The sequence below is a fragment of the Aethalodelphis obliquidens genome, unplaced genomic scaffold, assembly GCF_003676395.1.
Source record: "Aethalodelphis obliquidens isolate GAN/ISIS:26980383/991018 unplaced genomic scaffold, ASM367639v1 scaffold19, whole genome shotgun sequence".
NCBI lineage: Eukaryota > Metazoa > Chordata > Mammalia > Artiodactyla > Delphinidae > Aethalodelphis > Aethalodelphis obliquidens.
In genome coordinates, this window is record NW_020837963.1 from 10286758 (window position 1) to 10358846 (window position 72089).

General features: G+C 38.3%; 1 protein-coding gene and 1 pseudogene across 1 annotated transcript; one reads left to right on the forward strand and one right to left on the reverse strand.

The window, feature by feature from the left end:
* Positions 1-15583: 15583 nt before the first annotated feature.
* LOC113626700 (60S ribosomal protein L17 pseudogene) lies at positions 15584-17021 on the reverse strand (annotated as a pseudogene).
* Positions 17022-45235: 28214 nt separating this feature from the next.
* Positions 45236-57973, forward strand: DYNAP (dynactin associated protein). The gene is made up of 3 exons (XM_027118393.1): positions 45236-45313; positions 54538-54702; positions 57250-57973. Exons 1-3 carry the CDS (start codon positions 45236-45238, stop codon positions 57904-57906), a joined length of 900 nt encoding a protein of 299 aa, XP_026974194.1. The 3' UTR covers positions 57907-57973.
* The last annotated feature ends 14116 nt before the right edge of the window (positions 57974-72089 follow it).

Consider the following 72089-nt stretch of genomic DNA (forward strand, 5'->3'; position numbering starts at 1 on the left):
TGTGTGATGAGTGCTTTGATAAAGACAAGTGCCGTGTTGCCCTTCCATTCCCCTTAGAGGTAGGTTCTCTGTCAAAGTGATAACTAATGAGGCTGCTGAGTTCATCAGTGATCTGTGAGGTTAATCATGGAGTGGGCTAAGTGGGGTCATGAAGGCGTGTAAGGAGGTAGGTTGGGAGACCACAGCCTTTTTTTTTGCGGTACGTGGGCCTCTCACTGTTGTGGCCTCTGGCGTTGCGGAGCACAGGCTCCGGACGCGCAGGCTCAGCGGCCATGGCTCACGGGCCCAGCAGCTCCGTGGCGTGTGGGATCTTCCCAGACCGGGGCACGAACCCGTGTCCCCTGCATCGGCAGGCGGACTCTCAACCACTGCGCCACCAGGGAAGCCCGACCACAGCCTTCTTAATGTGAAATTGTTTGAAAGGACACTTCTCTAACTTCTAGGAAGTATTTACAGCTATGATAGAGATGAATTATCATGGTAGACTTTCTAAAAAAATCAAAAACAGATTTCTGGGTCTCTTTCAGGGTCTGCTAGTGTTCCTTGCACACTCTGTCTCACTTACACAGGACGTTTTCCTGCACACAGGAAGTCAGTTGTATTTTACCACTTAACAAGATTTATATAAAAACAAAATAATGAATACTGCTTGCGTTATTAGTTGCAACTAGTCGCAACCCCAAATATGTTGTTAAGTCTTCCTGCAGTGGAGCCCATCTTCCCTTCATTGTTAATCAGTCTTTTTAAGCACGTGGTTGGCTTTATCACACTAGAGTTTCTAATTAACTCAGAAGTCTGTACAGTCCTGTTGTCAAATATGTCCTGTTTGGTTCAAAAAATTCAAATTTGTCAAATCTGGGTCATTTGATGAAATCAGGTGATTTTTCCTACTGTATAAAATCCCCTTATTAATGTTTTAGTAATGTCTCCAGATATGTATATTTAAACTAATTTAGGGAGAGAGAGAAAAATATTAGAAAATTGGATTGACAATGAAACTTGAAAGATTGAAATCTGAAGAAGAAAATAACTTCCTTTGCAACAAGCTGTAGACACTCTATGAACACTGTATGAAGAATAATGATTTCTTATTCTCTATCTTCTCCATGAGAAGAAATATATTAGTTCTGTAGGAGGTGAAATGTAAGTAAAAATTCCTGGAGAATAACATCCTCTAGAATGTTTAAATACAGTGGAACTGGTCAACATGGAAATTTCCATAATGTCCTTTTTGACTTTTCAGAGGCGGCTGTTCTAGGCACTGTGGAATACGGTGGTGACTGAGGCGGTCAAGTCACTCTGGGTTCTTGTTTTGGGCAGGGGCACCTTTCTCTGGGGCCTCCTCTGCACAGAAACAATGCCCTTCATTCCTTTATGTTCCGAAAATAATATAAAGGTCTGCCTGGGAGGTTTCTGTTCTATATATACCCTTTTACTCCTCCCCTGTCAAATGTTTGGGTGGTATTTTATGCAGACTCATGTTTAAACATTTATTTTTTCTGACTTCAAGTTTTTAAGTTCGAATGTTTACAATCTCTTATCAAGGGAAACCAGGCTGCTTACTCTTGTCAGTGTCACACAGGGATGTGGGCAGCCTTTTGGGTACGAGTCATCCACAATAGCCAGAAAGATGGAGGCAAAAGACAAAACCATATCTGAAGAAGACGTCCAGGTTCGAAACTAGATTAGCCAAATTGGTTGTCAGTGAGGAGTGGGATGGTGGAGGGGGCAAATGTGGGGAATTTTCTAGAGTTCTGTAACTAGAAGAAAAAGCATAAAGCAGAAATGAGATGACAGAGGTCAAGACATTGGTCGTAAGTAGGGATGGGTGTTGACTGCATGATGTATGTGTGTGTCATTTGGGTCAGATGGCACAGGGTTTAGTTTGGAATTAACATATACACACTACTGTATATAAAATAGGTAAACAAAGACCTACTGTATAGCACAGGGAACTATATTCAATATATTGTAATAACCTATAATGGAAAAGAATCTGAAAGAGAATATATATATATCTGAATCACTTTGCTGTACACCTGAAACTAACACAACATTGCAAATTAACTATACTTGAATAAAAAAAAAGATTGAAAAAAAATAAAATAAAAAAGGAAGGCACAGGGTTTAAGGGCCTGAGTAAGGGATTTAAAGCATGTGTTAAATTTTTTTTAAATTTATGCTTATATATATATTATTATTTTTAATTTATTTGTTTTATTTATTTATTTTTGGCTGCATTGGATCTTTGTTGCGGTGCGCGGGCTTCTCATTGCAGGCTCGGTAGTTGTGGCGCAGGGGCTTAGTTGCTCTGAGGCATGTGGGATCTTCCCAGACTGGGGATGGAACCCGTGTCCCCTGCACTGGCAGGTGAGTTCTTAACCACTGTGCCACCAGGGAAGCCCTGTGTTAAATTTTATACTCACTGAGTAATTAAAGTTATTCATCCTTACCTAGAGATGAAGTCAGTGCCTTCTTTGTTTCTTACTTTTAAAAATTTGCCAGGCAGGATATGACTTCTTCTTTTCGAAAAGAAGGAATCCTCTCTTAAATATTCATTGCCACTTACCATAATAGAAGGAACAGACTGGAAATGAGAAAGAGAACAAGAAGAAAAGGGGAGCTATAAATGACAAATATTTAATATATGTGCATTTATGAAATGTATTATAAAAATGTAAACTATGTATTATCACCCAGATAACTAAAGTGACTTAAATATCTTACATTTATATTGTTTGTGGGACTAACAAGACAGGAATTATGTCCCTACTTCTTTAATCTGGAGGAAGAACTTGAAAAAATCTAGGGCTTTTCAATATCTATAAAATTTTCAAATTTAAAAGTGATAAATATATAAAAAAAGAGTTTCTTCCCCAATTGGGTTTTTTTTTTTTTAGGGATTATTTTATTTTATTTTATTTTTTGGCCGTGCCACACGGCATGCAGGATCTTAGTTCCAGGGATCAAACCTGTGCCCCGTGCAGTGGAAGCACGGAGTCCTAACCACTGGCCTGCCAGGGAATTCCCCCCAATTAGTTTTGACTTCAGTTCAACAGAACGTGAATGGAATACTCACAATTTCATATGACACACCATCCTGGGTGTTGTTTTCTGCCCTGGTGCAAAAGAATAAGATGAAGTTGTAGAAAAATCTCAGCTCTTGCATCATGCAGTCATATTGTTTCTCCACAGACTTGTCAACATGAAAAAAGTCTATGTTATGGCTAACAGTTATGCTTGAACAATGTGTTATTACGGTCTTTCTCAGAATTGAGAAATACATGGAGCCTTTTTAATGGAAAAAAATTCCAATCCTTTGAATGTTGAAAAAATATTTTTATTGTAATGGTACTTGAAATGTACAAATATACAAGGATGTATACAACATGGGGAAAATAGCCAGTATTTTGTAATAACTGTAAATGGAGTGAATCCTTTAAAAATTATATAAAAAAATATAAATATAACACTAATTATATACTCTTAGCTATTAAACAAATATAAGACCAAAATAAATTTACAAATTAAGTAAAAACAATACGTTAAAACCAACAAAATCCAAATTAATATGATTAATTTAATGTGGTGGATGATGTTGTATTACTGAAATTAAATTACCTCTTGTAACAGGAACTCTGTACCTTCAGACCCCAGGTACACAGATCTTGGCTGAGGAATGCCCTACAATAATGCTATGACCCTCTTTACATCATCCTAAGGAAGAGTATGGTCTCATAGATACCATGTGGGATTTAGGGGCAATCAAACTTCAGTTTGAATACCTGCTCTGATTTCTTTTCCTGTAAGCGATGTAACCTTGGACAAGTTTATTTAATTTCTTAAGCCTCATTTTTCTCATCTGTGAAATGGGTGGGTGGGTGGAATACCCCCCTCCCAGGTATTGTTTTGAGGATTTAGTGAGACCATTTAGGATGCCTGTCACATAGAAGGTATTCTATAACTATTAGTTCCTCTCTTTCCTTGATTAATCTAGTTTTTTTTTAAAGTTCCTCACAAGTTTGGACTTCCAAAAAGAATTACAGCCTATCAGACTGTATGAAAAACCAACTAGCTAAGACAATTTTTGGAGTCACAAGAATAATAAAAACTCATCACCCTCCCCCTGCCCCCCACTTTTTTTCCTCCATGATTGCTTATGCTTTCTTCCTCCATTCATATGTCCTTCTAGACATTATCACATGTCCAAATCCAACTCAGAATTTAAGGTCCGGATCAAGTGTACTGCAGCCCAGAAAGCTTTTCTAAATTCTTGGCTAGAGTCATCACTCACTTCTTATAACGCCCAAAACACTTAATCTCTCCCTCTCATGTGTTACTCAAATTTGAGTAAGACAGCTGAATATGACTTACACAATGGCAGAGCCTTGAGGATGGGCTTGGAGAACAGCTTTGTCATAACACAGCCCAGCCAAGGACTGCTGGGAAACAACTGCAGACGGACCCACCCCACCAGAGCAGTGACAGCTGCGCCCCTCAGCACTCTAGTTGGGTGGGCTGCATCAGAGCTGTGAAAGGGTCTTTTGTTCTGAGGGTTACTGGCCTCCCATTAGCCCTTTCAGCCAGTCACGCACAGCGAGCAGTCCTGTCAGCAGCCTCATTTCTTTAGGAAATGGAAAGGAAGTGGTAAATCAGTGTGTGGTGAGGATCGTGGAACATCGGTTGGAAGAAGCTGCGTTTCTGGAAGCTTCTCTGCTGGCAAGTAGACACTGCTCAGTGGCTGAACTGCTGCTGATTTGGACAGGAAGCTGAGTCAGCTTGTGGGTCAGCCTCTGAGGAAGAGGTTGTGAGGGAGATTCATGCACTAGGGTCCAGGGAGAGATGGAAGAGACCAGAAAATGAGGCCACTGCATAAAGTAGACTCAACCACAGGGGAGGTGAGGTCAGCTGAGGAAGGAAAGTTGTCAGGCCAAAGGTGTGGTTTCTGCTGCCTATGGTGAGGACAACCAAACAGAGGTAACCAAATGTACGTGCCAAAAAAGGTCCAAGGTGCACCACGTTTGGAATAGAATAGGCCTGTCCCCAGGCAGAAGCCCTGCCCTTGTCTTGGTTAATCTTAATATCTGAAAACACAGTAGTGACTGAGAATAAATATTTCTCTTTATAAGGGATATATGCAATAGTGTTAGTCAGCATTTCTCAAACTGACCCAATCATAAAAATCACCTGGTGAGGTTTCTAAAAAGATACAAATTTCCAGGCTCCATCTCAGATAGACCCGCGGAATCAGAATCATCAGGGAGAAGGCTGGTCTGGAATTCAGAATTTTTTTCTATGCTTCTCAGGGGATTCTTACAATCAGGCCAGTTTAGGATGCCCTTTTGTGCCTGGAAGGGCTCACAAATGGGAATCAGAAAGTCTGAGTTTGAATCCAGGCTTTACCGCTCACTCATTGAGAGGTCTTGTGTGAACAGCATAACTTCTGTGAACCTGTTTCCTCAAATGAAAAAAGGGCATCCCGTTCCTCCCTACGTCACTGGCTTGTGAGGCTCAAATGCCTTCATGTGTATGACAGTACATAGTAAATTCAACCTGTTTTCCCCAAACTGTCTATAAAATAAATTGCTCATGTATTACAAAAGTTTTCCATTGATTTGCAGCGTATTTTGGAAGAAGTATACATTTAGGTAAAATCAATTACAGGATGACAGTGGAGGCTTTAGTCTCCTCTGTCTGGCTTGCTCATCCCCCCATTCAGCATGCATTGGGTGAGCAAGTTATATTTTTTGGGGACTGCTTGGGTTATCATTGCTGCTTTCATTGCCTTCTCAGGGGTTTGTGAAACATGACAGGTCAACCCCAGACTCCAAAGAGAATAGTTGTGTTTGTCTTCCTCTGAAGGTGGGATGGGAGCAGACTATGGGATGCAGAATGGAGTGAGACCACATGGTGGTCAGCTATGTTTCTTCCAGAAGCAAGAAGGGAAGATAACGATCAGGAAATCTGAGCATATAGATATGTATGTGAATATACTACTCACACACACACACACGTAAACATATACATACATATAAATATACACATAAATACATACAGGTATTAAAAATATAAAAAGTAAAATTGGGATTAAAAAAACACCTCATTTGTTTTTCAGTTAATACAGTCTTGATAGCTTTCCATCTTAATAAATACAGACGCATAACATGATTTTTTTTTTTTTTTTTTTTCTGGGTACGCGGGCCTCTCACTTTTTTGGCCTCTCCCGTTGCGGAGCACAGGCTCCAGACGTGCAGGCTCAGCAGCCATTGCTCACGGGCCCGGCCGCTCCGCGGCACGTGGGATCCTCCCGGACCGGGGCACGAACCCGTGTCTCCTGCATCGGCAGGCGGACTCTCAACCACTGCGCCACCAGGGAAGCCCCCCCATAACATGATTTTTAATGGTTGACTACTAACACTTAAATTAATTGATGTGTCATAACTTACTTAACCAGTCCCTACTAGTGAATACCTGGAATGTTTTCCAAATATTTGCTAGCATAAATGTTGCCTCCTACATATGTCTTTGCCTAATTGTCCAAATATTTCCTTAGGAAAAATACCTAGAAATTGAATTGCTGGGTCACGATTATGCACATTTAAAAAAGGCTTTTGATCTAATAGTTCAAGTGATTTTCCAGAAAACTTGTATCAATTTATATTCACACCAATACCTTCTATGTGCTAGCCCCTACCCTCAAGGAAACCACAGTCTAACTCTTTATACTTTAGGATATTAACCGTTTGTCTACCTTATGTATTTGGAAATATTTTCTGGTGTTTTATGCTCTTTTTTTTTCTCTCATTGGACTGGGTAAATCCTTGATGTTTGCTTAAATTTCATAGTGTACTTCGTGGTTTGAAAAGAGATTAAAAACTGTCCTCACTTTGATCAAACATAAGTAGGAGGCTAAGGTTATTGTTGCCACTTACAAATATGTTTATGTAATGTCAGATACTCAAGTTCAATCTGGGTTTGTTGGCTGGACCATCGATTCATTTATTCATTTCATCAAACATTTATTGAGTGTCTTAAAAATTTCTAGGACCCTTCAGTCAAACGTGAACTCTAACTCTGAGGAAGCTGATGATCTAGTAGAGAAGACAGACAAATAAATCCATACTGATAGTGTGACATGCAGTGTGATACGTGCTATGATATCAGAATACACAGACTGCTCTGAGAACGCAGAGTAAGGAAATCTCTAATGAGGTGGGAAGGCACTTGGGCCATTTTGAAATTTTAGTGGGTATTTGGTGGATATAGGCATGGAAGGGCATTCTGTGCAAAAGGAACAGTATGATTGAAGGTGCAGAGACATGATACACATTGAAACATTTAGGAAATATGCAGTGTTTTTGTTTCTCTGGATTAAAGAGCATTGGAGAGCGGCAGGAGGGAAGTTAGAGATGAAGTTGGGGCCAAGATAAAATGGGCCTTCTGAAGGCTAAGATAAGAATGATGAATTTTACTTAGAAAATTTTGGGAGAAAAGAGGAAGAGGAGTGGGATTGCAGAGGGAAGAGTGGGACTTTACTTGTAGTGTTTCTTCTTTTTTTCTTTCCTTAAGAGATAATTTTAGATTTAGAGTTGCAAAAATGAGTTCCCACATGCCCTTTAACCAACTTTTGCTTATGTTCACCTTACCTAACCATAAAACATTTATCTAAACTAAGAAATTAACCTTGGTTAATTAATAATACTATTGATTATAGAACAGAACTTTATAATTGCACCAGTTTTTCTACTAACGTTCCTTGTCTGCTCCAGAATCCAAGCTGGGATCCCACATTGTCTTCAGTTCTTATATTGCCTTGGTCTGTGATAGTTCCTCAGTTTTCCTTGTCTCTCATTGTTACTGAACCAAGTTTGAGTCCGCTGGCTCTCATGCGGTAAAGCCGCTCTACTGACACTGGGTTGTGGTGAAGCAAAGTGCAGCGCACCGAGCAAGGAGTCCAGGACAGCTAGTGCTTAAAGCACCTGAGCTCCCCATGGGTTTCATTCAGCAAATCATTTTTAAAGGCAGGGTGAGGGAGGGGCATCCCAGGGTATGTGATCAGCTCATGCACCATTCTCTGATTTGTTGATGGTGAGGTAATAGGGTGGTGTCCCAAGGGTGAACATTATCAATTCTTTAGGTGCCAGTAGGTATAGGGACTACGTGCTCACGATCATCAAGTAGTTAATTTCTTACATTTGGTGGTGGTTTTAGCATCTGTAAAACAACTCAGGAAATGTGCATCCGATACTGTAATCTAGGTACTTCAGAGAGAATTTGAAAGAATACTAGTCAGTTGTTTTGTAGCATGTTCCTCAGTTTGAATTTGTCTGTTTTCTCATGATTAGACTGAGGTTATACATTTTTGGGGAAGGATAACTCAGAAACGACGTGCCCTTCTCAGTTTGTCATATCATGGTGAACACTGATTTTTCATTGCTCTCTGGAAATGTTAACCTTGATCACTTGGCTAAGGCCGTGCTTGCCAGGATTCTCCACCATAAACTTAATATTTTTTCCTTTTTAATTACTTAATATCTTCAGAATGTCAACTAAAAATCTGGAAGAACATCTTCTTGGTGATTTGGAGACATCTAAGAAATAATATCAGTATTATAATTATAATAATAATTACATATTATTAGTATTTTTGAGAGACCTGCTTTCTGAGCTGGTAGTCTCTGTCTCATTAAAGCTCTAAGCCTTCTTGACAAACCAATCAGTAATAGTTCAGACATTATTGCTCAGTAAAGACTAACTTAGCCTCATCTCGCGACAGATATTGACATCCCCCCATGTGTACTTATTCTACCAGCCAAGTTGCCTAGATCCTTAAGCCTTACCCCCCTCTTCCTGTCTTTCTCAAATGTCTCATTCCCTTCAGCACACACATTTTCTCAAGTCTCTTCCACGTTAAAAAAATACGTATATATACATAAAACACCTCAATATCTTCCTCTGACCCTGTGACTGTCTCCCTAACCACCACCCTTTCCACATGCTTCCTTCACAGTAAGCTTCCAGAGTATGTCATTTACACTCTACATCCGCGTTCTGTAATTAGCCCAGCCCATGGCATTCTTCTTTTGCTCCATCAGACAATTAACATTACTCTTATTAAAGTCAACACAACCTTTCATTTGGCACTTTTCAGTAATTACCTTACTTTACTTCCTGCGGCATTTGACGTTGCTCACCATGGACTTGTTCCTGAAATGCTTCCATCTTTCTTGGCTACATTGGTAATACTCTTTCAGCGTTTTCTTTCTGTCTCTCTGGTTGTTCCTCCTTTATTTTTCTCTGTCATATTTTAAATCCGCCTGCGTCTGAATGATGTAAGACTCACACTTCCAAAGACTAGAGGGAAAAACAGTAAATTTACAGGGAAGAACTTGCCAAACACTACTTAAGCCTTGAGGTTAATATCCCTAGTGATGTCACGTGGTATCAGGTACCCCTGGCATGCTGTGATGAGAAGGATACTTTCCCTCTGTGGTATTCTTTCAAAAAACCCGCAAACCAAGTCAAAAGGAGTTGACCAAGGTGGTGACGTAGGAGGCTCCTGAGCTCCCCTCCTCCCACGTGCACACCAAACGCACAGCCACATGTGGAGCATTTTCCCTTTGAAAAGGATCCAGAAACTGGCTGAAGGACTCCTACTCATCAGACGAATGAGGAAACATCCACATCAAAACAGGCAGGAAAGGCTGAGACACACTGTCACCATAAACCCCACCCCTGACACAGCACCATACAAGGGGGAGGGAAGCCCCAACTCTTAGCTTTTCCTTAAAGAGAAAAGGGTTTGAGCCCCACGTCTACCACCCCAACATTTGAGACTCCCAGGGAGGGTCAGGCTCCCAAAACATCTAGCTCTGAAAGCCAGTGGGACTTGTTTTCACAAGACTCACAAGACTATAGCAAAATAAGAAGCAATTCTTTTTTTTTTTTTGTCTTTATCTGACATTTTTTTAACATCTTTATTGGAGTATAATTGCTTTACACTGGTGTGTTAGTTTCTGCTTTATAACAAAGTGAATCAGCTATACGTGTACATATATCCCCATATCTCCTCCCTTTTGCGTCTCCCTCCCATTCTCCCTATCCCACCCCTCTAGTTGGACACAAAGCACCCAGCTCATCTCCCTGTGCTATGCGGCTGAGAAGCAATTCTTAAAGGGTGAGTGAACACTCACCAAGGCTGTCACCCCAGCGTTCAGTGCAGAGGGAGAGGGCAAAATAGCCCTTCTGCCAGTCTTGCCCTCAAAGAGATTTATCTGCGTACTTTAAAAGCTGCTGCCTGAGGGCCAGCCTTCTAATTGAGCAGGCGCTAGAGGCTGGCTGTAATCCTCCCTAGAGCCCAGAGAAGCTGGAGGACACCTCTGCCACCTGCTCCTTCCTACCTGCGCCAAGTCACCAGTTTCTCCGTGGAAGGAACTTGTATGCATGTCTGTGCCCCAGCTTTTATGGCTGCTGCAGAAAGGACTGACTGGATCACCTACCTGTGATAGCCGAAGGGGCTTCCATTCCCAGGTTGGAAGTGAATGAAAGGAGGTAGATATAATTGCTAGGAAAGTAACTGGGATGATGTCTATGGTAAGACTAACTGGTAGGTGACAATAAGCTGTATGAGTGTGTTGGACAGGCTTCACAGGTGAGAGGTAAATGATGGGTTTTAGTTTATAAAACGTATTTTGTTTATATGATCAGTTCTTTAGTTACTCCCTGCAGTGACTCTATGAGATATTATTATACAATATTTTCGTTTTCCACATGAGCAAGCTGAGGTAAAACAGCTTATGCAGGCTCACACCAAGGGCCAGAGTCTGCTCAGAATGTTGCTATTTCCAGCTGTGCTGATCACTGGAAAAAAAATTGGGGGGAGGTTTGTTAGTTCATTTTGCTAAAAAGGAAACTGCTTTGAGTAGGTTTGGCTAAAGCAAGATGTGTGACAAAAAATGCTGCTTGTTCCAGGTCTTATTCTGTGCTTTGGTGATGCGGTGCTGAGTAGGCTTGATTGAGCTGCTCAAATTCCCTAAGCGTTCTAAGCGAGCGGCAGGGAGACGCAGAGATGTGGGTGTTCATTTTCATTGAGCCTCATGCTGTTTGATGGTGTATTTATTTTCCTCATCTTCCTTAGGATGTTCTGATTTTTTCTGTTTTTTTTTGGTTAAGTCTCTCATAGTAACAACTCCTATTTAAGAAGAGCTCAACACATTTAAGAGGCAAATATGACAAGATCTTGGACTTTTTGTAATGCCTTTTGAAAATTTCAAATAGTCCAAATGACCAAGTTCCTTTATATGATTTAGATTAGAGCTATCAGCTTCTCCAGATAATACGTTTTTTTCATAACAAGGTACTGTTTAGAGGATCAGAGCTTTTGGGCTTATTAAATACATTACACATCTTTATGATAAAAATTTTTATTTTTTATAATTTAGTTAATTCATATAGTAGAATTTAATAGTCTAAATTCTACAGGGTAAACCCATGCAAAATTTTCCCTTTTCCTGGATTTAGGAAACATTCTTTTGGATGACTTTTTTCCACTGCAAGTATTTTTGGTCTCTTATGTATAACAGCTAAATGTACAGTAAATATCCCTGTTCCCAGGCCAATATGAGAGGCAAAACACGTAGGAAAAAAGCATACAAAACAGTATAGGGTACATGTCTGATGATAGGCACTGACAGCAAGAACTACTGAAATTTAGAGAAGAGAGAGCTTAGGATTCATTAAGAGCAGTTAGGAGAAATGTTGCAGGAAAAAAAAAGAGAGACTTAAAGATTGAAGTGTCTTGGAAACAGCCTAATTGAAGATTATGTAAGTGAGTTGGAGGAAAGAATAACTAAACTCCATACTGATGGAAAGTATGAGTATCTCATGAATTTATGATCCAAATCCCAGGAAGAGGCATTCTTGAAAAAATTATTCTTGTGAGAAGAGTGAGAGAAAAGGGAGCATAGATGGGGATGTGTATGCAGACTGCCTATGGGCAGCCCTTTCAGATCTCTGTGGTTCCTTCCCTAGTCGTACAGAGGGTGAACGCTATACTTCGTGTCTGTCCTTCGTGATCACTTACCCAAGATCTTCAGGAATTTGTTCCTCAGGCCCAGCTGAGGAAAGCCTTTTTAGATTGTGTGAGATCAAGACAGCCAGCCAGACTACAGGAAAGATGTTCTTTTTGTTCTGCAGAGAGATCCTTGCACTTACAACGATTTACACAGGTGTGGTATAAATTGTTCTCTGAACCCGTAAACTAAGAAAGCGTTATAGCAGGATGAATTCCTTATTTGTTTTCTGTTCATTGTTGAAGGGGTTATATTACTTTAGAAAAATGGAGTGATTTTTCAGAGGACATAAAATTATCTAAACTCACAGGGACCAAGAGGTATCTAATTTGTGGCCAAGCTCTGAGTGAAAGTTTATCTTTTACATGGTACAATGTAAGCGAAAATTGATTCTTTGGACAGTTATTGCTTGGAGTGTAGCTTCTATTCCAATTATCCAGGAATTCTGACTCCCTTTTGAAAATAATAGCATCTTGATGTTTGATGTTATTTTATTTTGAAGAATTCAAAGGCTTTTATTTTTCACAGTTTTATTTTGATAAATATACATTATTAGAATATTCATATTTTATTTGATAATGCAATTAGAATTTTATAAAATATGCAGTTAAAATTTCTGAATGATTTAAGTAATGGTTTTGAAAGGTAAACTTGACTTTGTATCATTAAGTGAGGTCAATAGTTATGCTATTATACATTCACTTCAAATTAGTTGAGTTAGCCTGGATTTTATGATGTTAGACCCGTAAGATATCAGAAGTCCAAGGATATAAACAACAAAAAGATAATAATGACATATATATCATTAATAATTGAGAAACTTTTTGAAGTTATTTCTCAGGTAAACTGCTTAAACTGTCATGAAGGTAAATTAAGTTAGCTGCATCTAGTTTAGGCTCCAGATCTCAGAATATTTCATACATAATTTTACCAAATATTCCACTTAATTAACTATTTTTCTTAGCCAAAGAAAATCCATATAAAGTGAAATACATTAATGAAAGAATGATTTAAAAACACACAGTATTCAAATAAGTGTAAAATTAAAATTGATTTTAATTTTACACTTATTTAAGTTGATGTAGTTTTCCAAGATTTAAAAATGATTTTAGTGAAATTTTAATAGGTACCCAAGTGGAGAGAAGAAAACACTTCTGGATTCTGGGTTTTGAACTATCTGAAATTCAGCAGTAATGAAAATTATTTCAGGTTTAACTCAATCAAAGCTTGGCAAAGTTTTTGCCTGGATAAAATAGTTATTAATAAACATTAAATTGGAGAACAATTATTTAAACTACCCTTGAGTGAGCTATAGTTATTTTATTTAATAGAAAACTTTTTGTCTCCTTTCTTTATCTCTTGCTGAAAGAGTGCCAGAAACCATTTAGGAGTGTTCACTTGAAGTAAAATGAGAAATAAGCAAAAAGGGATAAGGAAACAGGGCAATAAGGAAAAATGTCTGATCTTCAGTGTGCAGATCTATTGGGAAAACAGTATTTTTCCTTTTGCCAAGCATTTATTGAAGTTTAAATAGCAGAATAAAAGTCTTTTCTTTGGGAAGAAATGGCACTCATATCGTACGAAAATTGAAACGTTGAGGTATCATAATATACTTTCCTTTGTAGTGCATTTTTAAATTAAATTAAAAAAATTTTTAAAACTAAAAATTGTACATATTTAAGGTATACAAAATAATGTTTTGATATACATGCATCGTGAAACGATTACTGCAGTCAAGCTAATCAATCCATCTCCTCACATGGTTATCTTTTTTGTGTGTGGTGAAAGCATCTGAGTTCTTTCTACTCTTAGTGAGTTTCCAGGTAAACTACAGTATTATTATTAACTATAGTCACCAAGCTGTACATTAGATTTCTAGAATTCACTCATCCTACATAACTAATTTTGTACCCTTTGACAAACATCTCTCCATTTCTCCCAACTCCCTGCTCCGACGTTTTTAGATTCTGCACGTAAGAGAGATCATGCAGTATTTTTTTTTTTTTTTTTTTTTTTTGTGGTACGCGGGCCTCTCACTGTTGTGGCCTCTCCCGTTGCGGAGCACAAGCTCCGGACGCGCAGGCGCAGCGGCCATGGCTCACGGGCCCAGCTGCTCCGTGACATGTGGGATCTTCCCGGACGGGGGCACGAACCCGCGTCCCCTGCATCGGCAGGCGGACTCTCAACCACGGCGCCACCAGGGAAGCCCCATGCAGTATTTTTCTTTCTGTGTCTTGCTTACTTCACTTAGCAGGATATACTCAAGGTTCATCCATGTTTTTACAAATGGCAGGACTTCCATCTTTACTGTAGCTGAATAATATTCCATTGTATGTATATACCACATTTTCTTTATCCGTTCATCCACTGATGGACACCTAGTTTGTTTCTATATCTTGACTATTGTGCATGACACTGCAGTGAACATGGGAGTGCATATATTTCCTCGAGTAACTGATTTCCTTTGTAGTGTTTATTACAAATGTTACTAAACATTTATTTGTATGTGTTTTTTGCTAAGCTCTAGGCTCCCTGAGAGAAAAGACTGAATCTCTGGTCCCCTACTTACTTTCAAAGACTCAGCATAGTGGCTGACACCTACTAAGACACAGGAAATAGTTATTGCATGAATGAATGTTACAAATAAAATGAAAAACTGAACCCACAAGGGAAGTTAAAAGAGGAAGTTTGATTATTTTAGTCATTAAGAAGAGACTAATCCAAGATTTTGTGGAGATAAACGAAGACCACCGTGTGAGAATAAACAGAGGCTCTTCATTCAGAACTCACTATATAGCAAGGGTGTCAGCCACCATCACTTGTGTTTGGTAGAGACTCAGAGGATGTAGGGGAGTGGGAAAGCTTTATAGTGGGAAAAAAAGGAAGGCTTCAGGTGAACCTGAAGGCTGTTGGCATGCTGAAGCTACAGGTAGGAAAACTAGAATCAGGTCACCTTATACGGTTGGTTTGGGGAGCATGTTTGGCCTTCGCTGAATGATCCTGAGTTGGGAGAGGGGGCAAAAATTAGGAAAGCTGTCAGTCATTGGCCAAGTCCTGACCATTCTAGGCTGATTGTGGTTTGCCTTTCCTGGCTAGTTGTTGCTGGAAGTTGTGGGTCAGAGTTCTACTGAGATGTAAAGTTTGACATGTTCCATTTGTATATTCAATCTTTCAATTTAGTGTTTCTCAAATATGTGACAGGTTGAGAGCCTCATTTGACAGTTTCCTTCTCTCTGGTAAAAGATGGTGGGTGCTTAGTAAATATTTGTGGGATGGTGAGAAATGGGAAGAGAAGAAGGCTGAAGTTCTTTCTCTGCTGCATCCCAAGACTGTACTATGCAGTGCAATAGCCACTAGACACACATAACTGGTGAGCACCTGAAATGTAGCTAGTCTGAATTGAGATGTGTTTTAAATGTTAAATATACAAATGTCCAAATCTTCATATGAATGAAAGAATGCAAACTATCTCATTAACAATTTTTTTTCCTGCTTTTATTTTTATTTGCATTTTTTTTTTTTTGGGCGGCATTTGTTCCCGGGCCATAAGTTTTTGTTTCTTTTGTTTCTTCTGGGGTATCTTTTTCTTCTGTGCAACCTCCTTTTCTGATTTAAGATCAATCTATTCTTTTTCAGTAAGGATCATCTCAGTGTGGCAGGGAGAGCTCATGAATGGGTTGATCCGACCATGAGCTCTGTAAGTCCTGTGCCGTATCTCGGGGGCTTTGTTCACCTGGATGTGCTCAATATCCAGAGAATCTACATCTAAACCCTTAAGTTCAGCATTACTATCTGCATTTCCGAGCATGTGCAATAAAAATTCAGCAATCTTTTTGGGCTACCGACTCTTGAGGCCAGCCCCACTGTTTGGCCTGGGCACACCTACCAACTCCACCATTGTAACGACTGAATGGCACACATCGCTTCTGTAAAGTGACATCCTTCAGATACTCGGTGGCATTTAGGATATGCATACCGTTAATGGCCTGGGAAGTTTCACGAGTGTTCTTAAAGTGAACACGAAGGTTTGAACCTCTTGATTTGCATGTTTGTGGGGTTTTCTGGGTCAAGTGAATGGTGAACCATATTTAGCGGTCACCTCAGGTCGCTTACTGGAAAAAGCTCATTAACAACTTAAAAATATTTATGAAATATTCAAATGATAATATTTGGATATATTAGGTCAAATAAATATGTTGTTTAAATTAATTTCACTGTTTTTAAAAAATGTTTTAAAAAATGTGGTTACTAAAAACTCTAAGATTATGTATGTGGCTTGGATTACATCTCTACTGAACAATGCTGACCCAGAGTAACACTTTTTGTGCATAAATTTTCTCTTCAATAAAATAAAGGAAATAATTTCTATAGCATGTCCCTTTTACATTGCCTCAATATAAAGGTATTTGAAAAGGCTGGAAACAAATTTGCATTCATTTATTCATTCATCAAAATATGTGATGTATTTACTATGTCCCAGACGTAAAACTAGACATTCCTGAATAACTCCCAGTCCTTGCCTTTGCCAGCTTGTGGACAGAGAGACTTAAAGGGTGATTTGTTTGGTAGGCATACAAAACTACTTAAACCCGAGAAAACTTCATGGGAAATGCTCTTGCAGCCTAATTCTCACAGTGGTGTATCAATAATGTAATAATTTACGTCTCTAAAAAAAGTAAAACCAGGGCTTCCCTGGTGGCGCAGTGGTTGAGAGTCCGCCTGCCGATGCTGGGGACACGGGTTCGTGCCCCAGTCCAGGAAGATCCCACATGCCGCGGAGCGGCTAGGCCCGTGAGCCATGGCCGCTGAGCCTGCGCGTCCGGAACCTGTGCACAACGGGAGAGGCCACAACAGTGAGAGGCCCGCGTACCGCAAAAAAAAAAAAAAAAAAAGTAAAACCAGCACCAAAAACATCTGAAAATTCACCTTAGGAAGATCTTTGTTTAACATGTTTTCATGAACCAAGACGTGTTTCAGTTCTGATTTTTTTTCCCCACTTACGAGCTGTGTGACCTTGATAAGCCCCTGAACACTATGGGAATCATAATCTCCTCCCCCATAAACTGGATTTACCTCATGAGATTGCTCTGAGGATCAAACAAGATAATGTGTGTGTTAAGAAAAAAAAAATGTCATGAAGAACGTAGGGACAAGACGGGAATAAAGACACAGACCTACTAGAGAATGGACTTGAGGATATGGGGAGGGGGAAGGGTAAGCGGTGACAAAGCGAGAGAGAGGCGTGGACATATATACACTATCAAACGTAAGGTAGATGGCTAGTGGGAAGCAGCCGCATAGCACAGGGAGATCAGCTCGGTGCTTTGTGACCACCTAGAGGGGTGGGATAAGGAGGGTGGGAGGGAGGGAGATGCAAGAGGGAAGAGATATGGGAACATATGTATAAGTATAAATGATTCACTTTGTTATAAAGCAGAAACTAACACACCATTGTAAAGCAATTATACTCTAATAAAGATGTAAAAAAAAGATAATATGTGTGAAAAACTAATATAAGTATGAAGGATAATTATAATTATTAGAAACAATTATGACCATTAAGTTAAAATGAAGGTACTGAGAAGAGAGCAGTTTGGGGACCCACAAGATAAATTTTGGCTTATATAGATTCTTTTTTTCTTGGCTGTGTTGGGTCTTTGTTGCTGCGTGGACTTTCTCTCGTTGCCGCAAGTGGGGGCTACTCTTGGTTGAGGTGCGCGGGCTGCTCATCGTGGTGGCTTCTCTTGTTGCGGAGCACAGGCTCTAGGCACACGAGCTTCAGTAGTTGCAGCACGCGGGCTCAGTAGTTGTGGCACATGAGCTCTAGGGCGCGGGGGCTTCAGTAGTTGTGGCGCACATGCTTAGTTGCTCCGCAGCATGTGGGATCTTCCCAGACCAGGGATCGAACCCGTGTCCCCTGCATTGGCAGGTGGATTCTTAACCACTGCGCCACCAGGGAAGTCCACTTAGAGACTACAAGAAGCCAAATAAAGAAGCATAAAGATGCAAAGCATAATACATGATATTAAGATCTAAACCTTAATATGCTTCTAAATCATTAGAAAAAATTGCCTTCAAGAATGAAATGAATTCCTTTGCTGTGCGGAAGCTTTTAAGTTTCATTAGGTCCCATTTGTTAGTTTTTATTTTTATTTCCATTTCTCTAGGAGGTGGGTCAAAAAGGATCTTGCTGTGATTTTTGTCATAGAGTGTTCTGCTTATGTTTTCCTCTAAGAGTTTTATAGTGTCTGGCCTTACATTTAGGTCTTTAATCCATTTTGAGTTTATTTTTGTGTATAGTGTAAGGGAGTGTTCTAATTTCATTCTTTTACATGTAGCTGTCCCGTTTTCCCAGCACCACTTACTGAAGAGACTGTCTTTTCTCCATTGTATATCCTTGCCTCCTTTATAAAAAATAAGGTGACCATATGTGCATGGGTTTATCTCTGGGCTTTCTATCCTGTTCCATTGATCTATATTTCTGTTTTTGTGCCAGCACCATACTGTCTTGATTACTGTAGCTTTGTACAAGATGAAAAGACAACCCTCAGAATGGGAGAAAATATTTGCAAATGAAGCAACTGACAAAGGATTAATCTCCAAAATTTACAAGCAGCTCATGCAGCTCAATATCAAAAAAACAAACAACCCAATCCAAAAATGGGCAGAAGACCTAAATAGACATTTCTCCAAGGAAGATATACAGATTGCCAACATGAAAGGATGCTCAACATCACTAATCATTAGAGAAATGCAAATCAAAACTACAATGAGCTATCACCTCACACCAGTCAGAATGGCCGTCATCAAAAAATCTACAAACAATAAATGCTGGAGAGGGTGTGGAGAAAAGGGAACCCTCTTGCACTGTGGGCGGGAATGTAAATTGATACAGCTGCTATGGAGAACAGTATGGAGGTTCCTTAAAAAACTAAAAATAGAACTGCCATACAACCCAGCAATCCCACTACTGGGCATATACCCTGAGAAGACCATAAGTCAAAAAGAGTCATGTACCACAATGTTCATTGCAGCACTATTTACAATAGTTGAGACATGGAAGCAACCTAAGTGTCCATCAACAGATGAATGGATAAAGAAGATGTGGCACATATATACAATGGAATATTATTCAGCCATAAAAAGAAACGAAACTGAGTTATTTGTAGTGAGGTGGATGGACCCAGAGTCTGTCATACAGAGTGAACTAAGTCAGAAAGAGAAAAACAAATACTGTATCCTAACACATATATATGGAATCTAAAGAAAAAAAAAGGGTTCTGAAGAACCTAGGGGCAGGTCAGGAATAAGGATGCAGATGTAGAGAATGGAGTTGAGATTACGGGGAGGGGGAAGTGTAAGTTGGGATGAAGTGAGAGAGTGGCATTGACATATATACACTACCAAATGTAAAATAGATAGCTAGTGGGAAGCTGCCACATAGCACAGGGAGATCAGCTCGGTGCTTTGTGACCACCTAGAGGGGTGGGATACGGAGGGTGGGAGGGAGACGCAAGAGGGAGGAGATATGGGGATATATGTACACGTATAGCTGATTCACTTTGTTATAAAGCAGAAACTAACACACCATTGTAAAGCAATTATACTCCAATAAAGATGTTAAAAAAGGAAAGAGAAAGACTCCGTGCTTCCACTGCAGGGGCTGTGGGTTCGATCCCTGGTAGAGGAACTAATATCCAGCATGCCATGTGGCCAAAAAATATATATAAATAAAGAATAAAAAGTATAAACTGTGAAAAATCCAAACATTAAAAATGTGTTTCTTGCAAATAAAAATAAAATTAAAATAAAATATGTTTCTTGCAAATAAAATAAAAATAAAATGTTTAAAAAAAAAGAATGAAATGAACAGAAAGCTCTTGGAGGAAACTGCTTGAGGGCTATATATATATATATATATATTTTTTTTTTGCGGTACGCGGGCCTCTCACTGTTGTGTGCGGAGCACAGGCTCCGGACGCGCAGGCTCAGCGGCCATGGCTCACGGGACCAGCCGCTCCGCGGCATGTGAGATCTTCCCGGACCGGGGCACGAACCCGTGTCACCTGCATCGGCAGGCGGACTCTCAACCACTGCGCCACCAGGGAGGCCCGAGGGCTATATTGTTGATTAAAAGTTTGGCCTAAGGCCTTATTCTTTGTAGCAATCTAAAAGAAAAAATAAAAGGTAGTGCTCCATGTTAACTCTTGTGGCCTTTTGATAAATTTTAGTTCTGTCTCTTCACCTAGCCCTATAAAGATAATAACATCCTTGGCTATATCACTGGATTACAAAAGGAGAAATGTAAATGACTAGTCTAGGGCTGCGTAAAGGGAATAGCTTCCTTCTAGATTTCCACAGTCCAATATGGTAGCCATCTGCGGCTGTTGGACACTTGATATGCAGTAAGTGTAAAATACAGGTTTTGAAGATTTAGTATGAAAAAGAAGAGTGCAAAATATTTCATTATTAATTTTTTATATTGTCTACATGTTGGAATAACATTTTTGTATATATTGAGTTAGGTAAAATCTCTTATTAAAATTAATTTCACTTTTATTTCTATCGTGCCTTCTGGAAAATTTAAAATTACACATGTGCCTCACATTTGTGGCTCGCATTATATTTCTATTGGATAGTACTCCCCAAGACCCTTCCTAGTGCATTTTAAGTTTATTTATTTATTTATTTATATTTTTGGCTGCATTGGGTCTTCATTGCTGCGTGCAGGCTTTCTCCAGTTGTGGTGAGCAGGGCTACTGTTCACCACAGTGTGCGGCCTTCTTATTGTGGTGGCTTCTCTTGTTGTGAAGCACGGGCTCTAGGCACGCAGCCTTCAGTAGTTGTGGCACACGGGCTCAGTAGTTGTGGCTCGTGGGCTCTGGAGTGCAGGCTCAGTAGTTGTGGCGCATCGGCTCAGCAGCTCCGCAGCATATGGGATCTTCCCGGCCCAGGGCTCAAACCCATGTCCCCTGCATTGGCAGGCAGATTCTTAACCACACTGCCACCAGGGAAGCCCCCTAGGGCATTTTAAAAGCTCAAGTTCTGGGACTTCCCTGGTGGTCCAATGGCTAAGATTCCGCATTCGGGGGGCCTGGGTTTGATCCCTGGTCAGGGAACTAGATCCCACATGCTGCAACAAAGAGTCGCATGCCGCAACTAAAGATCTCCTGTGCCGCAACTAAGACCTGGCACAGCCTAAACAAACAAACAAACAAACAAATAAATAAAAATTATTTTTTTTTAAAAAAAGCTCAAGTTCTTGTCTGGATGGATTTTGGAATACTTTTCCTCTCTCCACATCCATCCTTTCCTATCCTTTCTTCTAGCAGGCATGAACTAAGCTGCCAAAGCAGAGATCTGGGTTAATTACCTGAAAAATAAGACCCCCAAAATGTTCTTTCCTCTTGTTCTTGACGGTTTTCTTCACTCTTTTTTTTCCTAGTTGAAGAGGAGAAAAACTTTGGTTGGAAATGACTCAGGCAGAGTTCCTGTAAAAATTCCTTCCGTTAACAAAGAGTTGGAAACCATAAAATGATTTCTCCTTGCCAGTCAATGGCTTTCAGTTTAATCTGACGTCATCTGTCTCTGCTCATATATGCAACGAATACAATTCGTTAGTACTTTTCCTGGACTAATTTTCTCTCCCACTAGACATTCCACTGAAGTACCTCATCTGACCACAGATCTGCACCAAGAAGGGAGTCTCATGACAGAAACAAACACTTTTTATTCTCCCACTCCTTTACTGGGAAAAAGCAATAGAAGTAGAAGAAGAGCAGAGATTTATGGTATCATGTTTAAAAGTCAATAGAAGGAAGAGAGATATTCAAGATTATTTAGAATTCCTGCAAGTGAAATTCTCAATTTACAGGGTTTTGTGCACACAATGTGCCAGGAATGGTGGTAGGCACTGGTAATACAGACAAAAATTCCTTCCCTCATTCAGCTTATAGTCTAAGGTGAGGAGACAGGCAGTAAACAATGTTAAAGTATAATTTTCAAGAGGATCTTGTAATGACTTTCTTGCAACTATAAAATGGATACGTGTCAAAGATTATATTCACCTCATTAATAAGGGAATGAGTAAGATATTAAAACAACTTTAAAGATCATTTGAGAAGTTAGGTATTTATAGTCAATGTTAGGACAAGTTTGCTGGATTAGATACAAAACTGGTTAATGACCAATGGGGACATAAACCATAAACTTTGGTTTCATCTGTCCCACTAGACCAGAAGTTACTTGCATCTTTACCAGTCAAAAATCTACAAGTTAGCCTCTGCTAACAAATTTTACCTATTTAAAAGTTTTGGATAATTTTCTGATAGAAGTAACTAAGTAAAATATATAGTATTTTGGATGGTGGTAATTGCTTTAGAGAAAAATAAAGGAGATAAACAGATGAGGGGGCTAGTATGTGTTTGTGTGCTCAATTTTAAATCAGGAGATTAGAGAAGACCTCTCTGAGAAACTGACCTTTGAATAAAGATCTGAAGGAAGTGAGAAAGTGGTAATTATATCTGGTGGAAAAGGATAACAAGGTAGATGGAATAGTGAGTGCAACATTCCTAAGATGGAAATGTGATTGGCAGTGGTCTCTGAGCATCTAGGAGGCCAATGTGGATGGAGTGCCTTGACTGTCTGGGACAGATATAGGAGCTGATGTCAGAGAATTTATGGTAGGGGGTGGGCCAGATCCCACAGAGCCTTGTAAACCGTTGTAGTGACTTTGAGTTCCTCTTTGAGGGAGATGGGGAAACGATCAGGGCCTTTGAGCAGAGGAGTGATATGATATGACTTCCATATTAATAAAGTCTCTCTGGCTGCTATATTGAGAACAGACTGAGGGAAGCTAAGAGTGAAAGCAGGACAGCCAGTGAGAAATGATGGTGTCTTGAACCATGTTGGTGGTGTACGGCTGTGAGAAGTGAGTTTGCATTTTAGATATGTTTGGGAGGAAGAACCAACAATATTTGCTGGTGGATCACATATGGGGTGTGATTGAAATTGAGGAGTCGATGATAGCAAGGTTTTTGGCCTGAGCACCTGGAAGGCTAGGGCTACCATTAGTTGTCATGTGAAGCAATGTCCTGAGCTGAGAGCCATGTAAAGATTCTGAAATAATAACTAACCAGTGATTTTCTTGCTTATTCTCTCTGAGAAACACAAAATGTAGGTTCACGAATTTTGTTAAGCCAAAGTCTTCAAGGGAATTAGTTTTTGCTTGTTCTTCATTTTTTTGTGTTTTGTTTTGTTTTGCCTAGTCATCTTTCAAAAGCCAAAATGAGCAGAGGTCTAATATCAAAGAGATGATGTCCCCTTAGGCTCGGAGAAGAAGGGGAAGAGGATGGGAAGGAAGAATTCAAATTCTGGTTACTCATGTACATTACCACATAAGTAACTTGTATTAAAAAACACTATATACTCATTATAATTCGGGAAGTAATGCAGAGTGGGATTTCTTAAAAAAAAAAAAAATTAAGGACAATCTTCCACACTTCCACCCTATTGGGTAAACTGTTAACCATCTGTTGTGTATTCTACACCTCTCTCCATGCTTATATAAATGCGTTTGTAAATCTTCAAACATATACGCATTAAAAATGGAATAATATTCTAGATTTTAAGCAGAATAACATTCTTTTAGTTTTTACTTAATATATCATGGACGTCTTTCCCAGGCCATATGCAAAGCTAGATGGAGTCAGTACACGCCTATGGCCAGTGGAGAGCTGGAGCCATCTCCTGCTAGCTCACGAGACCTGTCGGCATGTCTTCCCAGCTCTGCACTCAGCTACATCACACTGGCAAATTGAAACTGACCATGGTGGGAATATTTACACTCTTTAAATTGTCAGACGCTACAAATCAGGCCCCCTCTTCCGAGAGCCAGTTGTTAAACACATACTATCATACCTGACCAAGATGGCCTCAGTATTCCCCTCAGCTGACTAAATTTTAGACAAACTTCCTGACTATTGGTTCCTGACCTCCCCTTTTTTAGAGATTTTCTTTAGAGAACTTTCAATTTTAAATATTTTCTCTGTCCCTTTGAGATGTTGTCCCAGCCTCTTGCCAGCTGCACAACCCAGGACTGTCTTTTGCAAGGACCTGGGATCCATACATCCATACCTTTAAATGTAACCATCAAGGAAGACAGTGCCTACTACCTACCAGTCTCTGTGGGAGGGCAGGAGCCTAACTTCACTTACTGCCAATTAGCAAACACAGATGACCTAATCACACTGACCAGTCTCCCCCCCATTTTAGAGGAACCTCAGTCCTATATCCCACCTTGGGCCTTCACTTTGATCCCTCTGAGGCCATTAAAACCCAAGATGATGTCTTCACTGAAGCTGTGACTTTAGTGCGTGTTTTTAACACTGGTCTTGAGACTCCTTCCTTCACCACTCCCATGTTATATATATCATTTTCGATGTTTTGCAGTGGGAAGGATTTTCTGAGTTATATGGTCAGCCATGTGGGTACAAATGGGTGCCGTCTCTCTTGCGTAGGCCTAAAATTTCTTCCAGTAATTTCCTTCTTTGTATTTAGTTTTGCAACTGAACTGATCTATTTTAGCATATGATATATGGTAAGAATTTCATTTATTTTTCCAAGCAGTTATCTATTGAAATAAAGCCATTTGTGATTACCTGTTTGTCACATACTAAATTATGTACACTTAGGTCTATTCCTGGACTTCATTCTTTTCTATTAAATATATCTCTGTGTTTGGGAGCAAGTAACACACTTAAAATATTTTCTAAATTGTGGCTTCATAATACTTTTATTAACTATTAAAAAAATTTTTGAAACTTTAATGCTCTTCTAATTCATTTATTCCTCCAGATACATTCATGTTCTGAAATGTGTATTATATCATAAATTAATTTGAAATATTGATATCTTCCTAATAGGTACTCCAGAATTATGTTAAAACTCTATTCAAGCATATAGAACATTTAAGCTAAGTGATTATTTTAGAGATACACATTTTAGGTAGCTTAACCCTGAATAATCAGGGTGGTAGAGAAATTTTACAAGGATGGGTTTTCTACATCTTCTAGTGAAGTGTTGCTGTTTATTTATTTAGTATAAAGATTAGAGAGGAAAAGAGGAGGGAAGGAGATGGCAGGGAAGGAAGTAGTTAGGTAAATCAACATTGGTTGATGGCTTCTAACTCCTACTTTCAGTTTCTAATTTTAGTCCCATTAAATTCTTATAAAAGCAGCTTTTAAGTAATACATGTGACTGATGCTAACATTACAGTCTCTTCTCTTCCCTCTCTTTGTCTTGGTTGGGGAGGAGGACTGTGGAAGAGTCTGAGCAGTCATCAATCTGGGTAGCTGACCCTGGAATTATCATGATTTCACTCAGTACTGCTAGGGTTTTAGTATCCAGTGTGATGAGCTGGTGATAGTTCTTTAGTAGTCCCCCAATGACAGGGGTCTTCATAAGAGAATAGGCTTTTGGTCAAATGATTCAATTATAAGTTTGATATTGATAACTTATGGGGGCCTTCTAGTAGTTAATATGATCTAAGTTAATTTTTGGAAAATGATTGTGTGCATGACTCTGATTTTTAACTCATGAATGAGGTTTGTAGGGCCCCTCTATTGCAGCTTATGATCCATCCCAAACTATTCAGGAGCTTTCTGAAGTACCAAATACTCACCCTTTTGTTGTTTTACTCTCAGACAATAACCATGAGGCTGCACTCCACCACTCCATCCCAGAAGTTCAGCTTACCAGCTAAACATGTCTGTTGTTACCTTGAAGATTATTCTATGGTCCTCCGCTGTGTTTGAAGTTAAGGGGAATATATATTGCTCTGTTAATTGTATAATATAAAAGAGAGGAAAGGTGTTCTAAACTTCATCCTCCACTGGCCCTGCCATAGTTACTCTTACTTCTTTGTATGAAGGTAGCAAGACCCTTAAAACAAAGATTTTGAGGAGAAAGAGAACATCATCTTACTGTATTAGAGAATGAGGAAAAATGGAAGAATCAACTTGAATATCCTGTTTTGTCCTCTGAGATCCTATCAGTTCTTTAGAACCCCTCTCTAGTCCTCTCCCCACCCCTCTGGTGTTTTCCTTGGCTACCCCACTCCCAGTGTGTCTGCTCTCCTCTGACTCTCACAGCATTTAGTTTGAGGGATTCATCAGGCATAGGGACTCAGTAAGTCCTCATTATTCCTGGTCTCTATATTTGCAAACTTACTTGCTCACCAACATCAGTACTTGAGGAATTTTTACAGTCATTTGTGGATATGAGCAGAATGGAAAAAATTTGAAAAAATTGAGTCTCTCATCATGCATGTTTGTAACTGAGATTGAACAAAGAGACACTTCACCTTCCTGTTTCATCTCTCCTATTGTTGTGTACTTTTCATAGTCTATTTAGCTCCATGCTCTTTTTTGCACTTTTGTGCTTTTTGTTGGTAATTACATAGTTTAAAATAACCTCCAAGTGTAGTGCTAAAGTGCTATTTAGTATTCTTAAGCTCAAGAAGGCTGTGATGTGTTTTATGCAGAAAATACATGTGTTAGAGAAGCTTTGTTTAAGCATGAGTGCCATTGGAAACAAGTCCAGTGTTAATGAATCAGCAGTATATATTATGTAAGATATCTCTAAACAGAAACACACATAAAACAAGGTGATATATTGATCAGTTGATGAAAGTGTTGTGATCAGAGGCTTGCAGAAACCTAACCCTTTATTTCTTCTAGGAGCAGTGGTTCGGTATTTTCTTTCTTTTTTTTTTTAACATCTTTATTGGAGTATAATTGCTTTACAATGGTGTGTTAGTTTCTGCTTTATAACAAAGTGAATCAGTTATACATATACACATATCCCTGTATCTCTTCCCTCTTGCATCGCTCTCCCTCCCACCCTCCCTATCCCACCCCTCTAGGTGGTCACAAAGCACCAAGCTGATCTCCCTGTGCTATGCGGCTGCCTCCCACTAGCTATCTATTTTACATTTGGTAGTGTATATATGTCCATGCCACTCTCTCACTTTGTCCCAGCTTACCCTTCCCCCTCCCCATATCCTCAAGTCCATTCTCTAGTAGGTCTGTGTCTTTATTCCCGTCTTGTCCCTACGTTCTTCATGACCATTTTTTTTTTCTTAGATTCCATATATATGTGTTAGCATACGGCATTTGTTTTTCTCTTTCTGACTTACTTTGCTCTGTATGACAGATTCTAGGTCCATCCACCTCACTACAAATAACTCAATTTCGTTTCTTTTTATGGCTAATATTCCATTGTATATATGGGCCACATCTTCTTTATCCATTCATCTGTTGATGGACATTTAGGTTGCTTCCATGTCCTGGCTATTGTAAATAGAGCCGCAGTGAACATTGTGGTACATGACTATTTTTGAATTATGGTTTTCTCAGGGTATATGCCCAGTAGTGGGATTGCTGGGTTGTATGGTAGTTCTATTTTTATTTTTTAAGGAACCTCCATACTGTTCTCCATAGTGGCTATACCAATTTACATTCCCACCAACAGTGTAAGAGGGTTCCTTTTTCTCCACACCTTCTCCAGCATTTACTGTTTGTAGAATTTTTGATGATGGCCATTCCGAACAGTGTGAGATGATATCTCATTGTAGTTTTGATTTGCATTTCTCTAAAATTACTGATGTTGAGCATTCTTTCACGTGCTTGCTTGCAATCTGTATATCTTCTTTGGAGAAATGTCTATTTAGGTCTGCCCATTTTTGGACTGGGTTTTTTGTTTTTTTGATATTGAGCTGCATGAGTTGCTTGTATGTTTTGGAGATTAATCCTTTGTCAGTTGCTTCATTCGCAAATATTCTCTCCCATTCTGAGGGTTGTCTTTTCGTCTTGTTTATGGTTGCCTTTGCTATGCAAAAGCTTTTAAGTTTCATTACGTCCCATTTGTTTATTTTTCTTTTTATTTCCATTTCTCTAGGAGGTGGGTCAAAAAGGATCTTGCTGTGATTTACGTCATAGACTGTTCTGCCTATCTTTTCCTCTAAGAGTTTGATGGTGTCTGGCCTTACATTTAGGTCTTTAATCCATTTTGAGTTTATTTTTGTGTATGGTGTTAGGGAGTGTTCTAATTTCCTTCTTTTACATGTAGCTGTCCAGTTATCCCAGCACCACTTATTGAAGAGGCTGTCTTTTCTCCACTATATGTACTTGCCTCCCTTATCAAAGATAAGGTGACCATATGTCATGGGTTTATCTCTGGGCTTTCTATCCTGTTCCATTGATCTATATTTCTGTTTTTGTGCCAGTACCATACTGTCTTGATTACTGTAGCTTTGTAGTATAATCTGAAGTCAGGGATCCTCATTCCTCCAGCTTTTTTTTTCACTCAAGACTGCTTTGGCTATTCAGGGTCTTTTGTGTTTCCATACAAACTGTGAAATTTTTTGCTCTAGTTCTGTGAAAAATGCCAGTGGTAGTTTGATAAGGATTGCATTGAACCTGTAGATTGCTTTGGGTATTACAGTCATTTTCACAATGTTGATTCTTCCAATCCAAGAACATGGTATATCTCTCCATCTGTTTGTATCATCTTTAATTTCTCTCATCAGTGTCTTATAATTTTCTGTATACAGGTCTTTTGTCTCCTTAGGTAGGTTTACTCCTACATATTTTATTCTTTTTGTTGCAATGGTAAATGGGAGTGTTTTCTTAATTTCTCTCTCAGATTTTTCATCATTAGTGTAAAGGAATGCAAGCGATTTCTGTGCATTAATTTTGTATCCTGCTACTTTACCAAATTCATTGATTAGCTCTAGTAGTTTTCTGGTAGCATCTTTAGGATTCTCTATGTATAGTATCATGTCATCTGTAAACAGTGACAGCTTTACTTCTTCTTTTCTGATTTGGATTCCTTTTATTTCTTTTTCTTCTCTGATTGCTGTGGCTAAAACTTCCAAAACTATGTTGAATAATAGTGGTGAGAGTGGGCAACCTTGTCTTGTTCCTGATCTTAGTGGAAATGGTTTCAGTTTTTCCCATTGAGAACGATGTTGGCTGTGGGTTTGTCATATGTGGCCTTTATATTGTTGAGGTAAGTTCCCTCTATGTCTACTTTCTGGAGGGTTTTTATCGTAAATGGGTGTTGAATTTTGTAGAAAGCTTTTTCTGCATCTATTGAGATGATCATATAGTTTTTCTCCTTCAATTTGTTAATATGGTGTATCACACTGATTGATTTGCATATATTGAAGAATCCTTGCATTCCTGGTACAAACCCCACTTGATCATGGTGTATGATTCTTTTAATGTGCTGTTGAATTCTGTTTGCTAGTATTTTGTTGAGGATTTTTGCATCTATGTTCATCAGTGATATTGGCCTGTAGTTTTCTTTCTTTGTGACATCTTTGTCTGGTTTTGGTATCAGGGTGATGGTGGCCTTGTAGAATGAGTTTGGGAGTGTTCCTCCCTCTGCTATATTTTGGATGAGCTTCAGAAGGATATGTGTTAGCTCTTCTCTAAATGTTTGATAGAATTCACCTGTGAAGCCATCTGGTCCTGGGCTTTTGTTTGTTGGAAGATTTTTAATCACAGTTTCAATTTCAGTGCTCGTGATTGGTCTGTTCATATTTTCTGTTTCTTCCTGGTTCAGTCTCAGAAGCTTGCGCATTTCTAAGAATTTGTCCATTTCTTGCAGGTTGTCCATTTTATTGGCATATAATTGCTTGTAGTAATCTCTCATGATCCTTTGTATTTCTGCATTTTCAGTTGTTACTTCTCCTTTTTCATTTCTAATTCTATTGATTTGAGTCTTCTTTTTTTTCTTCTTCAGTCTGGCTAATGGTTTATCAATTTTGTTTATCTTCGCAAAGAACCAGCTTTTAGTTTTATTGGTCTTTGCTATCGTTTCCTTCGTTTCTTTTTCATTTATTTCTATTCTAATCTTTTTTTTTTTTTTTTTTGGTGGTACGCGGGCCTCTCACTGTTGTGGCCTCTCCCGTTGCGGAGCACAGGCTCCGGACGCGCAGGCTTAGCGGCCATGGCCCACGGGCCCAGCCGCTCTGTGGCATGTGGGATCCTCTCAGACCAGGGCACGAACTCGTGTCCCCTGCATCGGCAGGCGGACTCTCAACCACTGCACCACCAGGGAAGCCCTATTCTGATCTTTATGATTACTTTCCTTCTGCTAACTTGGGGGTTTTTTTGTTCTTCTTTCTCTAATTGCTTTAGGTGTAAAGTTAGGTTGTTTATTTGAGATGTTTCTTGTTTCTTAAGGGAGGATCGTATTGCTATAAACCTCTCTTAGAACTGCTTTTATTGCATCCCATAGGTTTTGGGTCGTCGTGTTTTCATTGTCATTTGTTTCTAGGTATTTTTTGATTTCCTCTTTGATATCTTCAGTGATCTCTTGGTTATTAAGTAGTGTGTTGTTTAGCCTCCATGTATTTGTATATTGTCCAGATTTTTTCCTGTAATTGATATCTAGTCTCCCAGCGTTGTGGTCGGAAAATGTACTTGATACGATTTCAGTTTTCTTAAATTTACCAGTGCTTGATTTGTGACCCAAGATATGATCTCTCCTGGAGAATGTTCCATGAGCACTTGAGAAGAAAGTGTATTCTGTTGTTTTGGATGGAATGTCCTATAAATGTCTATTAAGTCCATCTTGCTTAATGTATCATTTAAAGCTTGTGTTTCCTTATTTATTTTAATTTTGGATGATCTGTCCATTGGTGAAAGTGGGGTGTTAAAGTCCCCTAATATGAATGTGTTACTGTCGTTGTCCCCTTTTATGGCTGTTCGTATCTGCCTTATATATTGAGGTGCTCCTATGTTGGGTGCATAAATATTTACAATTGTTATATCTTCTTCTTGGATCGATCCCTTGATTGTTATGTAGTGTCCTTCTTTGTCTCTTGTAATAATCTTTGTTTTAAAGTCTGTTTTGTCTGATATGAGAATTGCTACTCCAGGTTTCTTTTGATTTCCATTTGCATGGAATATCTTTTTCCATCCCCTCACTTTCATTCTGTATGTGTCCCTAGGTCTGACGTGGGTCTCTTGTAGACAGCATATATATGGGGTCTTGTTTTTGTATCCATTCAGCCAGTCTATGTCTTTTGGTTGGAGCATTTAATCCATTTACATTTAAGGTAGTTATCAATATGTACGTTCCTATAACCATTTTCTTAACTGTTTTGGGTTTGTTATTGTAGGTCTTTTCCTTCTCTTGTGTTTCCTGCCTAGAGAAGTTCCTTTAGCATTTGTTGTAAAGCTGGTTTTGTGGTCCTGAATTCTCTTAGCTTTTGCTTTTCAGTAAAGGATTTTTTTTTTTTTTTTTTTTTTTTGCGGTACGCAGGCCTCTCACTGTTGTGGCCTCTCCCGTTGCAGAGCACAGATTCCGGATGCGCGGGGTCAGCGGCCATGGCTCACGGACCTAGCCACTCCGTGACATGTGGGATCTTCCCAGACTGGGGCACGAACCCATGTCCCCTGCATCGGCAAGCGGACTCTCAGCCACTGTGCCACCAGGGAAGCCCTGTAAAGGTTTTAATTTCTTTGTCAAATCTGAATGAGATCCTTGCTGGGTAGAATAACCTTGGTTGTAGGTTTTTCCCTTTCATCACTTTAAATATGTCCTGCCACTCCCTTCTGGCTTGCAGAGTTTCTGCTGAAAGATCAGCTGTTAAGTTTATGGGGATTCCCTTCTGTGTTATTTGTTGTTTTTCCCTTGCTGCTTTTAATATTTTTTCTTTGTATTTAATTTTTGATAGTGTGATTAATATGTGTCTTGGTATGTTTTTCCTTGGATTTACCCTGTATGGGACTCTCTGTGCCTCCTGGACTTGATTAACTATTTCCTTTCTCATATTAGGGAAGTTTTCAACCATAATCTCTTAAAATATTTTCTCAGTCCCTTTCTTTTTCTCATCTTCTTCTGGGACCCCTATAATTCGAATGTTGGTGCATTTAATGATGTCCCAGAGGTCTCTGAGACTGTCCTCAATTCTTTTCATTCTTTTTTCTTTATTCTTCTGTGCAGTAGTTATTTCTACTATTTTATCTTCCAGGTCACTTATCCGTTCTTCTGCCTCAGTTATTCTGCTATTGATCCCTTCTAGAGAATTTTTAATTTCATTTATTGTGTTGTTCATCCCTGTTTGTTTGCTCTTTAGTTCTTTTAGGTCCTTGTTAAACGTTTCTTTTATTTCTTCCACTCTTTCCAAGATTTTGAATCGTCTTTACTATCATTATTCTGAATTCTTTTTCAGGTAGACTGCCTATTTCCTCTTCTTTTGTTAGGTGTGATGGGTTTTTACTTTGCTTTTTCATCTGCTGTGTATTTCTCTGTCTTCTCATTTTGCTTAACTTTCTGTTTGGGGTCTCCTTTTCGGAGGTTCATAGTTCCCGTTGTTTTTGGTGTCTGTCCCCAGTGGCTAAGGTTGTTTCAGTGGGTTGTGTAGGCTTCCTGGTGGAGGGAACTAGTGCCTGTGTTCTGGTGGATGAGGCTGGATCTTGTCTTTCTGGTGGGCAGGTCTACGTCTGGTGGTATTTTTTTGGGTGTCTGTGGCCTTATTATGATTTTAGGCAGCCTCTCTGCTAATGGGTGGGGTTGTGTTCCTGTCTTGCTAGTTGTCTGGCATAGGGTGTCCAGCACTGTAGCTTGCTGGTCATTGAGTGGAGCTGGGTGTTGGTGTTGAGATGGAGATCTCTGGGAGATTTTCGCCGTTTGATATTATGTGGAGCTGGGAGGTCTCTTGTGGACCAGTGCCCTGAACTTGGCTCTCCCACCTCAGAAGCACAGCCCTGATGCCTGGCTGGAGCACCTAGAGCCTGTAGCTTAGAGACCTCTTTAAATTTTCCAAAGCACTTTCACAAGAAGATACTGTCACAGCTTGGGGGTCCAAAACCCCAGACTCAGCGGCCAGCACCCGGGGTCCATCCTCCAGTCATTGCTGCCGAATCCTTCCCGTCATCCTCCCAGTATTTTCTAATTAAGTGTTTGCAGTGACTTTATAGACCATAACTACTGTGAAGAACAATAATTAACTGCATATTTTTGTATCTCCAGGGCCTGAAGAATGTAAATCTCAATGCATGTGTATTTAGTGGAGTAGTGAGTAGCTACTAAATATTTGCCACGTCAGTGAACCCTAGGGATGTGGGACAAGGTGTGGAACAGGGAAGAGCGCTGTTAGGCCACAGCTTGGGGTCTGTTTGTTGGTTGGGGCAGTCACTGCACGTCAGGGAGGCCCTGTGCAACTAGCCAGGTGATCCTCCCCAGCAAGGCAAGGGGCCAATCCCGAATACAGCACAGACCTTGGGTAGTCAGGTGGAAATGAGCTGGAATGAAGGGGCTGGACTCCTGTTTGGTTCTGCTACTACTGAAATGTATAACTTAGGGAGAATAAGTTGACCTCGCTCCATCTCCCTTTCCTTATAAGCAGAATGAGGCAGTTGGGCTAGGTTACCGTGTGAGGCCTGGTGAATATGTGAAAAGAGGGAGCTGGCACTTTCTGGGATGCAAAGAAAGCTTAAAGCCCACATCATATTCTTTCCATAATTCCCAAAGGCAGAAATACAGATAATCACAGATGTTTCAGTGTATGAATTCTGCCCTCAACTGAATGCCACCTTGTTCTGACAATCTTGTTGACAAGTTCTGTAGAACATGTGTTCTGATCATACCTTTTGACACAAGAAAGAATTGCTTCTGCAGACCTCTTGGCAAGATCTGTGTGGTGCTTTCAGTCATATTCAACTTGAAGTTCGTAGTTAGGTCAAGTGAAATATTTTCAAAGCTCAATATGTATCCCAAAACAGCAATAAATCACTCAGAAAGTTATGTGCTCATTTGCACATGGCTTCAAATTCTGAGCTAGCCAGCTGAGGGCACATACTATGGTTTTTCACCGTATGATTTTTTTTATTTCTGGTGTTCTGATCATCCAGTAATTAGTGGATACAGATGAAATTACAAGCTGCTGCCATTGCCTCAGATGGTCAGGTTTTCAGGATGACAACTCCCAGCTCCTCTGGAGTTGACATAAATATTATGGAAGCAGAAAATTACAGTCATTTGCAGGGAAATCATGTGTTTAATTGCCAAGTGAAGCAGAGGGAAAATAGCAGAAGCACACCTCATGTATCAGTTAATGTGAGTGCATTTTTGCATGTTGCAAAGGGGTCTGAAAGGACTTTTCAATAGCAAAATGAAAACAAAACTGTTATAAAAAATGCCATCTGCACAGTGGTTAGGAATCCGCCTGCCAATGTAGGAGACACGGTTCGAGCCCTGGTCTGGGACGATCCCACGTTCCACGGTGCAACTAAGCCCATGTGCCACAACTACTGAGCTTGTGCTCTAGAACCCGTGAGCCACGACTACTGAGCCCGTGCGCCTAGAGCCTGTGCTCTGCAACAAGAGAAGCCACTGCAAGGAGAAGCCCATGCACCGCAATGAAGAGTAGCCCCTGCCTGCGGAAACTAGAGAAAGCCCGCGCTCAGCAATGAAGACCCAATGCAGCCAAAAAAAAAAAAAAAAAAAGCTGGCTCATTTCCTTTAAACATAGTCCCTGCATTCCAAAAGCTGATAATAGTGAATGGAAATAACTGCAGAGTACAAATGGACTATGGCTGATGGAGGGAGACTTAATGTTAAGGATTAGTTGCTACTGAAATCAACATGGAGAAGAATGTTCCACAGACACATTTTGTGCAGATATTTCAATGTTTGCTGCAGATGGCACTTTAACACAACATAAGACTCCTCATATCCTACACACAGGGGAATTATTTTGATAATTCATTGCAAGCTCAGAATTTACTTGTAAAAATTTATTTGTAAATAAATATTATTTATAAAAATTTTATTGGTTTTCTGTTTTCCCATTTTGTTATTTGGTAGACTTGTCATCATAGGAAAGATAATTGATGACCATGTAAGATTTTATAGGGGGCCAAAAATTAATCTAACTTGGAAATACTGTTGTTACATTTCTGTATTGGAAACCAATCACCACAACCAATCACCAATCACAATCACAGAAAACTTAAACCTAGTAATATGGCACATGTTTTATTCCTCTTTTTAAATTACATGTAAAATTGGAGACTTCATCTATTATTTTAAAACCAAAAATAAAAAACTCTCATGGGTTCTATCTATCACTGCCAAGCGATCAACACAGTATAGTGGTTAAGGTCACGAACTCTGGAATCAGATTCTATGGTTTTAATTTCTGTTCTGCCACTTACCAACATGTGACCTTGGGCAAGTTTTACATTTATATATACCTCAGTATCTTCGTCTATAAAATTGAGATAATATCGGTACCTACCTCATAGGTGTTGAGAATTACATGAGACCATATGCATGAAGCAGTTAGTTTGATCTCAGGCATGTATGAAATGCTCAAGAAGTATAAGTTCTCACCATTATTTAAGTAGCAGCTGCAGAAACATCCAGCCAGAAGCTAAGTGGTAACATTCTCTGTTATTTAACAATTTTTAGGGAAGATGATTAAAAGGGCTGTTATATTATGAGGATCTATTACTGTCCTATTGTTTTATTTAATCTCCTCAATAAATCTATAATGTAGGTTTCATCATTTCATTCTATAGATGAGGAAACTGAGATTAATTGAGGCTAACAATCATGTCTTTTGAAACAAAATAATAACTAGGGCTTATTGAGTGATGGCTATGTGCCAGGCATTGTTAAATCACTTTCAACTGTAGTCGCTCAATTCTCAACAACATTCTAGGAGGTAAGTATTCTTAATATCAATATTTGCATAAGAAGGGACATAGGCACAGGAAGATTAAGTAACTGGTACAAGAGCACATAATTAAAAAGTGTCAGAAGTCAGATTTTATTCCATCAGTTTAATTTCAGAATCCTTGTTCTCAACCACTATGCTGAAAGAAAAGAAAAAGGATTCACAGCCACGTAAAAAAGTTACTTATAATAAGTAATAAAAGAAATAAATGATAGACATGTGGGAAAAGTATATAAACAGACAATTTACAGTGGAAGAAATAACAAATGGCCAATATATCCATATGATATTGCTGTTGCCAATTTCTCTAAAAAAGACACAAATTAACATTATAAAGATAATATGATTTTTCATCCATCAGATTTGCAAAATATGAAAAGATTGATACTGCTGTTGATATAAACTCTATAAAAGTCAATTCAGTGGGACCTGTAAAAAATGGGAAATGCACATACTCTGTTCTAGCAATTTAACTTGTAGAAATATATTTTAAACAAATATTGATGTTCATGGTATTGCTATTTGTAATAGTGAAAAATTGAAAATAACCCCAGTATATCAACGGAATGTTTTTGATAAACTGTAGATTTTTCATGCTTTTGAATATTATGTAGCACTCAAAATACAGGAATGAAGTAGATCTATAAGAAATGTTATATAAAGAAGTCTACCACATTCTGTTCATGGTAAAAATCAAGTTGCCTTATGTTATATATTTGGTATAATTATTTTGGGGGTAAAAAACCTATTCATTTACCTTCTATATTTGTATATTTATAGAAGAAAGATGAAAGAAATACATAAAATATTAATGTTATTTCTTAGGAGTATTCATGGATGGCAATTTATAACAAGAGAAAGATTTCGATTTTACTTAACACTTTAGTATTATTTAATATATACTATAATGATATATAATATATATTATAATGATCATATCCCATCATAATGTAAAGAATACAGTAAAAGTATAATGTAAAAATAAAATAAAAAAGAAAAAGGAAAGTAAGAACTATATCAAAGTTACAGAGCTCATAAATGGCAGACGTATAATTCAAACCAAGCTTGTGTGACTCCAAATTTGTCTGTCTTCTCCACTATTCCAGTTTCTAGGATAATAGAGCATTATTGAACATTGCTCCTGCTTTCCTATATATTATGTGAAATTATATATAATTTGCTTTCCTTACAACTTGTCAGGAAGGAGAGGAGACTTTGTTAGCTTATTTAAAAAAATATATATTTATTTGGTTCTGCTAGGTCTTAGTTGCGGCAGGTGGGCTCGTTAGTTGCAGCTCGTGGGCTCCTTAGTTGTGGAATGCGAACTCTTAGTTGTGGTATGCATGTGGGATCTAGTTCCCCGACCAGGGATTGAACCCAGGCCCCCTGCATTGGGAGCGCAGAGTCTTAACCACTGCACCACCAGGGAAGTCCCTTTCCAGCTTATTTTTATTCCTAGATTCTTATCAGATCTTGGTCATGCAGTGGAATGGAACAGGGTAAAGCTTTTTAATGAAGGCTGAAAAAGTTCTGCTTCTTTCTTTTGTACACTTGTGTAGCGACGAGTTTATAGACCTTCAGTGAGTACTCACCTGTACTTTGCCTCAATTTATGAATGATAAATGGATTTAGAGACTGTCTTACAGAGTGAAGTAAGTCAGAAAGAGAAAAACAAATATTGTATACTAATGCATATATGTGGAACCTAGAAAAATAGTACAGATGAACCGGTTTGCAGGGCAGAAATAGAGACACAGATGTAGAGAACAAACGTATGGATACCAAGCGGGGAAAGCGGTGGGGGTGGTGGTGGTGGGGGTGGGATGAATTGGGCGATTGGGATTGACATGTATACACTGATGTGTATAAAATTGATGACTAATAAGAACCTGCTGTATATAAAATGTATATATATATATTATTTTTTAAAAAATTGCCCATAATAAGTTTTTATTCTTTTTAGTAAGAAGCAATCCAGAGCTGCATCAGGTAAAAAAGTTGTTAGTAATACAGAAAACAAAGAAGAAAATGTGCTGATGGAACAGAAACTGCATTTCAGATATTTTTAGGAGGATATCAGAGGAATGGTGCTGACCACTGGGATTTTGGGTGTCTTTTGGGTCAGCTGGTGTCCTATGGAGCAGAGTGGCTGAGGATATGTTCTCACAGTCTTCCAGGCTTCCTGAGCACATCAGCCTTTGCAATCAGATCACAGCTGAAGGCCTGTCCTGAATCTATCATCCAGCAAATTGTTAGAAGAGGTAATGACAACAAAAAAATTTCATTCAAGTTGTTTACTGGAATAAAGACAAGTTAGGAGATAGAGAGGAAGGCAAAACATTGGGGCAGAAGATAGTCTGTGTTAGTGAATCCAGACGCAAAGGATGCATTGAAATTCAGCTCTGCTTTCAGGACCCACTGGCCCATCGTGACACAGCCCATTCATTCATTCTAAGTTATAGTCTCCCATTATGCGTGCTATGTTCAGATGTCACTATGTTCTGGAAATGACTTTGGATGAAGTAGTCTTTTGTATAAATTGCATTTAGAACATGCTGGTAATAAATTACAGTCTGTCAGACAACCAAATTACTTATTAAGAATGTCCTATAGATTTAAAAAAGTTAATCAGCATTAATTGTTCCTTGTGAATATGGAAGCTCTATAATTTTAACTTTGCCCTAAACAGAATAAGAATATAGTTATTAATTGGAAATTTTTGATGTAAAACTTAGAAAATCTAATTCAGAAAATAAAATATTCTTAAAAGTCTGGATAAGTTTTATCTTCTTTCATTTTGATTAACTTTGTTTAGCAAATGGAAATGATAGAGGAGAAATATTGGGTTGGCCAAAAAGTGCCTTTGGTTTTTAAGTAAAAATAAAAGACACATTTTTCATGTGCACCAAAAACTTTATTGGACAATGTATTCCCCCTTTTGTTCCACTACCTTCTGCCATTTTTCAGGCAACTTCATAATTCCATCTTCCCAAAACTTTTTATCTTTTTGAACAAAGAACTGTTCCAGGTGCCTTATATGGTCTTCCAGGGAATGGAAATATTTTCCATTTAGAGAATTTTATAAAGACCGAAATAAATGGAAATCCGAAGGTGCAATGTCTGATGAATATAGCGGATGAATCAGAACTTCCCAGCCAAGCTGTAACAGTTTTTGCCTGGTTATCAAAGAAACACGTGGTCTTGCATTATCCTGATGGAAGATTATGCGTTTTCTGTTGACTAATTCTGGACACTTTTCGTCGAGTGCCACTTTCAGTTGGTCTAATTGGGAGCAGTACTTGTTGGAATTAATTGTTTGGTTTTCCGGAAGGAGCTCATAATAGAGGACTCCCTTCCAATCCCACCTTATACACAACATCACCTTCTTTGGATGAAGACCAGTCTTTGGTGTGGTTAGTGGTGGTTCATTTCACTTGCCCCATGATTTCTTCCATTCCAGATTATTGTACAGTAAAGTAATTTTATTTATTTGAGTCCTCTCCGTTCTTTCTAATGGTTCATCAATTTTGTTTATCTTATCAAAGAACCGGCTTTTAGTTTTATTGATCTTTGCTATTATTTTCTTTGTTTCTTTCCATTTTTTTCTGCTGTGATCTTTATGATTTCTTTCCTTCTGCTAACCTGGGGTTTTGTTTGTCCTTCTTTCTCTGATTCCTTTAGTTGTAAGGTTAGATTGCTTATTTGAGATTTTTCTTCTTTCTTGAGGTAGGCTTGTATAGCTATAAACTTCCCTCTTAGAACTGCTTTTGCTGCATCCCATCGGTTTTGGAACGTCGTGCTTTCATTGTCATTTGTCTCTAGGTATTTTTTGATTTCCTCTTTGATTTCTTCAGTGATCTCTTAGTTATTTAGTAACGTATTGTTTAGCCTCCATGTGTTTGTTTTTTTTTACGTTTTTCCCCCTGTAATTCATTTCTAATCTCTTAGCTTATGGTCAGAAAAGATGCTTGATATGATTCCAAATTTCCTGAGGCTTGATTTGTGACCCAAGATGTGATCTATCCTGGAGAATGTTCCATGGGCACTTGAGAAGAAAGTGTAATCTGGTGTTTTGGGGTGAAATGTCATATAAATATCAATCAAATCTATCCGGTCTATTGTGTCACTTAAAGCTTGTGTTTCCTTATTTATTTTCATTATGGATGATCTGTCCATTGGTGTAAGTGAGGTGTTAAATCCCCCACTAATATTGTGCTACTGTCGATTTCTTCTTTTATAACTGTTGGCAGTTGCCTTATGTATTGAGGTGCTCCTATGTTGGGTGCATATATATTTATAATTTTTATATCTTCTTCTTGGATTGATCCCTTGATCATTATGTAGTGTCCTTCCTTGTCTCTTGTAACATTCTTTATTTTAAAGTCTAGTTTATCTGATATGAGTATTGCTACTCCAGGTTTCTTTTGATTTCCATTTGCAGGGAATATCTTTTTTCCATCCCCTCACTTTCGGTCTGTATGTGTCCCTAGGTCTGAATTGGGTCTCTTGTAGACAGCATATATATGGGTCTTGTTTTTGCATCCATTCAGCAAGCCTGTGTCTTTTGGTTGGAGCATTTAATCCCTTCACGTTTAAGGTAATTATCGATATGTATTTTCCTATGACCATTTTCTTAATGGTTTTGGGTTTGTTTTTGTAGGTCCTTTTCTTCTCTTGTATTTCCCACTTAGAGAAGTTCCTTTAGCATTTGTTGTAGAGCTGGTTTGGTGGTGCTGAATTCTCTTAGCTTTTGCTTGTCTGCAAAGCTTTTGATTTCTCCACTGAATCTGAATGAGTTCCTTGCTGGATAGAGTAATCTTCGTTGTGGGTTCTTCCCTTTCATCATTTTAATTACATCTTGCCACTGCCTTCTGGTTTGTAGAGTTTCTGGTGAGAAATCAGCTGTTAACCTTCTGGGAGTTCCCTTGTAATTTGTCATTTTTTCCTTGCTGCTTTCAATAATTTTTCTTTGTCTTTAATTTTTTCCAATTTGATTAGTATGTGTCTCAGTGTGTTTCTCCTTTGGTTTATGCTGTATGGGACTCTCTGTGCTTCCTGGACGTGGGTGGCCATTTCCTTTCCCATGTTAGGGAAGTTTTCAATTATAATCTCTTCAAATATTTTCTCTTGTCCTTTCTCTCTCTCTTCTCCTTCTTGGACCCCTATAACGTGAATGTTGTTGCTTTTAATGTTATCCCAGAGGTCTCTTAGGCTGTCTTCATTTCTTTTCTTTTTTTTTTTTTTCTTTATTCTGTTCCACAGCAGTGAATTCCACCATTCTGTCTTCCAGGTCACTTATCCGTTCTTCTGCCTCAGTTATTCTGCTATTGATTCCTTCTAGGATAGTTTTCATTTCAGTTATTGTACTGTTCATCTCTGTTTGTTTGTTCTTTAATTCTTCTAGATCTTTGTTAAACATTTGTTTCATCTTCTCTATCTTTGCCTCCATTGTTTTTCCGAGGTACTGGATCATCTTCACTATCATTATTCTGAATTCTTTTTCTGGAAGGTTGCCTATCTCCACTTCATTTAGTTGTTTTTCTGGGGTTTTATCTTGTTCCTTCATCTGGTACATAGCCCCCTGCCTTTTCATCTTGTCTATCTTTCTGTGAATGTGGTTTTTGTTCCACAGCCTGCTGGATTGTAGTTCTTCTTGCTTCTGCTGTCTGCCCTCTGGTGGATGAGGCTATCTAAGAGGGTTGTGCAAGTTCTCTGATGGGAGGGACTGGTGGTGGGTAGAGCTGGCTGTTGCTCTGGTGGGCAGAGCTCAGTAGCACTTTAATCCACTTGACTGTTGATGGGTGGGGCTGGGTTCCCTCCCTGTTGGTTGTTTGGCCTGAGTCAACCCAGCACTGGATACTACCTGGGCTCTTTGTTGGGGCTAATGGTGGACTCTAGGAGGGCTCACGCCAAGGAGTGCTTCCCAGAACTTCTGCTGCCAGTGTCTGGGAAGCCACAGGCACCTCCCGCCTCTGCAGGAGACCCTCCAACACTAGCATGTAGGTCTGGTTCAGTCTCCCCTGGGGTCACTGCTCATCCCCCTTGGTCCCGATGTGCACACTACTTTATGTGTGCCCTCTAAGAGTGGAGTCTCTGTTTCCACCAGTCCTGTCAAAGTCCTGCAATCAAATCCCTCAAGCCTTCAAAGTCTGATTCTCTAGGAATTCCTCCTCCTGTTGCCGGACCTCCAGGTTGGGAAGCCTGACGTGGGGCTCAGAGCCTTCACTGCAGTGTGTGTCTTCCAGTCTGTGAGTCACCCACCCAGCAGTTATGGGATTTGATTCTACTCTGCTTGTGCCCCTCCTACTGTCTCACTGTGGCTTCTCCTTTGTCTTTTGATTTTGGGTATCTTTTTCGGTGAGTTACAGTGTCTTTCTGTCGATGATTGCCCAGCAACTAGTTGTGATTCTGGTGTTCTCACAAGAGAGAGTGAGAGCACGTCCTTCTAGTCCGCCATCTTGGTTCAGAGCCTTCCAAGAAATCGGTGTTTCGATTAATATCAGATCACGGTGAAATTTCAGTCATGGAAGTATTTGAAGTGGGTGACTTGATCAATAAATTAATTTTGTTGTAATCTTTAAGACTACAGTGTGGTTCATTTTATAACAGATGACAGTGTAACGGGCTCTGCATTCTTTGGCCAAAAAAAAATTACCAGTTGTTAAAAGACCATCAACCACTCTCAATTAATACAGACTTCCACATTTTTTTGACTCAACATTATGCAGATATCAAAGAGCTTTTCTAGGAGATATTCAGTATACCAATGAGAGTTGCCTGTATTTCTTTGCCTGTTGTAGTAATCCAGGTGTGCCCCTCTCTAGCTGTTGGTTTGTGATGTGAAAAAAGCACAAAAAGTATTCTTTGGGAAAATAAAGTTCTAAATTTATGCTGAAGATTTAAGTGCATAGCGATTTACTTTGGCTCTTGAAACAGTTCATCAACTAATGACAATGAGGGTGGGACTTTGATGATATTTTGTCAGTGACTTAATGATAACACACTCTGGAATTTTACCTTCTCAGGGGTTCTGGAACTCCAGGGCAGAATATAAATATGTGTGTGTTAGTACTGCAACACCATACTAGATTTTTTTAAAGCCCAAGTAAACTATGTATTCTAATCGAATATTTGTTCACTAGAGATATTGAATCAATTTTTAAATGCATTGACTTATCCAGTGGTCATGGTTAGTACTAGTGAATCTCCTAACTCACATGGGTTCTTTATTGCTAAGTGACCACATGTCCTGGTTTACATGGGATAGTGTTGTCTCTGTAAAATTAGATTATTAATACTGCTTCCTTTTGCTCTCAGAAGTATTTTGGTTTGGAGTGATAAACTACATGATCTCTCTACTTATATTGTCACAGAAGCCATAGTTTCACTGCCTTAGTTTCATTATGGAGGGGTAAAGCGTTGTCTTTTACTCTTTCCTAGAATAAATCCCTTCCCTAATTTTTTCACACCTTTTTTATTCTCTAGATCTAAAGGCCATTTTACTTTGCTTCCATGGATTCCAATGGAAACTTTTAGCTAAAGAATGCATCTATAAGAGAACTTTAGAAATGATCAAAAAATATTTTAAGACATAATTCAGTATACGTTTTACTCTACTCCAAGAGAGCAGGAATCTTGACTCTTTTATTCACCATTGAGCACTCAGCCTCTTGCACAATGCTTGGGTATAACAGAGACTCAGTAATGCTTATTGAAGGAATAAGCAATTAAAAACTTACCCATTTTTTTAATTTGAGAAAATTGTAGTTTCTTTACACACACAATTTTATTCCCTAAAGATATGAAGACACTCCATGTGCATGCTTGGGATCATTGGTTAGCAAACTATTTCTCAAACATGTTTGAATAAAGATTACTTGACATTTGGCCAAAAAGTCAGGCTCCCAGACTTTGCCCCTGAAAGTTCAGTAAGTCTCAGATGGCTTCAGGCATCATATCTAGGATCTTTTCCAAATCCAGGTCTTTGATATCTTTGTTTCACTTTGTTTTCAAAAGACATTTGCTTGACTTCCTACTAGGTTGTCCATCTTTCTACAAAGTCACTGTTAATAAGCTAATTATAGAGACGGTATTAGACTGAAAGGAAACTGAGTTCTACCATCCAGCTGATTTTATCGCTTCCCCTCTTTGGACACAAATTCCCTCAATCTTAAAATGACAAGGCTGAGTTAACTCCAAGAGTTAACTCCCAGCCCTCTTGCAGCTCTATTATCAGGTAATTCTTATCTTTGAAACCTGATAGATATCTGGCCAGTTAAAAAGTGCTACATGAGACATTTTCAACAAAAAGTGTAAGTATTTTGTCTTTGTTGCTTCATTTGTAATAAATTAACTATAGACTAATTACAAATTGAAGAGATATTTAAAAACTTTTAGGTTATTTAAGCACCATTCTTCATAAATAATTTTCTATACCAGTTTTATTTGGGATTCCTTGGGTACGTGTGTTGGGAGCTGATTGATAACTTTTTATTTGAGGTTAAAAATGATTCCTTAAAAAAAATGATTTCTTAACCCTTGTCAATTGTCTTTTAGATCCCTCCAAAGATATATCTACAGATAAGAAAAAAGTCCTTTGCTTTTGAGTATAATTTTCAGAAGTTAGAAAAGCCCCACCTGCCCAAGTGTCTTGTTACTAAACTGTAAGCAAAATCAGAAGTAATCTTCTGGGTAACTATGCCAAATAGATCTCACAAAAAACGAAGAGAAGGGGATCTTGGTGAATATATTCACAGAGATTTGTTTATCAGATTAACCGTCTGTATCAGTCTGGGGCTTGGAGACATGTAAGCCAAGTTGTAGTATTTTTTTCCAGAAGTATAAATCCAGTTAGATTAACATTTTCTAGAAGCAGAGAAAAAGAATAGATTGGAAAAGTTTTAAAGGTGAGGAGGAACCCAAGAAGGTCAAGACTTGATGAGCAGAGGGTCATGTGTGCCTAAAGGTTGTTGCCAGTAAGAGCGGAAAGATGTTCCTGTCTATTTGGAAAAGAAGCAACAGCAACATTCACGTATTTCAGAATTCTATCTTGAGCTGTTCCTGAAGTCAGAAGGAAGAGTTCTGTGAAATGATGTGATAGGAGAGAGAAGGAAGAATTGTATAATTGCAGTTTCATTCTACCAGGAAGCTGCCTGGTGGCATAGTATTGAGGGTGTCATCACAGAGGTGGGATTGGTTTTCTTATATCCTCATGTAATTTCTTAACACCCACTTCTTCCTCTAAGGTGGATCCCACATAAAGAATAATTATTATTTAGTCTAATCCACACTAGCAGTGATGTCTCATAGTGGATATTAATCAACTCAATTATCTCTCAAGTTTGCAGGTATAAAGAGCAATGAACAGGCTGAAGAACATTTCTGGAGTTAAGCTTGTGCTTCAAGAATGGACAGAAAATGTGGGAAATACGTAGTGATGGAACAGTCTGGAAACCAGCCGATGAGTATTGGTGGCACCACCGTGGTATGTTCTGATAGTTCAGTCTTGTTTTCAATAATAATACAACTCTGATTTTTTTTTTTATTACAACATGGTTCTTCCCAAAAAGCAATTTTTTTGTGTGTGTGTAGTACGCGGGCCTCTCACTGCTGTGGCCTCTCCCGTTGCGGAGCACAGGCTCCGGGCGCGCAGGCTCAGCGGCCATGGCGCCCAGCTGCTCCGCGGCATGTGGGATCCTCCCAGACCGGGGCACGAACCTGCATCCCCTGCATCGGCAGGCGGACTCTCAACCACTGCGCCACCAGGGAAGCCCAACAGTACCTATTATTAACATGATTTATTATTGTTGATGTTGACTTTGATCACTTGGATGAGGTAATACTTAACAAGGTTCTTAAAGTTGTTCTCCACTCGTCCCTTTCCAAACTATATTCTTTGGAAGTTGCTGTGCTTAGCCCACTCTTAGAGAGTGGGGAGTTATGTTCCGTGAGAGTGTAGTATCTATGTCAATCATTTGGGATTCTTCTGCATAGGAGATTTACCTCTTCCTCCTCATTCACTTATTTGTTTAATCATTTATATCAGTATTGACTCCCAGATGTTTATTTTATACTTTGGGTTATAATCCAATACTACTTTAAGTTTTTTGCTCCAATTGTTATAGATTTGGCTATTGAGAGCTCTTTCAGCTGGTTTCTGTGTCACTTTGACATACTGGCATACCTCTATCATTGTTATTATTATTATTATTTTTTGGTGAAGCATGGAGGATTTCCTTAATCTCTGGTGCTACAAGATGCTCCAGGCTCATCTTGTATATTTCCACACCCAGCCCTATAATCAGCCATTTCTCCAAGGATCCTTGGTTCCTTTCGCTAGAGAATGGTATCAGAAACCAATGTCTGGGTACTTGTTCCTGCTAGTGTGTTGTTGCTTCTAGGTCCTCTCAGCTGACAAAGCAAGGAAATATGTGTGTATATTAACCAGTGTATACACATGCATCTATAAATATTTCTATATGCAATCATCTGCATTTATATTAAGCTAAACATGAATTCATACTCATAGCTCCAACTTTTTAAATTTTTTTATATTTATCTGTATTCAGTGATCTCATTAATTCACTTATTCTAACATTCTGTTTATAGATTCTTTTGGATTTTTTTTGAATTTTTGAATATTAATTAATTTATTTTTCTATACAGCAGGTTCTTATTAGTTATCCATTTAATACATATTAGTGTATACATGTCAATTCCAATCTCCCAATTCATCACACTGCCCCCACCATGCCACCGCTTTCCCCCCTTGGTGTCCATACATTTGTTCTCTACATCTGTGTCTCAATTTCTGCCCTGAAAACCGGTTCATCTGTACCATTTTTCTAGGTTCCACATATATGATTTAATATACAATATTTGTTTTTCTCTTTCTGACTTACTTCACTCTGTATGACAGTCTCTAGATCCATCCACGTCGCTACAAATGACCCAATTTCGTTCCTTTTTATGGCTGAGTAATATTCCATTGTATATATGTACCACATCTTCTTTATCCATTCGTCTGTCGATGGACATTTAGGTTGCTTCCATGACCTGGCTATTGTAAATAGTGCTGCAATGAACATTGGGATGCATGTGTCTTACTGAATTATGGTTTTCTCTGGGTATATGCCCAGTAGTGGGATTGGTGGGTCATATGGTAATTCTATTTTTAGTTTTTTAAGGAACTTCCATACTCTTCTCCATAGTGGCTGTATCAGTTTACATTCCCACCAACAGTGCAAGAGGGTTCCCTTTTCTCCACACCCTCTCCAGCATTCGTTGTTTGTAGATTTTCTGATGATGCCCATTCTAACTGGTGTGAGGTGATACCTCACTGTAGTTTTGATTTGCATTTCTCTAATAATTAGTGATGTTGAGCAGCTTTTCATGTGCTTCCTGGCCATCTATATGTCTTCTTTGGAAAATGTCTATTTAAGTCTTCTGCCCATTTTGGATTGGGTTGTTTGTTTCTTTAATATTGACCTGCATGAGCTCTTTATATATTTTGGAGATTAATCCTTTCTCCATTGATTCGTTTGCAAATATTTTCTCCCATTTTGAGGGTTTTCTTTTCGTCTTGTTTATGGTTTCCTTTGCTGTGCAAAAGCTTTTAAGTTTCATTAGGTCCCATTTGTTTATTTTTGTTTTTATTTCCATTACTCTAGGAGACGGGTCAAAAAAGATCTTGTTGTGATTTATGTCAAAGAGTGTTCTTCCTATGTTTTCCTCTAAGAGTTTTATAGTGTCCAGTCTTACAGTTAGGTCTCTAAACCAGTTTGAGTTTATTTTTGTGTATGGTGTTAGGTAGTGTTCTAATTTTATTTTTTTACATGTAGCTGTCCAGTTCTCCCAGCACCACTTATTGAAGAGACTGTCTTTTCTCCATTATATGTCCTTGCCTCCTTTGTCATAGATTAGTTGACCATAGGTGCGTGCATTTATCTCCGGCTTTCTATCTTTTTCCATCGATCTATGTTTCTGTTTTTGTGCCAGTACCATATTGTCTTGATTACTGTAGCTTTGTAGTATAGTCTGAAGTGAGGGAGTCTGATTCCTCCAGGTCCGGTTTTTTCCCTCAAGACTGCTCTAGCTATTCAGGGTCTTTTTTATCTCCATACAAATTTAAAATTTTTTGTTCTAGTTCCGTATAAACTGCCATTGGTAATTTGATGGGGATTGCATTGAATCTGTAGATTGCTTTGGGTAGTATAGTCATTTTCACAATGTTGATTCTTCCAATCCAAGAACATGGTATATCTCTACATCTGTTGGTATAATCTTTAATTTCTTTCATCAGTGTCTTACAGTTTTCTGCATACAGACCTTTTGTCTCCCTACGTAGGTTTATTCCTAGGTATTTTATTCTTTTTGTTGCAATGGTAAATGGGAGTATTTCCTTAATTTTTTCATCATTAGTGTATAGGAATGCAAGAGATTTCTGTGCATTAATTTTGTATCCTGCAACTCTACCAAATTCATTGATTAGCTCTAATAGTTTTCTGGTAGCATCTTTAGGATTCTCTATGTATAGTATCATGTCATCTGCAAACAGTGACAGTTTTACTTCTTCTTTTCCAATTTCTATTCCTTTTATTTCTTTTTCTCTGATTGCCATGGCTAGGACTTCCAAAACTATGTTGAATAATAGTGGTGAGAGTGGACTTCCTTTTCTTTTTCCTGATCTTAGAGGAAATGCTTTCAATTTTTCACCATTGAGAATGATGTTTGCTGTGGGTTTGTCATATATGGCCTTTATTATGTTGAGGTAGGTTCCCTCTGTGCCCACTTTCTGGAGACTTTTTGTCATAAATGGGTGTTTAACTTTGTCAAAAGCTTTTTCTGCATCTATTGAGATGATCATATGGTTTTTCTTCTTCAATGTGTTAATATGGTGTTATCACATTGATTGATTTGTGTATACTGAAGAATCCTTGCATCCCTGGGATAAATCCCACTTGATCATTGTGTATGATCCTTTTAATGTGTTGTTGGATTCTGTTTGCTAGTACTTTGTTGAGGACTTTTGCATCTATATTCATCAGTGATACTGGTCTGTAATTTTCTTTTTTTGTAGTATCTTTGTCTGGTTTTGTTATCAGGGTGATGGTGGCCTCATAGAATGAGTTTGAGAGTATTCCCCCCTCTGCAATTTTTTGGAAGAGTTTGAGAAGGATGGGTGTTAGCTCTTCTCTAAATGTTTGATAGAATTCACCTGTGAAGCCATCTGTTCCTGGTCTTTTGTTTGTTGGAAGATTTTAATCACAGTTTCAATTTCATTACTTGTGATTGGTCTGTTCATATTTTCTATTTCTTCCTGCTTCAGTCTTGGTAGGTTATACATTTGTAAGAATTTGTCTATTTTTTCCAGGTTGTCCATTTTATTGGCATAGAGTTTCTTGTAGTAGTCTCTTAGGATGCTTTGTATTTCTGCGGTGTCTGTTGTAACATCTCCTTTTTCATTTCTAATTTTATTTATTTGAGTCCTCTCCCTCTTTTTCTTGATGAGTCTGGCTAATGGTTTCTCAATTTTGTTTATCTTCTCAAAGAACCATCTTTTAGTTTTATTGATCTTTGCTATTGTTTTCTTTGTTTCTATTTCATTTATTTCTGCTCTGATCTTTATGAGTTCTTTCCTTCTGCTAACTCTGGGTTTTGCTTATTCTTCTTTCTCTAGTTCCTTTAGGTGTAAGGTTAGATTGTTTATTTGAGATTTTTCTTGTTTCTTGAGATAGGCTTGTATTGCTATAAACTTCCCTCTTAGAACTGCTTTTGCTGCATCCCATAGGTTTTGGATCATTGTGTTTTCATTGTCATTTGTTACTAGGTATTTTTTGATTTTCTCTTTGATTTTTTCAGTGATCTCTTGGTTATTTAGTAATGTTTTGTTTAGCCTCCATGTGTTTGTGTTTTTTACGGTTTTTTTTTTTCCTGTAATTGATTTCTAATCTCATAGCGTTGTGGTCAGAAAAGATGCTTGATATGATTTCAGTTTTCTTAAGTTTCCTGAGTCTTGATTTGTGACCCAAGATATGATCTATGCTGGAGAATATTCCATGTGCACTTGAGAAGAAAGTGTAATCTGCTGTTTTTGGATGGAATGTCCTATGAATATCAATTAAATCTACCTGGTGTATTGTGTCATTTGAAGCTTGTGTTTCCTTATTAATTTTCTGTTTGTATGATCTGTCCATTGGTGTAAGTGAGGTGTTAAAGTCCCCCACTATTATTGTGTTACTGTCAATTTCCTCTTTTATAGCTGTTGGCAGTTGCCTTATGTATTGAGGTGCTCCTATATCGGGTGCATATATATTTATAATTATATCTTCTTCTTGGATTGATCCCTTGATCATTATGTAGTGTCCTTCCTTGTCTCTAGTAACATTCTTTATTTTAAAGTCTAGTTTATCTGATATGAGTATTGCTACTCCAGGTTTCTTTTGATTTCCATTTGCAGGGAATATCTTTTTCCATCCCCTCACTTTCGGTCTGTATGTGTCCCTAGGTCTGAATTGGGTCTCTTGTAGACAGCATATGTATGGGTCTTGTTTTTGCATCCATTCAGCAAGCCTGTGTCTTTTGTTTGGAGTATGTAATCCATTCACGTTTAAGGTAATTATCGATATGTATGTTCCTATGACCATTTTCTTAATTGTTTTGGGTTTGTTTTTGTACGTACTTTTCTTCTCTTGTGTTTCCCACTTAGAGAAGTTCCTTTAGCATTTGTTGTAGAGCTGGTTTGGTGGTGCTGAATTCTCTTAGCTTTTGCTTGTCTGCAAAGCTTTTGATTTCTCCACTGAATCTGAGTGAGTTCCTTGCTGGATAGAGTAATCTTGGTTGTGGGTTCTTCCCTTTCATCATTTTAATTACATCTTGCCACTCCCTTCTGGATTGTAGAGTTTCTGGTGAGAAATCAGCTGTTAACCTTCTGGGAGTTCCCTTGTAATTTGTCATTTTTTCCTTGCTGCTTTCAATAATTTTTCTTTGTCTTTAATTTTTGCCAATTTGATTAGTATGTGTCTTGGTGTGTTTCTCCTTGGTTTTATCCTGTATGGGACTCTCTGCACTTCCTGGACTTGGGTGGCTATTTCCTTTCCCGTGTTAGGGAAGGGTTCGACTATAATCTCTTCAAATATTTTCTCGGGTCCTTTCTCTCTTCTCCTTCTGGGACCCCTATAGTGTGAACGTTGTTGCATTTAATGTTGTCCCAGAGGTCTCTTAGGCTGTCTTCATTTCTTTTCTTTTTTTTTCTTTATTCTGTTCCACAGCAGTGAATTCCACCATTCTGTCTTCCAGGTCACTTTTCCGTTCTTCTGCTTCAGTTATTCTGCTATTGATTCCTTCTAGTGTATTTTTCATATCAGTTATTGTATTGTTCAACTCTGTTTGTTTGTTGTTTAATTCTTCTAGATCTTTGTTAAACATTTCTTGCATCTTCTCGATCTTTGCCTCCATTCTTTTCCCGAGGTCCTGGATCATCTCCACTGTCATTATTCTGAATTCTTTTTCTGGAAGGTTGCCTATCTCCACATCATTCAGTTGTTTTTTGGGGGGTTTTATCTTGTTCCTTCATCTGGTACATAACCCTCTGCCTTTTCATCTTGTCTATTTTTCTGTGAACATGTTTTTTGTTCCACAGGCTGCAGGATTGTAGTTCTTCTTGCTTCTGTTGTCTGCCCTCTGGGGGATGAGTTTATTTAAGAGGCTTGTGCAAGTTTTGTGATGGGAGGGACTGGTGGTGGGTAGAGCTGACTGTTGCTCTGGTGGGCAGAGTTCGGTAAAACTTTAATCCACTTGACTGCTTTTGGCTGGGGCTGTGTCCCCTCCCTGTTGGTGGTTTGGCCTGAAGCAACCCAACATGGGAGCCTACCTGGGCTCTTTGGTGGAGCTAATGGTGGAGTCTGGGAGGGCTTAGGGCAAGGAATACTTCCCAGAACTTCTGCTGCCAGTGTTCTTGTCCTCACGGTGAGACAGAGCCACCACTGCCTCTGCAGAACATCCTCCAACACTAGCAGGTAGATCTGGTTCAGTCTCCCCTGGGGTCACTGCTCCTTCCCCTGGGTCCCGATGCACACACTACTTTGTGTGTGCCCTCCAGGAGTGGAGTCTCTGTTTCCCCCTGTCCTGTCGAAGTCCTGCAATCAAATTCCGCTAGCCTTCAAAGTCTGATTCTCTAGGAATTCCTACTCCTGTTACCAGACCCCCATGTTTGGAAGCCTGACGTGGGGCTCACAACTTCAATCCAGTGGGTGGACTTCTGTGGTATAAGTGTTCTCTAGTTTGTGAGTCACCCACCCAGCAGTTATGGGATTTGATTTTATTATGATTGCACCCCTCCTACCATCTCACTGTTGCTTCTCCTTTGTCTTTGGATATGGGGTATCTTTTTTGGTGAGTTCCAGTGTCTTCCTGTCGATGATTGTTCAGCAGTTAGTTGTGATTCTGGTGTTCTCTCAAGAGGGAGTGAGAGTACGTCCTTCTTCTCTGCCATCTTGGACCCTCTTTTGGATTTTCTATAAACCCAATCATGTCTTTGTTTTTTCATATTTTATAACTTTATTTTTGTTTTTCTAACAATGCACTGGCTACAACCTCCAATGTAATGTTGAATGGAAGTGGTGAAAGTGAACATTTTGTGTTGTTCCCAAATTCAGGGGGAAACATGAAATATTTCACCATTAATTATGATGTTAGCTTAGGTTTTATGGAGCTATCCTTTATCAGATTATGGAAAATCTCTTCTATTACTGGTTTGCTCAGAAATTTTATCACAGATGGTTGTTGAATTTTGCCAGAAGTCTTTCTGCATTTTTTTGATATATTCACATGTGTTTTTCTCCTTTATTTCTGTTAATGTGGTGAATTATATTAGCTGTTTTGAATGTTAAACTAACTTTCATTCTAAGTTAGTTTAGGTAGCTGGGTAGACCTCTCTTGGTTATGAGTTTTTACCATTTTGATATATTTTTGGATTTAATTTACTATTATTTTGTTTATAATGTTTGTATGTATATTCTTCAGAGATTGACCTTCAGAGATTTCAAGGTCAGCTCTTTAACATCCTATGCCAGGCAGCCTCAAAGTATGGCAAATGTCCTTAGGGGGAAACCAGTCTTGTGTTTAAGTCCCTTTCTGATAGCAGGATTTTATCTCCTAATCACTATGATACTGCCAAAGACTTTACTCTGCCTTTCCATCCTGACTTCCAGCCTCCTGAGCTATTCCAGAACATTACAAAGGCCTTGTGTTTGGGGATCCCCTATTTTCCAGTCTGTTATGCCAGACTCACATGAACAGCAAAAGTCTTGCTGACTCTTTTGTTAGTCAGAACCTCAACTCATACTCAGAATCAACAAATGCTCCCAGAAAATAAAATGGCCTATGATTATTAGATCACTTTGGAAAAGCTCTTTCTTCTTTTAAATTTTAAGTAATCTGATTTTCACTTCTTTGAAAGCCCTTCAATTTTATTGATTGTTTGATTGATTGACTGCAGTGGGAGAAGTGTCCTATTGCAATTTACTATACCTAGACTCTCACTTCACCTCTTTAGATTTGATTTTCTCATTATGAATAAGACCACAAAGTGTTGTTCTTTATAAGCCTTGAAGTCTCTAGAATTTTCATTTTGGGACTTTTAAATTCTATTTTATTAAAAAAATTTTTTTCTGGAAAGAAATTTATTATTCCATACTAGCTGAAGCACACAAATTTATGGCCATGTAGAATTACACAGAAGTATGTAATTTTTTTTATTGAATAAAAGATTCTTTAAATTCTATAGTTCTTTACAATTTTCAGAAGTTTCATACATATGATTTTATATATTCTCATAATAACCCTTTCCCCACCCATCCTCCTCCCCCTTTCCTCTCCCCACTGGTAATCAATAGTTTGTTCTCTGTATTTGTGAGTCTGCTTCTTTTCTGTTTTATTCACTAGTTTGTTGTATTTTTTATTTTATAGTATTTGTCTTTCTCTGTCTGACTTATTTCACTTAGCATAATGCACTCCAACTCCATCCATGTTGCTGCAAATGGCAAGAAGTCATTCTTCTTTATGGCTGAGTAGGATTCCACTGTAGATATATATCACATCTTCTTTATCCATTCATCTGTTGATGAACACTTAGGTTGCTTCCATACTTTGGCAATTGTAAATAATGCTGCTATGAACATTGGGGTGCACATATCTCTTTGAATTAGTGTTTTTGTTTTTTTCAATTATATTCCCAGGAGTGGAATTGCTGGGTCATATGATAATTCTATTTTTAGTTTTTTGAGAATCCTCCATACTATTTTCCACAGTGGCTGCACCAATTTACATTCCCACCAGCAGAGTAGGAGTGTTCCCTTTTCTCCACATCCTATTATGGGACTTTTAAAAATATCTCTCTACATCAGCTTGCCACATAATGATATTTAACAAATCCTTTAAATATGATGAAGGTAAAAGATAATGTCTGAATTTTAATGTGAATAATTATATAAAATAATCAAATGTAATTTATGATGACCTAGTTAGATTTTCTTATTTTGAGAAGAAATATAATAAATGTATTTATTTATTCCTCAGGTTTCAAATGATCTTATTTGATCAAATAAGCCATAATATGACATAATCTAATTTATATTTGTCCGAATTGTATTACTTTAGACACAAAATACAATAGCATCTTATTTTTCTCCCATTCTTTTCTGTACACAGCCATTCCCGAACCTTGGAAACGATGAAGCTCAGAGTTCAGCCTGTAAGTTTGCAACATCAATTGATGTAACTGGTGATGCTGGTCCCAATTTAAATGACATCTGCATCAACAGAGGGACCCTTGGACTTCCAAATTTTCCAAACAGAGAATCCCAACATTTTCAGGTAATGTCTGGGGTGACACTGTTTCTCTGGGTTATGATGTAATCCACATGGAAGTGTTTTTGATCTAATATTAGAGAAAAACATTCAATCAATTAACATTGTTCTTTTGAAAATCTACAGCATCCTTTGAACATGTCAAATCACTGAGAGGGAATGCAGAAGAGGTAGATTTATGGGACTCTTAATTTAAGGAGCTAATGATCTTGATGGAAAGAAAAAACACCTATAAAGTTTAGGGAAAATATATAAGCATCAAAAAAAAAAGCAAAGTTTTGGGTTCCTTTTTTTGGAGGACCAAGTAGCTGATGACAGCAAATGCATTGACAGTGAATGACACTGTAACCCTTGCTCAGTGGAAGGTGAAGTCATGTGTTAAAGCCCTGGGGCCCTAGTCTGTGGGTGATCTGGCTCACTCTCCTTCCCTTCCTGCTTCTGAGCATAACTGTGGGCCTTCTGTTAGCCTCCTGTTTCTGATCTCGTGTGTTTTCAACCTTGACTTAGACAATATTTAGCCTTGCCTTGGTTTGGTGCCTGGAAGCAGATTTCCGGTGTTCTTTACGCTGTTTCTCATCATTCTGTTTTCTTCACCTTGAGACCTGATCTCCAAGTCTTTCCTCCATTCCACCCCCTACTCCAGGTGAAAACTTGATTTTGACTGATTGCTACTGATGCCTGGCAGTTTGGTTCGATTCTTCTGGTCCTGGACTACACCCCTCCTCTGATTAATCCTGCTATAGAGACAGTTTGGAAAGAGTTTGATAAGAGAAGAGAGGATAAACTCTTAATGACAAGAAACACTGTGGAAGAAGGATTTTGATAGAATTATTTAGAGAATATATCTCTGATGACCTCAAACAAACCAGACCAATCAGAGAGCTGAAAGTTATTTTAGATGCCTTTACTTAGCCACAGATGGACAACATCGCGGTCTAGGAAGTTTAGATTGTTTGTAAGAATTCACACATCTAGATAGTAGCAGTAATAGCACTTGAGCACAGGTCTCAGGTTAGGTTAAGATGAGTTTTTATTAATCTTGCTCCTCTTTTTAAAAATTCAAACAAAAAATGAGGGTAATTTTCCTCGGAGGTGTGAGTATCATCGTTCCTCTCCTCCCCCTTTGATTTCCTTTCTAAGGCCTAGATGACATGGGGCAGGAGGCGCCATTAGTCACTGGGCTCTCTTAGTTGGTGCCACAAATTCCCTTAGCCTTGGTACCCAATGCCCTTGAACTGCTTCTGTTTGCCTAGTGGGTGTCACCCTCAACACCCAAATTGTGGTTTATTGTCTGAGACAGTGTCCACTATTTTGGAAAATTGAAGAGTTACCCTACATGCTCCAATGACATATGTGCTCTTTGTTTCCTTTAGTGATTGTTTTCAGTCATAAGAAAATAGATAAGAATGAGCTAATTAGTGAAATCAAATGTTTTTTGAGTACTTAGAAAGTGCTAGGACAACGTTATTCATTCTGTTTCCTTATTTACTGTTTAGCTTTATTAAATAGGTGATATTATCCATGCAAGGGAATTGAGGCTTTGCAAGACATGGCAAATTTCCACATACCACCATCTATCTAGTAAAAGGTGGATTTAAAATTTAAACCTAAATCTGTTAGATTCCAATGGCTATGCCCTTAATTACTATAAAGCCCCGCCTTCTGCAAAAATCTAATTTGAAGGATGTTTCTTATTCTAATTTTCTCAATAACATTTGGAGGTAGATATTATTATCCCCACTTTTGATACAAGGCAAGTTGAGAATTAGGCAAGTTAAGAAACTTGCTCAGAATATTAATGGTATGGAATTCAAATTCAAGACTCTCTTGTCTCAAGGCTTACATGTTTTATACTATGCAATGTTTCCTCTACAATAACAGATTAGAGAGATATTACAAAGTAATATTACTGACATTAATCCCTATTCTAATCTTATAGATTTTTATGGATGAAAAAATAAGATCAAAGAGGTTAACATCTTACACAGTGAAAATAGCTGGTGGCAGCACAAGATGGATTTCAACAAATGTATTCAACTCTGATTTTCATGCTGCCATTACTAACCTGTATGAACACCTAGCTAGAATATTTGATAGGCCATTAATTAATGCATTTAAAATGGAAGGCTATAAAGCAGACACAAATCTGATAGTTGATAGGCCAATGAAGGGAGAAGATTTTATCAGGTGATATTTTGGGTCCCTCAAATCTCTGTATGCAGCAGTCAGACACACATGTGTAGATACTTCATTTGATGGTGGGAGGAATAAACAGTTTCTAAGATGACATTTAGTATTTCTTTTAGCTTTAAATACATATGAAAAGAAAGCAGACAGATCAGTGGATATTCCTTTATTCCTATTACAAAGAACAAGCCTTTCCCAAATGAAACATTAAACTTGAGCCAATATTTATTACTACAGTCTATTAAGGTATTTTTTATGTTTATACATTCTTCCACTGAAGTAATCTATATATAAAAAGATTATAAATGACATTTTTCTTGCAACATTTGGTTTCAACTTCAGTAATTATATTTAAATCCTTTTCAGGTGACACGAAATTTGTTTAGTGGCTGGTCTCTGTGGAAGATATTCCTGGCTTGTCTCTTAGCTTCTGTGATAACAGTGGCAATTGGAGTACTCATAGTGTCTCTGGTGTATAATGGGAAAAATAATAATGCCCCCATTTTTATACAACTTACTCAAAACCAGGGGACAATCTCATTGACTGAAACAAGCTCATCTGATAGTTCCAAAACTACAGTTGCCACTAGCACAACAGATTCTACCACAACATCCAGTACCATGACTACCATCACTGAGCACACTTCAACGGAACCTACAAGTATACCAACCACTGATTCCACAGAAACCACAATTGCAACAGACACCACTTCAACTGAAAAAACGATCACAGATAAAACTGAGGGTACGACCAAAACAGCCACCACTGCTTCCACTACTTCTACTGAGACTATGACTACCACAGTTGCCACCACCACACCTCAACCAACTACCACGACAACGGCCGGCACTACCACTGAGGCTGAAACCACAACAGACACAACTGATTCTTCCACTTCTACTTCAACTACAACTACCACAGTGGCCACCACCACACCTCAACCAACTACCATGACAACGGCCGGCACTACCACTGAGGCTGAAACCACAACAGACACAACTGATTCTTCCACTTCTACTTAGACTACAACTACCACAGTGGCCACCACCACACCTCAACCAACTACCACAACAATGGCCGGCACTACCACTGAGGGTACAACCACAACAGACACAACTGATTCTCCCCCTTCTACTGAGACCACGACTACCACAGTGGCCACCACCACAACTCAACCAACTACCACAACAACGGCCAGCACTACCACTGAGGGTACGACCACAACAGACAAAACTGCTTCCACCACTTCTACTGAGAGTATGACTACCACAGTTGCCACCACTTCAGCTGAACCAACTAGCACAACTACTATTAGTACCATGGGTGATTCCAATGTCAGTAACTGCCAGCATAAAGCTACAGTGACCAAAATAACCACTTCTAAAACAAGATTACTTAATGACCAATTCAACTAACACTAAAATGATAGTGAATTCATCCATAAAACAACATTTAGATGTAACAGTACCGTATATTAGACCTGACCATTTAATGTGGATAGTCTCTACTTTGTGAGGTTTTTGATAATACAATTTTCATACAAAGTAAATCCAATCCATTTACTTATGCTGGAAAGCTGTTACGATTAAATAGAAAGTTACCAAATGTGATTACAGTCTTTTATTATTATAAAGTTGTAGTCTCTAATACACTAATTCCATATGTAATAAGGAAAATACATTCCATGTGGTAAGGGTGTTTTAAGTAGATTTACATATTACCACATCTTCTTTTTAGATTGTGCCAACATTATTTTCATTTCATTTTCTCTTTAAATCATTTTGATATATAAGTAAAATTTTAAATGTGTTATCACTATTTTCAATTAATAATTTTGTTTTCTACTACTTTTTGCAGTAATCTTATAAAGGCATTCAATTAAATACTTCCGATAAATATTTACTTATGCCTGCTATCTGCTGAAATACCAGAGAAAATTCAGAAAAAGAAAATAGCAATGCTGAGAGTAATAAACTTACAAATTTGGATTCTGTTACTTAGAATTCTTGGTAATTCACAGGTTTAAATCAATGTTGATGGTACACGCACTCTACTGCAGTCCTACTGAATCAGAATCCTCAAGGATGATCCAGAAATCTATATTTTTCAAAAAGTGTGCAAACAGGACTGATAACCGCTACTTGAAGCAGTGAATTCAGAAGGGCATTGTGACCTGTATCTTTGATGTTAGTGAGATTGATATAAATCAGTAAATATTCTTTAAAGCACTAACAAAAGTCAATTCCATTTGTTGGTGTTAATTTTACCTATAAACAAAGGATGCTGAATAGCATATAGACACGTGAGCACATGGTAGGGACTGGGTATGGAAATGCTTTCCTAACCCAAAAGGAAAAATGTGTTTTCCAGTAATTTAAAACAAATATTTTAGTGGTCACTATGCTAATAAGAAATAATTTTTAACTATCCTTCCAAGTCAGCCTTACAGAGTTACTTTCCCCCTGTATTGCCAACCTACTTACTGTAACTATATGCAATTAATGTAATAAAACTTTATTAGAACACTCTAATTCTGTTTCCTTCATTATTTTTGTTTTTGTTTTTGTTTTGCGTTATGTGGGCCTCTCACTGTTGTGGCTTCTCCCGTTGCGGAGCACAGGCTCTGGACGCGCAGGCTCAGCGGCCATGGCTCACGGGCCCAGCCGCTCTGCAGCATGTGGGATCTTCCCGGACTGGGGCACGAACCCGTGTCCCCTGCATTGGCAGGCGGACTCTCAACCACTGTGCCACCAGGGAAGCCCCATTATTTTTTTAATTAGTGATACTGTATATTATTTATTAAATGTATCACTGACTGAACTTTTCTTTTTTTGTTAAAGAAGACGCAACTTTTACCATTTTCCAGCTCTACATCTCTTCATTTCATCAGGATGAGACATGTTCTGCAGTAGGTCCATTGTGTAAATAAATACAAGTTTGCTCTGTAAAGGATGGAAGATTTTTCCCAGTTTAACACATTGTGGGTGCTCAATGGATTTTTCTTTAATAAATGTTCATCACAGCAACAGTATATTAGGTAAGCTTCCTGAAGGCAGGAACCTGGCCCCTATGTTTAACCAATGTGTGTACCTGGCAACTAACAGGTAATAAATATTTTGCTCAATAAATTAAAATAGCAAAAAGTATAAGAATTTATTATTAAATGAAGAAGATTTTAGAATTGGAATTATACTGTTAAATCATCTTTTTTTTTTTTTTTTTTGCGGTACGCGGGCCTCTCACTGCTGTGGCCTGTCCCTTTGCGGAGCACAGGCTCCGGACACGCAGGCTCAGCGGCCATGGCTCACGGGCCCAGCCGCCCCGTGGCATGTGGGATCTTCCCAGACTGGGGCACGAACCCGCGTCCCCTGCATCGGCAGGCGGACTCTCAACCACTGTGCCACCAGGGAAGCCCCTAAATCATCTTTTAATATACTTTTAATGTTAAGCTATTCTAATTAGTATCATTTTTCTAAAATGTTTTTTAGTTGAAATACACATATGTGCAGAAAATGCACATATCATAAGGTACAGCTCAATGAGTTTTCACCGAGTGAACACACCCATACCCCAATCAAGAAACAGAACCTTACCAGCTCTTCAGAAGCCTGCCATGTGCCCACACCCAAACACCACCTCCTTTTTCCTTCCCCCAAAGTAAACACTGTTCTTATTTCTAACACCGCGGACCACTCTGTCTGATTGCGAACATAGCAGGAATGGAATTGGTATAGTGTGTACTCTTTTGTGTCTGACTTCTTCGGCTCAGCTTTTTACTTGTGAGATTCATACATGTTTTATAATGATTTGTCTCTGAGGATGAGTGATAGAGTATATATGGGTGTTCCATGTAAAATTCTTTATATCTCTTTGTATATTTGAAATATTTCCTAATTTTCCAAAAGCAGTGTGGCTAGGACACAGCAAGTGTTGTCTGCATGAATGCACAATGAAGTCAGCTGGGGCTAACTTACTTTAGATCTTATACGTTTTGCTAAGTTTTAGTGATTTTCCTTTCCCCAGAGGAATGCCATTGAGGGGTTTTGAGCCGGAAAGTGACATATCTTATTTAATTTTAGGTGGAACAATGTGAATGCCTTGCAGAAAAGGGATTGGAGGACTGAAAAAGTAGAAATAGAAAAATTAGATTTTTGCAGTGGGTTCGGTAAAAGGAGATACAGAAATACATCCTTTCTGAACATGTCTCTAGTCCTCCCAGCTAAGTCCACCAAACCTTCCAACCTGTAGCCCCTGTTTTACCTCTGTTTCTGCCCAAGTTCCAGAACTGACCATATCAGAGAAAAAAATTATTGAAGTGCTGGGCAGGCATGCTTCATATGCTCATCTTCTGACACTTTCAACCCAGATTAGGTGAACCAGTATCAAATCTCAAGCTCTGAACACTCTGACAACAGTGTCCTGCAGTAAACACTTGTTGCGGACCTGAGCAGGGGTTTGATGCTTGCTTATAAGCCCTTATCTGTGAGCTAGTTTGTAGCCTCTGATAAGGTGAAGGTCCCTTTTGAGTTGCTGATTAGCATCTAGTTGATTCCCTTTTGTATCCCAGTAGTGCTTGCAGTTTTACAATACCTAGTTCTTTTTTTTTTTTTGTGGTACATGGGCCTCACTGTTGTGGCCTCTCCCGCTGCAGAGCACAGGCCCCAGACATGCAGGTTCGGCGGCCATGGCTCACGGGCCCAGCTGCTCCGCGGCATGTGGGCTCTTCCCAGACTGGGGCACGAACCCGTGTTCCCTGCATCGGCAGGCGGACTCTCAACCACTGCGCCACCAGGGAAGCCCCAGGACCTAGTTCTTTTAAGGTCCCATTCCTGAAGACTGGGTCTTTCCCAGGAAATTTAGCTCCAAGTGCTAGGGCCCTATTGACTCCTGGCAGATCTTGACAGACTGCAAAACTGCAGAGCTCTTAACAGATTTCTAATTTCTGTACTCGGGACACCTGTTGGAAAGTTAAACTTCTCCAATGTGGACACCTGAGTGCTAATTATCTATCTGCCTAAATCCCAGTCAGGGACTGTAGAGTTTGTATGATTAGAAGGCTGGCAACCTTGGCTGAATTTGCTAAGCCCTTTCTATGTTTTAGAAATAGATTCTTGCATTTCCTGTCCCCACGGATAGTCTATTTCCAGCCCTCAACACCATCCCTGTCTTGTTAACATCCAGGCCTCCCTGATGCATCTTGAGGTAACTTACCAGCATGTTTATTATTCTTTTCAATAGTTTGCTTGATCTCTTTGACTGATTCACTTCTAAATATTTTTTACTCCACTCCCTCTACCTCCCTGCTATTAATCTTTTCTTCTAATAGCTTTATTGAGGTATAATTCAGATTATAAGATTTACCCATTTAAATGTATAATTTCTCTCTCCCCATTATTCTTAACGAAAATGTACAATAATTATAGAATGACCTTAATTAAATGATTGTTGGGGCTTCCCTGGTGGCACAGTGGTTGAGAGTCCGCCTGCCGATGCAGGGGACGCAGGTTCATGCCCTGGTCCGGGAGGATCCCACGTGCCGCGGAGCGGCTGGGCCCGTGAGCCATGGCCGCTGAACCTGCGCGTCCGGAGCCTGTGCTCCGCAACGGGAGAGGCCACAACAGTGAGAGGCCTGCGTACAAAAAAAAAAAAAAAAAAAAGCAAAAGAAATGATTGTTGGATGAGTGTCTGGGGAAACCTCAGGTTCACACACTAAACTTAGCTTGGGACTCATTAAGTGTTTCTTTAAGATTTGATGGCTCATCAAGGACGTGGGGATAATAACACTTAATTCTTGAGAGGTTATGAAGATCAACTTATGGTCAGAGGAGTGCACCCACTTATAAAGCCACATCTCTCCGTAGTATATGTCAGTAATTGTCCTGGAAAGGACTTAACATCCGGGTGTTAAGGCCCATTTAGGGGGCTGCAGTGACATTTTGCAACAACAGATGGTGCTGTGGTGCTATTTTCTTCCTCCCTCCCTCCTTCCTTCCTTCCTCCCTTCCTCCCTCCCTCCCTCCCTCCCTCCCTCCTCCCCTCCTTCCCTCCCTCCCTTCCTTCCTTCCACCCATTAAAAATACTAATAGGACTTACATAAAACTCAAGTGAGTCACTTTTGTCTTTTAAGGAGCAGATTTTTTAAAAAAATCTTGAATAATGAGGGACACAGTTGTAGTGCCAAAATAATTGACCTACTATTTAAGAGAAGAATTTTGTTAATTTTGTATATCTTTCTAGAAAACAGAACCTGGGTAAACAGGTTGAAGTTACTGAGATGAAGTCTTCAACTCAACATAGGGAGGAAAGATCTAGCAGGAGAGTCAACCCAGAAAGGAATACTGAACCCTAGAAAACAGACGAGCTCCCAGTCACGGCACGTAGCACAGAGAGGCTGGCATAAGGGTTCACTTCATTCACTGGCGTTTGACCTGAATGTTTAGAATCCTTTTAACTCAAACATAATTACATCCATTTATAAAAGCAGAGCATTTCCCACAATAAAACACAACTACTATTTAAACAAAGTTTAAAATTTATAATCAAAGGTAAAATGTTACATGCATTGTGAACTGTAATAAGGCTGGAATATAAACTTCAACAGGACAAGTGCTTGCCTATTTTATTTATTGCTGTATAAATCCCCATTGCCCAGAAAAATACCTGATATGTTTTCATCAATTCACTTGACAAATGAATAAAAAACCCTCAATATTCTATCAATAAAAACACATTTGACATTTTAAAGTAGACTTAGAATGGAATCTAGTGTAATGTGAAATTAGAAAAAAATCACTGATACGGATCAAACAGTTGCTTGCTCCCAATTTGAGTAGTACTAATTATTGTTGATCCAAGATGTTACCTAAATAATAGTTCATTATTTTAAATTTGCTGAAATAACATTTTGTCATAGAATTCTGTCCTAGATTTTGGGAATTGAATTCGTAAAAAAAAAAATTCTTTTATAATAATCACGTAAGAAAATGTACGAAATTTTCCTTTTTTTAACTTCTTTATTTACAGATTTTGTGCAAAGCACTAATTGAATACATACCAGTTCTGAAAGGGCTTTTGAAAAGTTCTTTGCACATTTGTGTATGTTATAATGATTTTTTTCATGCATTTAAATTAGTTGAATAATACTAATTAACACTAACCACTATATTTTTAAACCTCTTGTTTGGCTTGTTAGTTACTATGTCAAACAATAAAAATGATGAACTAAAATAATCGCTTTGGCTAAAAATTACTCCAAATCAGGGAACAGGAGCTGTCCTACTGGTCTCAGCCAGTTAGTGGACCAAACTTGATTTAACTGTCAGACTATGGTGTAATTTAACCCAGGAGCTTTTTTTGTGTGTGGATAAAAATATAAAACAATTTGACAGAGCATTAATAGGTGAATTTGAAAGAGACCACCAAATTCTTTTGGCTAAAGAATGGCCAAATACAAAGCACCTTTACTGTTTCACTAACAAAGTTTTCCAATTCTTTTGGCTAAAAATTCACCAGAGATCGAAGAGTCCTTATAGGGAATCCTGACTTAACTGTGAAATATACCCAGGTATAGAATGTCTGACTATGAAGATAGTTGGAAACACTATAAGGGTCACCAATTTCGTAACCTAGGATGCAAAAAGCACCCCCAGGGTTGGGCAAAGTGGCAATCCCGGATTGACCCATATCCATGTTAATCCGGGTGTGTTCTACTCTGTCCTGTTGAGTAATGTAGTAATACCTGTATTAAATTGTTCTTTGACAAAATAGAGATCATATGAATTTCACAGTAACATACTTTCTTCAGTACTTTGCAATTTGGTTTTGCAACTCTTTAATTAATCAGGCATTTTGAAAGTGTGATTACTTGTGCAGTTACTGCACAAGTATCAAATTATTTATTCCTCTGTAGGCTACCAAAAAAAGGTATAGATGCAAATGAATGCCTGTGAAATTTTATCTACTCTGTGGTTATGGTGCTCCAGGGTCAAATTAAGATAGTGTCTTCCTACCATCATAAGACAGTATATTACTAAGAATGCAATCCAGCTGTTATAGAATTTTAGGGGCTGCAGCAGCTCTTCGTTATTAAAAATTTAGAGGTTAGCCTTCTTCCAGTTGTCTGTTCCACTGTTCATAGGATATTGCTCTAATCTCTGTGTTACAGGATGGCTCACCCACTGATCTGCTTTTGAATGAAAAGGAAGGGCATATTCCTTGCTCTTAAGTAGACAACCAGAAGTTGCACGTATACCTTCTTTTCTCATGCCATGGGCCAGGATTTAGTCATATGGCCACACCTTGCTACATGGGCAGTTGGGCAGGATAGCCTTTATTGTTGGCAGGCATGTACCCAGCTAAATATTCTGGGGTTTGCTTACTATGAAAGTGAAAGAGAGGCTGATGATTAGGGAAAGCGAGCAGTGTGTCAAACATGTAGCCAGCCTGGAAAAAAAGCCCAGTTTGTAGTCATTTCGAGTGCGATTGATGCTGATGTTATTATCAATGTTCAATACTATTGAAACATTTCATTCACATGGATTCTTAGAGCCTACAGGCCCAAGTCATTTTTTGGGGGGCATTGTGTTATACTGCTTTTCGAAACAAATCACTCTCTCCCTCTCTCCCCTCTTCCATAAATTTTTCATTGCCTATTTATTTTGGAAGCCGAGGCAATGACATTCTGTTTCAGTTGATTCCAATTAGAACTCTTAAGCTAAAAATGGTGAATACATTTATAAGAAGACTTTTGAAAAGGTTAAACTACACACACACACAAAATACTTCTTCCTAAATATTTCAGGGAATTCCATCACTTTTCTTTACAACATTTTCTAAGTTAGTGCTTCTCAGACTTTGGTGTGCATTAGAGTCATCTAAGCAGAGTACAAAACTCCCTTTAGGTTTAGTGAGGCCCAGGAGTAAGCATTCCAAAGAAGTCTCCCCAATCCTTTCCAACTCTGGAACTTGAATATTTGCTTTTTTTTTTTTTTTTTAAGAAAAGGAAAGCTAATGAACTCTCTAATGGATTGTATGCCTTTCTTCATCCTGATCTGGGACATACGGGTGGCTACCAGTCTGAAAGACAGCAGGAGGTTCTGACCACGATGATTAAACTGGTTTTGTCAGTTCTCCTCTTGGGGCCTCAATGTTTTCAATTGCAAATTGGCAGGGTTGGAATAGATGGTTTACATGTTATTGGTAGATTGAGATGTATTAAATTAGATGAATCTCTAGCTAGTCAATTAGTGCTCGTGATATATTTATCATTAAAGACCATTATTTTTGAATTAGCTTTTGATTACTTACTGTATGAGTCATTTTTTTAAAACTTACATTATTCAAGTACCATTCTTCACCAAGAACTTTCTGTGCCACTTTTGTGAAGATCTCTCAGGATATATGTGTTGGATACTAATTGCTAACTTCTAGATTGATAGTTATTTCTAAACTCCAGCCTATTGCAATTTAGATTTTGCTGAGTCACAGTGACATTTCTACCTGTGTAAAGCAGAGGCTGCCTCAGCAGTTAAATATGAAGACGTTGGAAGAAACTTGTTGAATCAATTCCCTTTAACTAAATTTCCTAGTGCCCTTCTGAAAGATGGAAGACCTTGGTGAATACATTTTTAGATCAGATTTACCAGCTCTCAGAGTTGGAGCTCTGAGGAAGTGAGCTCAGGATAGACACATTTTTCTGGAAGCTGAGGGAGGAGTACTGGAAAGTTTCAGAGCGTGGGAGGAGAGCCTGAAAGTGTTAAGGCCTAGGGAGGAGAGAGCTATGCACCTAAAAGAGGAGGTGCCGACGAGGGGAGAGAAGATGGCCATGCTTAGTTGGAAAGAAAGCAATGGCAAATATCACCTGCTCCAGAATTTTACCAGGGAGACAGCCCCAAAGTCAGGAGGAAGGGTAAATCAGAGAGACGTTGCTAAAAGTTAAGACAATGTAACATGACTTACAATTTGAGAATTTTTTTTTTCTCTTTGGAGAGCCAGGAGGGAATAGCTCCCATAGGCAAGATTGGTTTTTTGTTTGTTGTATTAATTACTACCTTACTTTTTCCTCTAAGGTGGATCCTATATTGGGGAATGATAGCTTATTACTTAATTTAGTTCATACCTGCACTGAGGCATCATAGTTCATAACATGGTAGCATCAATCAACTCTATTATTTCTGAAAATTCCAGGTATAAAGGCCACTGTTCAAAATAAAAATTGTTCCTGGAGTTAAGCGTGTGGTAGAAAATGGAGAAAAAGCATGGAAAATGTATTGTGAATGTGGAACCCCCTGGAAAACAGCCAGTGAGTATTTATTTTTCCATTTTGACAGCTTGCTTATGTGAGTCTTATACCCAGTCTTTACAGAAAATTCTAGTAGTTTTTGTAATCTTCAAGAAAAGGAATGAATACTTCTAGTTATTGAGGAAAAGTCAATTTATTAACTTTTCAACCACTCATTGTCAATCAGAAATCTTATATTTTTATTCATACATTATGTCACTCCATGCATAGTTTAAAAACTATTTCAAATACTTATTAATCTCCAACAGGTGCAATTTTCTGTCAGTATGAATTAATCAAATTTTGAAATGTCCTATAGTCATAATTCAAAATAATTATGTAATTTTGGCTCTAACTTCTTCAATTTGATTTGCTTTTAAGTTTGATGTCCAGATTTTATTATATAATTAATAGAGTTTTCCTTTGGCACAAATTTTAGACCTGTCAGAACTCAAATATTTCCAAAATCCTTGAAAATCAGGAGCTAATCCTGGATATGGTCCCTAGATCTAAGAGGAATCCTCTCTAAAAATTCTGTTTTATTTATGTGAAATTTGTTAAGATGATTGTTTATGTTTTAATAGCAATGTTAACCATGTGCTAGATGATATTTACAATAGCATTTTTTTTTTTTGGTAAATAGGCAAATCTAATCAAATTGCCCTTGGCATTAAAAAAATGTAAAACTGGATGGAATAATAAAAGTACAGTTTGAAATAAACAGTCCAAAGGAAAAAAAAAGGCATGGAGTAACATATTTATGCACTGAAGAGACAGGTCAAAGAAGACAGTCATGTTGCTTAATAAATATCTGCTGAATGAACGATTTTTAAAAAATTTTTCATTGGAGTATAGTTGATTTACAATGTTGTGTTACTTTCTGCTGTACAGCAAAGTGAATCAGTTATACATACACATATATCCACTCTTTTAGATTCTTTTCCCATATAAGTCATTACAGAGTATTTAGTAGAGTTCCCTGTGCTATACAGTAGGTCCTTATTAGTTATCTGTTTTATATATAGTAGTGTGTATATGTCAATCCCTATCTCCCAATTTATCCCTCTCCCTTTTTCCCCCCTGGTAACCATAAGATTGTTTTCTACATCTGTGACTCTGTTTCTGTTTTGTGAGTAAGTTCATTTGTCCCATTTTTTTAGATTCCACATATAAGTGGTATCATTCGGTATTTGTCCTTCTCTGTCTGAATTACTTCACTCAGTGTAACAATCTCTGGGTCCATCCATGTTGTTGCAAATGGCATTATTTCGTTCATTTTATAGCTGAATAATATTCCGTTGTATGTATGTACCACATCTTTATCCATTCCTCTGTCAATGGACATTTAGGTTGCTTCCATGTCCTGGTTTTTGTAAATAGTGCTACAGTGAACATTGGGGTGCATGTATCTTTTTTGCTGAATGAAAGATTTTTAAGGAAGACAATTCTGCCTCAAAAGCAAGAGATTTTTTCTCTTGATCCAGGGTAATGAGACCCCTTACCCAACATGCACACAAATCATTTCCAGATTCGTTGTGATTTTTTACTTCACTATGATGCCAAAACACTCTAATTAAAATTACATTCTTTTTATGAAGCTAATCATTAGCTAATGTTATGGTTTCTCCAAATAATGCCAAACTTACAAATGTTTTCAAAAGCTATTTAAAATAAGATTTAGAATATATATTTCTCTTTTCAACTAGATATTTGAACAGTTATGGAGAGAGAGTTTTTCTATTGAGGGAGAGTTTGACAAATGGAATAAAATATCAACTGAAGATTATAGGCAAAAAAAAGTATATATATATATATAAAGACAGGTTCAGTGGTTTTATTTTTCCTCTTAGGGAATATATAATATGCTAATCTTTTTCAATGTATAAACAGAGAACATAAAACTTTATTTAATAGACATAGCTAATGCATTTGAGTTTTATTTTGTGGCCATTATTGGTGAACACCGATGAGCTAGTTAATGTTCTATCCAATGCTGCAAGAGCTTAAATTAAAAAATTCAGATCCAAAGCAACCTAACACACACAAATTACTTCTTGGGCTTTTGTGTTTGTGATCAAAGCCACAACCAATAGCTAGGTCTGACCCCCTGTCACAGATACTATCTTGGAGTGGAAACTATCCATCATTTTCTAGTGAGAGGACTGGGTTTCCAACAAGGCAAGAAGACTGGATAATTGGCCTGGTGGGTCAGTTTTATTTTGCTTATAAACTGTATTCAAATTGTCTAGTTAATCAGCCCTGGCAAATTGAGTAATAACTGAAGACTAAGCAGTTATATCAACATAAGAGAAACCATATGAATCCTGATTTCATCAATTTTCTAGTGAATAGAAATGGAATTTTGTTGAAAATGCTAGGATATATCAGGCCTTCCCTTATTCAGTGACAATGTATAACTGTTATTTTCATTTCTTTCAAGTAGTATTATACTATATGAACATCTGCATTGTCTAACTGTCCGTAGTTTTTATATCATGTTTTCTTTATTTAATTACAGTCATATTTGCTTTTAATCTTAGTGATGATCACCCAGTGGGCCATTGTTTACACATATAGCTAGTTTTGATATAACCGATTGTTATCTGATCAGCAAAGCAGTAGATGTAAGGAAAGTTTTTCCTTGAATTTCTAATAAACTTCCTGACTTTAACACTGTATCTCAGGTTTCTCCTTTCTTTTTGTTTGTTTGTTTTTTGGGTTTTTTTGTTTGTTTGTTTTTAACGTGTTTATTTTATTTCTTTAATGTTTTTTAAATTGTGTTAAAAGTCACATAATATAAAACAAACTATTTTAACCATATTTAGCTGTACAGTTCAGTGGCACTAAGTTCGTTCCCATTGTTGTGCAATTCTCACCATCATCCATCTTCCGAATTTTTCACCTTCCTAAATTGAAGCTCTGTCCCCATTAAACACTAACTCCCCATTCCCCCTCCCCACCCCCAGACCCCCCTGACCCCTGGCATCTACCAATGTACTTTCTGACTCTGTGAATTTGGCTATTCTAGGTACCTCGTATAAGTGGAATCAAACAGTATTTGTCTGCATCTAGTGTATATTGGAATGCATTTTTAAGGTTCACTTAATATATGTCCTGCAAATATGCAAACAGGATCTTTAACCTGTTTTGAAGAAGCCTGTCCCCTCAAGACTTTCTTCATTGATCCCTCCCTTTTATTATTTTAACAAGTATTTATGAAATAGTTCAGACATTCAAGTATAAAGAGTAAGAACATTATCATACCATGCATTAAATACCCAACTTAAGAAATAAAACATCATGAAGCATGTCATTTCCATCCTCTTCAGCACTTTCCTGTTCAAATTTTAGCCACTATCCTCAATTTGTCTAAACTCAGATTTCTTTACCTCCCTTACTGTCACTTCACTCATAACAATGCTTTATTATTTCTGTATTTACATAATCTTATTTATTGTATGCAGAGCTCCTTGAGGTGAGATAGAGACTGAGAAATGCATGTTGACAGACTACAAAATGCTTGGTCTTTCTTAGCTCTGCCTTGGACTCAGACTCGTATTCTGTTAGACAGAGCACTGAGTTACTGTTAACACAGGGTATATCTTTGTCTAAGGGGTTTTTAAAGTGGTGGTTTTAATTGCAGGGATCCCCAGGCTCAGAAGGAGAAAATTGGATTGTTAGTACTTCCTAAATTGTGTTAATAAGGGCAAGTCTATGTACCACTATTATTCTCAGTATTCTTATTTCTAAAGTAACTGGTAGAGGGTGATTTTGGTAAGCAGTCAATTCCCTTTTAGTTCTGGTAATGTATAAACATTTATTTTTATGTCTCATAAAAGCTCTGTGGTGGTGTATCTTCATAGGAGGCACCTATATATATGCTTGAAACGTGGGGATATTTAATAAAGGAATAGCATATTATGATGATAATTGATGGTGTATAATCTTGACCCCCAAACATTAATAAAGTATTTACAATAATAAAAGATAATGACTCAACCACAGTTAATTATTTTGAGAGAAAATATTATTTGAAAAATTTATTCATTAAATAAAATAAAACATTTGATTTATTCAGTAGTGAAGTCTTATTTTAAATACTCATCTCCTACTAACAATCTCATGACATGTCACCAGCTGGTTTAGAATTTTCAGAATAATTTCACTTCAAAATTCAACATGGTGGTTTCCTTTTTTTAAAATTAGTCCTGTTGTTTTGTTCCTGTAGACATTCCAGAGTCCAGATGACCATGAAGTTCAGAGTTCAGCATGTCAATTTCTACCATCAGTGGATGTCAATGGTGAGGTTTGTACCAATGTCACTGCTGCCTGCATCAGTCCAGAGAGACAATTCCAATATAGAGAGGTAATGTTTGTGACAACACTGCTTGGTTCTCCAGTGTTACCCCCACGGCAGTGCTCTTGGCTCAGTATGTACTGATGTGTGTGTGTGTGTGTGTGTGTGTGTGTGTGTGTGTGTGTGTGTGTATATATATATAGAGAGAGAGAGAGAGAGAGAGAGAGGGAGAGAGAGATGGGTGTGGAATGGGATATATGGTTCATATATAATACACAGTTACATATAGTGAGGTATATCTATATCTATATCTATATATATCTCATACATAGATAGGGAATGGGCCAGTAAACAGCTCAAGTGGTACAGTGGAGGTGTGTGTTCAGCGCTCCAGGTCTCAAGGGCTCTGTTCTGTGGGGACGTGCCACACGTCTGACCCTGATCCATCCTGAGGCTGAGTCTGCCTGGATGCCATTTCTTTAGCCCTCTGAACTCTGACCTTCTTAGGGAAAATTTAAGCCAAAACAAAAGTAGAGAGAAGAGTATAAAAATAACCAATATTTGAATCACCCAGCTTCAACACGTATCAACATTTTCCCAAACACATTTTGTCAACATGCATTGTCATT

Coding starts and splice junctions, on each gene's coding strand:
- DYNAP (XM_027118393.1), top strand. CDS start 45,236: ATGGACAGAAAATGTGGGAAATACGTAGTGATGGAACAGTCTGGAAAC. Junction 45,314..54,537: donor GTATTGGTGGCACCACCGTG/GTATGTTCTGAT, acceptor TTCTGTACACAG/CCATTCCCGAACCTTGGAAA. Junction 54,703..57,249: donor GAGAATCCCAACATTTTCAG/GTAATGTCTGGG, acceptor AATCCTTTTCAG/GTGACACGAAATTTGTTTAG.